Source organism: Phoenix dactylifera, chromosome 8, assembly GCF_009389715.1.
Source record: "Phoenix dactylifera cultivar Barhee BC4 chromosome 8, palm_55x_up_171113_PBpolish2nd_filt_p, whole genome shotgun sequence".
NCBI lineage: Eukaryota > Viridiplantae > Streptophyta > Magnoliopsida > Arecales > Arecaceae > Phoenix > Phoenix dactylifera.
The window spans coordinates 18,515,407-18,584,566 of NC_052399.1; the positions used below are offsets into that span (position 1 = coordinate 18,515,407).

The 69,160-nt window shown below is 41.6% G+C and overlaps 8 protein-coding genes and 1 long non-coding RNA gene across 25 annotated transcripts in view; 4 read left to right on the plus strand and 5 right to left on the minus strand.

Annotated features, from left to right (window-relative positions):
- The window catches only part of LOC103702951 (transcription factor TRY-like), a 4,141-nt gene extending 1,938 nt beyond the window's left edge, over positions 1–2,203 (plus strand). The window contains exon 3 of the mRNA XM_008785607.3: positions 1,780–2,203. Coding sequence (XP_008783829.2) covers positions 1,780–1,918 — 139 coding nt within the window. The 3' untranslated portion in view covers positions 1,919–2,203. The remainder of the gene's footprint in view (positions 1–1,779) is intronic.
- A 4,930-nt stretch (positions 2,204–7,133) lies between these two features.
- LOC113462459 lies at positions 7,134–14,473 on the minus strand. Of its 3 annotated transcripts, none has more exons than XR_005512931.1 (4): positions 13,782–14,134; positions 11,495–11,578; positions 9,184–9,455; positions 7,134–7,534 (listed from the first exon to the last, which is right to left on the minus strand). It is a non-coding gene; the product is annotated as an uncharacterized LOC113462459 (long non-coding RNA). The 3 variants fall into 3 exon arrangements; XR_003384828.2 differs by lacking the exon at positions 7,134–7,534 and adding an exon at positions 14,141–14,473 and having other exon boundaries at positions 9,127–9,455; positions 13,782–14,066; XR_005512930.1 differs by lacking the exon at positions 7,134–7,534 and having other exon boundaries at positions 9,127–9,455.
- Positions 7,544–11,982, plus strand: LOC103703040 (bidirectional sugar transporter SWEET3b). 3 transcript variants are annotated; one of them, XM_026802941.2, is made up of 6 exons: positions 7,549–9,120; positions 9,202–9,238; positions 9,319–9,541; positions 10,394–10,555; positions 11,450–11,569; positions 11,658–11,982. In XM_026802941.2, the coding sequence occupies exons 1-6, from the start codon at positions 9,084–9,086 to the stop codon at positions 11,826–11,828; spliced, it is 750 nt and encodes a 249-aa protein (XP_026658742.2). In that variant the 5' UTR covers positions 7,549–9,083; the 3' UTR covers positions 11,829–11,982. The 3 variants fall into 3 exon arrangements, with proteins under 3 accessions (XP_026658741.2, XP_026658740.2, XP_026658742.2); XM_026802939.2 differs by lacking the exon at positions 9,202–9,238 and having other exon boundaries at positions 7,547–9,120; XM_026802940.2 differs by lacking the exons at positions 9,202–9,238; positions 11,450–11,569 and having other exon boundaries at positions 7,544–9,120.
- Positions 14,474–15,595: 1,122 nt separating the features above from the next.
- On the minus strand, positions 15,596–21,485 carry LOC103702952 (rhodanese-like domain-containing protein 4, chloroplastic). The gene is made up of 8 exons (XM_008785608.4): positions 20,668–21,485; positions 19,020–19,122; positions 18,833–18,919; positions 18,542–18,616; positions 18,375–18,449; positions 18,201–18,281; positions 16,463–16,714; positions 15,596–15,966 (listed from the first exon to the last, which is right to left on the minus strand). Exons 1-8 carry the CDS (start codon positions 21,315–21,317, stop codon positions 15,919–15,921), a joined length of 1,371 nt encoding a protein of 456 aa, XP_008783830.2. The 5' UTR covers positions 21,318–21,485; the 3' UTR covers positions 15,596–15,918.
- A 127-nt stretch (positions 21,486–21,612) lies between these two features.
- LOC103702954 lies at positions 21,613–27,559 on the plus strand. The gene is made up of 4 exons (XM_008785611.4): positions 21,613–23,981; positions 24,080–26,565; positions 26,678–26,926; positions 27,127–27,559. The coding sequence occupies exons 2-4, from the start codon at positions 26,200–26,202 to the stop codon at positions 27,529–27,531; spliced, it is 1,020 nt and encodes a 339-aa protein (XP_008783833.1). The 5' UTR covers positions 21,613–23,981; positions 24,080–26,199; the 3' UTR covers positions 27,532–27,559.
- A 101-nt stretch (positions 27,560–27,660) lies between these two features.
- On the minus strand, positions 27,661–32,350 carry LOC103703041. 12 transcript variants are annotated; one of them, XR_005512935.1, is made up of 5 exons: positions 32,160–32,350; positions 31,573–32,018; positions 29,700–29,788; positions 28,935–28,999; positions 27,661–28,816 (listed from the first exon to the last, which is right to left on the minus strand). XR_005512935.1 is itself a non-coding variant. In XM_026802946.2 (4 exons), the coding sequence occupies exons 1-4, from the start codon at positions 32,287–32,289 to the stop codon at positions 28,812–28,814; spliced, it is 249 nt and encodes an 82-aa protein (XP_026658747.2). In that variant the 5' UTR covers positions 32,290–32,350; the 3' UTR covers positions 28,360–28,811. The 12 variants fall into 12 exon arrangements, 2 of the variants coding, with proteins under 2 accessions (XP_026658747.2, XP_038985070.1); XR_005512938.1 differs by having other exon boundaries at positions 29,671–29,788; XR_005512939.1 differs by having other exon boundaries at positions 29,740–29,788; positions 29,910–32,018.
- A 6,195-nt stretch (positions 32,351–38,545) lies between these two features.
- LOC103702955 lies at positions 38,546–39,489 on the plus strand. 2 transcript variants are annotated; one of them, XM_008785612.4, is made up of 3 exons: positions 38,546–38,691; positions 38,790–38,940; positions 39,041–39,489. In XM_008785612.4, exons 1-3 carry the CDS (start codon positions 38,615–38,617, stop codon positions 39,101–39,103), a joined length of 291 nt encoding a protein of 96 aa, XP_008783834.1. In that variant the 5' UTR covers positions 38,546–38,614; the 3' UTR covers positions 39,104–39,489. The 2 variants fall into 2 exon arrangements, with proteins under 2 accessions (XP_008783834.1, XP_038985613.1); XM_039129685.1 differs by having other exon boundaries at positions 38,793–38,940.
- Positions 39,490–46,722: 7,233 nt separating this feature from the next.
- On the minus strand, positions 46,723–48,377 carry LOC103703042 (pentatricopeptide repeat-containing protein At1g05670, mitochondrial-like). The gene has a single exon (XM_026802930.2). The coding sequence runs from the start codon at positions 47,443–47,445 to the stop codon at positions 46,804–46,806; it is 642 nt and encodes a 213-aa protein (XP_026658731.2). The 5' UTR covers positions 47,446–48,377; the 3' UTR covers positions 46,723–46,803.
- A 15,450-nt stretch (positions 48,378–63,827) lies between these two features.
- On the minus strand, positions 63,828–67,642 carry LOC103702956. Its single transcript, XM_008785614.4, has 2 exons — positions 67,292–67,642; positions 63,828–64,526 (listed from the first exon to the last, which is right to left on the minus strand). Exons 1-2 carry the CDS (start codon positions 67,472–67,474, stop codon positions 64,269–64,271), a joined length of 441 nt encoding a protein of 146 aa, XP_008783836.1. The 5' UTR covers positions 67,475–67,642; the 3' UTR covers positions 63,828–64,268.
- Between the last annotated feature and the right edge of the window lie 1,518 nt (positions 67,643–69,160).

A 69,160-nucleotide genomic window follows, 5' to 3' on the forward strand; every position in this document is an offset into this window, starting at 1 on the left:
GAGAGAGGATATGATATTTTGTAAGCCCCAATTCCACTGAAAGATTGCATGAACGTTTTCCAACCTTGTAGAAATTCTCTTCTCGCTCTGGGTTATTATGAAAAGACTTTTACCTCCAAACTAGTGTCTCTGGGATGTGGGCCATGGGACTCCGCATTAGATGAGAGTCATCGAACGTCGTCGCCTTCCTCAACTTTTGTGCTTGGCGACCTTTTCCAACTCCCTCTCCTTTTTCCCGTATGCATGCATTGTGCTGTCGCCAGCCTGCAGGAACTTGTGAACTGAACTATTTTCTGGCAGGCGATAACATTTTTTTTTTCAGTTTGTTGGATAAACTTGTTCTTGAGGATATAATCATATAAACATCTCAATCTTAGAGAATAGGAAAAGTTTTTGATGATGAACACGAAAGTATCAAACTTGAAAACTAGATTTTAAATCTCATGGAAAAAAAAAGAAAAAAAGTCGTCCGAACCGAAGATATTTCACGGTGCGACGATTCATAAGGCCCACGCTTGGGATAATAGATTTGATATCATGCCGGAAGAATGAGGAGCAGAAGAAACAAGGGAGCTGAGAGAGATCAGTGACACTGCAGAAGAATAATGCAGCGTCTCGTGAATGCCACCGGCAAACTGAACAACTAGCTGTCCTCGGGAGCCTAAACCCGGACTGTGGCCAAGCCTGCCAACTTTCGGTCAGGACCAGCAGGTCAAGTTTATTCGTGGACCGACCTCTGCCATCTGACTTTAGCTGGACAAAAATCCCCCACCAGACATTAAGCCAATAATTGATCCCACGTTCTTCTTTTAAATTTGAATATTAATATACAATATACAATATATATATATATATATATATATATATATATATATATATATATATATATATATATCACTTTCTTGTGCCCCAATTTTTTTTCTCCATTCGGTAAGGACAAGAAAATTTCAGAATAACAAATATTATCTATTTTTTTTAATTCGAACCCATAGTTGGTGATAGAACTAGAACAGATATTTTTAGTTTCTTACTCACGCGGGCCCATATTTTTGCTTTTCTATCACTTTCTAACTCCCAACTTCCCCCCAAATATATATATATATATATATATATATATATGGGGATTGATAACCTACTCTCTGTTATGGTAGGTTATCAATCTACCCATTTTTCATGAGACAAAAAATACCCTTACTTTTTATAACTTTTAAGGGTACTTTATGTCTTTTTACAATCTCACATTTACTCACCCTCTTAACCCCTCCAATTAATGCTCTCTCCCTCTCTCTCTCTCTCTCATACATACATACACACACATACATACATACACACACATACATACATACACATACATACATACATACATACACATACATACATACATACACACACACATACATACATACATACATACATAGACATACATACATACATATACATACATGCATACGTATGTATGTACATACATGCATACACACACACACCGGAGAGAGAGAGAGGGAGAGAGCATTAATTGGGGTTTGAGAGGGTGAGTTAATGTGAGATTGTAAAAAGACATAAAGCACCCTTAAAAGTTACAAAAAATAAGGGTATTTTTTGTCTAATAAAAAATGGGTAGATTGATAACCTACCATAACAGAGAGTAGGTTATCAATCCCCTATATATATATATATATATATATATATATATATATATATATATATATATATATCAGTCTTCTTTAATTTTACAACTATTTTTCTGATTCCGATTTTAATATTTTGCGGGGCTATTACTAGGTGGGATTTGATAGCAGGCAGGGTCGTTGGCCGGAAACCAGAAGAGATAGAGAGGTTCTGGCTAATGAGGCATGAGGAAGCATTTGCTGAGAAGAGAAGCAGCAAAGGACAGCGAGCAGAAGTGAAGTTAAGAGATTAGGACGAGGCTTAAATGTAGCTTTCCCTCTTTCTGTTTTTCATTTTTCGGTGAAAGAGTGTGCGCGTGTGTGTGTATTTTTTAATTCTATTAATTCAGCCTGTAGGGATGAGTATGTGTCTCTAATGTGAAGGTAAGCAGCAGCATAATTCTTTTGCCCCAGACTTCGACTTAGACCTCGCAGTTGCTTTATTCACCAATCAGTTTCGTTGAGTACAAATATTTGATGTTGTCCTCGAATAATATATACTTTGTAATGGTCTATAAAGATTCCCATGTTCGTCTTTAGCAGTTTTTGAAGCACATATGATTTGTTCCCTCGCACACCTGTCTTAGAGCTAGTGGCTACTTGTGGGAGAATAGCCTATAAGTTGAATCCCTTCCGTTCGCCAGAAACTCCGCAAGAAGACATGGTCAGTTAATAAAGTTTGCTTTTAGCACTAGCCTCTAATTGGGCATCTCTCAAGATTTTATTTTTTTTTCGAAGAGGAAGATTGGAAGACCCCATCGATTCATTTCACGGAGAGAGACTCCTCTCGAGATTCACTGATTCTCCGGCGGCAAAGAAGACCCCAATACCTAAATATTCTAGATCAATTACTGGGGGCTTGTTTGGCACAGTTGCTACTCTGCTTCTGTTGCTCCCCTTAGTGAAATCCCATCAGAAGATTGATGCAAAAGAAAATACATTCCTTGCCTCTAATTTTCAGCAATAAATCTTTGCTTCCAAAATAAGATTTTCTTAAAAAATCAATTTGAAAAAGGATTTTTGTCGCGCCCTAGATCCGGAGCATGACATGGCCTTGCTACCATAGGGTATTGCTCACAATAACACTTCATATAGTATGATAAAAGAAATGTACAATGTCATTTGTTAAACGGAAAGAAGCGGGCATAGAGTATCTAAATCCAATATTTAAATTTTCTTTCAATTGCATAACCCAACTTTAAAGTTAGGACAACATTTATTGCTAGCTTGCAACTATGCTTCAAGTTTTATTCTTTCATCCTTCATTCGTTTATTCTTTTCTGCTCCTAGCAACCTTAATTATCTGAAAAAATATAAAAAAATAAATGAGCTTTGCGGCTCAGTAAGTAACCATGCGCCATCTTACCAGATCAAACATGAATTTTTACATGATTCAATGCATCATTTAGAAAGTAGAGTTATACTGTAAAGTAAAACATTCCATAATCATAATAACAAACTGTTATAGCAAACCAATCATATATGCACAAATCATGCAAGTTCATAAAGCTAATGATGCAATTTAAAATATCCATATTCGTCAATTATTTGCTATTTATCCATACTTTTAATCAAAATAATGCTCACAGATTTTCATGCTACGGTTACTATAATCCCATGACAGGGCCGTTTTTGTAATCGACAAAATTTTATGGTTCATATTCGTCACCAACTTTAACCCATTAGCAGAGAGCCATTTTCGTTGGATGCTAGCTCTAGGATGTCAATTGGCCTCCATTTCTAGAGACGGTCATAGCTATCTGAGAGCTCGTAAAACATTTCATATTTTTTTTATAAATCATATCTTTATAAAAAGGTTAGGAATGCTAAATGGCATTGCAAAATTTTAAAATGCATAATCATGCTATATATTTTATTTTCATAATAACATCCAATTTTTTATATCATAATTTATTTTAAAATGCATAATCATGCTATATATATCATTTTCATAATAGCATGTAATTTTCATAATCATAAATTATTTACAATAATATATGCAATAACGATGCTATTTGGCCACCCCTAGCTCACCTAATTGACTTAACCTACAAATTGAGAAATCGCTTTTTATAATTGTGGGTACAAGTAAAGGATCCCTCTCACCTAACTCGGGGTGCTCAGAGCATGTATCTGCTACCCTCTCTGAGCTTATTCAAAGAAAAAGGGTTGGCTTTCGCGGTGCTATTGCATCACCAATCTATACATTACCGTTGGAGAAATGGCCAGCTATTTTCCAACTTACTGCATTCCATTTTGATGCACGGTTCCAAAAAAGATGAGCTCCAACTAGGACTGAGCAAATGCGACCCAGTTGTTAGGCAAGACACAGATCAAGGATAGACATGGCCGGAGTCTCGAGGATAAGCTTGAATTCAGATAATGTTAATATCATATCTAGGATAAGATTGTAATCAAATAATGTTGATCTTGTCTCTGGGGAGACAAATATGCGTCCGAATGACGTTGATCTCGCATGTAGAAAGTGTCCTTTTTTGTCCCACACTTTCAACGTTAGAACGCTGTAGATCAAAGCTTCCATTGGTATACCTCCAGAGCGAAGTTTTAACGATACATCATAGAAGACAGCTTCCCAAACATTTTCCACTTCGAATATGCCACGCCCCGCCTGCACGGAGCACGCAAGGCACCCAGTGCCCATGTGGGACCCATATGAGAGGGGAACATGGGGCTTCCATGCCAAATATTGTATGATTTTGGAGCCCGCACATACGCGCACGCGCTGTTCAGAACTCTTCTCGGTTTTGTTTTCCACCTAAAATGCGTATACAGGATTTGGAGACACCCGTCTCATATGCCTAGACTCTGAAACGAGTCTAGCCGATGTAAGTTTTTTCATTCACCCACCTTCGGACTAGAGCCGTCCTTGGCTCTGATATCAAAATGTTACGCCCCCGCCTGCGCGGGACACGTGAGGCACCCAGTGCCCACGTGGGGGCCACAAGAGGGGGGAACACGGGGCTCCCCTGCCAAATATTGTCTGGTTCCGAGGTCCGCACGCACGCACGCACGTCGCTCAGACTCTTCTTCGATTTTGTTTTCCATCCAAAACGTGTCTGCAGGATTTAGAGACACCCGCCTCATATGCCCAAGCTCTGATAATAACTGAGAACCTTTCATGCATTAAAGACCCGAGCTATATTTTCCATGCTACATGTGTCATGCTCAGTGTTGCCTACGGTATTAATCTCAATGGGTTGCCAATTCGAACTCTAATGCTCGTATTCCACGCATATTCTTCTGAAGTGTTCATACTAAGTTGGGAAGTGTGATTAGTTTCCAACGATGATCAATGACTTCATCAATATTCTTTACTAACCATTTCTCACAAAAACAAAAAAAATCTCTACCGACCAATCAAACTTTCGTACGCATGCATAATTGCAGGACTTGGGCCGTAGGTGATCGGCTTACGTCAAAAATTAGAATTCACGGTCCTTCCACTCTCCATCAGCCTCCACAAACAAAAGAATTTTATCTGTGATATTATGCCCCCTTTCCATATGAGTCACTCCTAAGGTCCTCACAGCAAACTTCTAAATGATGATTGCCTAGGAGATTTATCTGATCTCTTTGTTCTGAAAGATTAATACCAAAAAAAAAAAAAAAAAAAAGAAGGAAGAAACAGGACGAGATATCCTCTCAGGAAATTTTTTCAGCCTGTGTTTGCTAGTAGTTTTTTCTTAAATGGCAAACATAATAGCTTTTATTTTTTTAAAAAAAAAATTTAATCAAAATTAAAGGCCAGGATTTCTGTAACAATGTAGAACCTCATTCAAAATAGCTAATCGAAAGATATTATTCGAATTTCTTGATCATGTATAAGCATTCAAGATCTATCCAATAAATAACCGATGTGGGGCTAAACACATGCCCCCATAGATCCTCACATAATTTCTCCATTTAAGTTCTGACATTCTTGAGAGACTAAAAGTTCAAACCCATTCAAATCTAATTATAAGTACTACCATCGGCCATGGTCAATCCCAATGGATCAGTATCTTCTGTTCACATAGGTTATGGGCTGAATTCGCTCTAATACCATTTGTAACAACTCAGGACCTCACTCAAAATAGCTAATCGAAATATATTATTTAAATTTTTTTATCCTATATAAATATTTAAGATCTATAATGAATAACCGATATTAAACTAAATACATATCTATATAGATTCCGTGTAACCAACCGGGAGCAGTAGACCACTTCCTAGCGAGCTAAATGGCCGATTCTTTGCGGGCTGAAAGACTCCCCTGCCAAGAAATCAACTTCGTAGCAGCTTCACATCATGGTGATAAGTGATAACAGTCGTTGTTGGTGCTGTCACGTGAAAACTATAATGTTTTACATCAATACATGTTAAAAATATTTAGTGTTTTGGGCGGACACAGCTCGACAAATCCAGTGACGTAACCACACCATGGCATGCAGGGTAATCCACAAATAGAGGAACGGGCCTTCGCCGGAGTGGTGCGCCTCCCAACGAGCAAAAAAAATCCATTAGCGGTAAGGGCTCGTCATGCTTGCTTTGCAAAAGTAACTGTTCTTCAATTGTCGTGCACATTATGATTATTAAAATAGCTAGGATGACGAGGTATGCTTTTCTTTTTTTAAAAAAAAAATCATGCATTAATATCATAATTTTACCGACAAGGTTGCAATAATTCAGAAAGATAATCTCCCTTCCAAATCATTCCATGTGTCTTTCGATGAAGCAATCTGCAAGATCGTTACCCTCTCGATCACGACGCATATTTGTTATTTGTCTAACATTATTGAGACAAAGTTCAAGTGACTCCAGTGCGAACGAAAACACCAAATAACAGTAGCATATCCAAAGAGGCTATGCTATCATAACCAAATTTGCAAAAACGCTCTCAAGATTCACTTAGTTTGGGAAGAAATATCACCTTTGGGCAATGGGTGATCAACAGGAAAGTGGTCTCCTGCAGAGTGGAACATATTTGAAAGTTGTTTTCCGCACAAAGATATCACTGTTCATTGCTCGTTGTGAGCTAAGAATAAGACTGGATAATGATTGCGGAATTCCGCCCTCCTGCACCCCAACAAATCGATAGCAAGTTGGCTAAAACAAGTAGCCCATAAAGGAGCAAATCCCTCATGCAGTGTAAGAATCGATGCCTGTCTTCCTTCAAAAAAGAAAGGCCCTGATGCCATGATTACCCTTCTTTCATGAGATTACTGGTCTATGGTTTTGAACATACATGAGAATACTTGATCAACCCATGAATGGAACATCCAAAACGTACACCTCACTGTATGTGGAGGCCATGCCGCAAGGGATCCATATGTTTGTTAATGAATGTGGAGTTGGATGATGCAAGAAGTGGGCGTATCAAGTACTTATTCTTTATTATATGCGTCCTGCCATACTCACAATGACTACCAACCAAGCATTAGTGGTTTCCATCCCCTTAGCTTATTGTAAATCACTTATCTTAAATTAGTGGCATGATGTGGATCCAAATGAAGTGCTTATTGGCTCCTTTCTGGAGCTTTAAAGAGCCTGAGAAGTGTTGTCTCGCACCTCCATGTTGAAAAGATAAAGATCATACAAACAACCACAAAAATTAATGGGAGTGTTTTGATTCATAAGGCTCATCATGGAAACTGGTTTGATTAGTTAAATAAGCACAAGAGGTTGGCTGAATCCAACTCGTGCATGGACAAAACCATCAATATGCTACGAGCCCCACAAAGGCGCAGGCACCCCTTTCGTCACGTCGGCCCCACCCGAGCCTGCCATAGATATTTGTGACATGCACAAGATAGTATCTCTGGTTATCCACATTTTGCAAGTCTTTAGTTGTATGATGTTGAACACCTGAGCTGAAACATGGCAATAGAATAACCGGTGGGCCAGAAGCTGAGTGGGAACCAAATAGTAATCACGAGGGAAAAGCATACATAAACTTTTGACATAATAAAACTGAGTAGTTTACAATTTTGAAGATCTCTTTAAAACACCAATATTTAGATATAATCGCATCCTATCAGGGGGGGCAGAAACTTTTATCAGCCAAGAGATGGATCATAATTTTGTGGCTATTCAGCACATCCACCGCATTAACTCATTTTTCCACGTGAATTTAGCAAAAATTAACCTTATGATTTTTAAAACCATTGATATCTTTATTGCATTTTATTTATCTATGTTTTCAGTAGTGATTACAATGTTGTCGATATGGTATTGTGTAATATGTAGTTTTGACATTCTGACAACTATTACCCATAATCCTCAATCAAGTTTTACCTTGAAAGGTGCGAAAATAAGCAGGCATATTCTCCTAATGGTCCTCTAAGAAAAGTTATCCATGAGATGGGTGGACTATTAATTCATGGCTTGCCAACTTCCACAACTCCACCCAAGAGGCCACCTTTTGTTTTGAGATAACGAATCTAAAAACTTATTAGGTCACCACCAACCAATTGTCTCGTGTAGGATCTCAGCACAAAGTTGATGATAGCTCAGATATTTGGGAGTGAGATGAAGTAAAACTATCAAAGTTAGGAACGATGGGCATCAGGCACAAGAGTCATGATAGAATAAAGTAACCAGAGTTTGGTTGCTCGCATGGATTTGATGGGGTACCAGGGGCAACATAGGAACAATTCTGGGATCAACTCCTTTTTTCAATGGTTCTCTCCATCATCAACCAAAAATAAATAAAGTCTCACCTTTGCATATGAAAACCTTGATCACTCACCTAAAGAGCTTACCTCATAAGCATGCCTAACAATACCCAGCCAAGGCCCACAACCACTAAAACGGGGCCGTATGGACTGTATGGAATATAATTCACTCTCTTGAGATCCACAAGAGGAGTATTCTAATAGATTAGGTTCCACCAATGAAAGTCCCTTCTCCAGTCATCCAAGAACCAAGTGTCACTAGCAGGGAATAAAAAGGTTGCATGGTTCTCCCAGGAGATACTTGTTACTCAAGTGGAGTTGATTAGTGGAAGTCATATGCAACAGGTTCCAATCACTACAGAACCCAAACACTAAGAGGAATACACTATGTTTTGTGCGTTCTCCAGCATATTTTTGTCAGCTCTAAAAGCCTATTTAACCTTGTACGATTTAAAATGAATAGGCCAGTAAGTGGAACTCCAACTAAACTAAAAGATGCTAATGGTAAAAGCAGACCATCTGATGCCTGTCTCAACAAATACAGTCATGCACTGATGATTTACCTGTCCATTATACTTCCAAAGGAGTTTATTATTCTAGTTGTGACCATTATAAATAGTCCTTGCATAATGCAAACCAATGTCATGCGACATTGGCAGAATCATCTCTCTCGCTGGCTCTCAGAACCTTTTCATCTCCAACACAAGCGTCCTCCAAACCTATTCTTCTTCTTTTTTTAAAAAAAATGGGAGACACCATGCATGTGGTAGTAGGAATAATGGGTATCTTCTCTTCCATTTTATTTTGATCAAGAGAGTTAACAACACCATGTTCTAGCGGCTTACCTCCCATTGGTTTTGCAGGGAATGCAGCTTCTCTGCTCCTTTATGCAGCACCCATGTACTCAGATGTATCTCACTTTCCTAAATAAAATAGCAATTCAACACTGCTACTAAAGACCTTTCATGTTCTGTTTTCAGATTAACTTTTCAGAGGGTAATAAGGAAGAGGAGCACAGAAGAGTTTTCATGCATCCCATACATCACTGCTTTGCTGAATTGCCTTTTATATACTTGGTATGGTCTGCCGATAGTAAGCCGTGGATGGGAGAACTTTCCTGTCATCACCATTAATGGATTAGGGATACTACTTGAAACCTCATTCATATTCATATATAGATGGTTTGCAGTGCCAGAACAAAAGGCGAGTTATACTGCTTCTTTTGTATCCTTCTATTATGTTCTTCTAAGTAGTTAATTTGTTCATGGATGTTTGATGTTCATACTACATGTTTTTCTACCTTAGGTGCCAGAAAAATATGGAGGAAGATAGTCGCCTCCAATTTTGCCAAATATTTGATACCTAATTAACTGATGTATTAGATATTTTATTGTTTGTGTGAATATACTTAGTGCTTGTTTTCTTGCAGTTTAAATTATACACCTTTAGATTAACAGATATAATAAATCCATGATTTACAGGGCATTCACCATCTAGCTGTCATCAAATGTGAGAAAAGGAGATACATATGTTTGCAGTTTGTCTTCCAAAGAGTATCAAGATAGTTACACCAAACTATAGTTAATTGTGAATAATGATAACAATTTGTACATGTAAAAGCATATATGCATAAATGCATGTTCATAAAAGTGGCCTACACTGTACAAAATGTTTCTAAAAGAAATAAAGAAACATCCCATATTAATTTTTACCTATGCGAGTAAAATTGCTTCTGCAATAAAATGACCAGCAAATTTAACGAAGTGTCCTTCATAGAAATTTCTCTTGCGGTGTTAGAATAGGTATTCACATGTTCATCTTGACTAACCATTTGCTCAGAACTAGCTATATTTACATTAAATGTTACTTCTTGTTTCCTTTTTCATGCATGTGTAATATTGTTTATCATCTTAGTTTGTACCTGCCAATGCCAGAGTATCTGTTTGTTAGTGCTACCATGAGATATAAGGTATACCCAAACTATTGTAGGCCAGTATGTCTTTTACTTATCACTATTGACACTGATTGCTTGTTAATTTTTGTTATATGGTGCAGAAATTTGTTTCTTTGATGGTGATGCCAGTGATAGTATTATTCACTACGACTGCACTTGTCTCAAGCTTTGTGTTACAGAATCACCACCATCGAAAAGTGTTTGTTGGAAGCATTGGATTAGTGGCCTCCATATTCATGTATGGTTCTCCACTAGTAGCAATGGTGTGTTTTCTTTCCCATATATTTGTATGCGCTTAGTCTTCATCTTAACTAGCCTATGAGCATTTAAAAATTAAGTAGACAGTTTTTGCCAATGCTTAATGAACATTTCCCTTATTTTTGTCAGTACAACCAATTTGAACAACATTTATAAAGAATTCATGTTAAATGTCTAATATGATCTTATTTTATCAAAAATATAGTTCAGCCATGTAGGTGCTTTTGCTAAACTTTACTGACTGAAGTCCGTTCATCTTCTAGATTGCTCACTACTGTTCAGATGACCAGCTGAAATGATGAACTCTCCTCAAAAAAAAAGGCAGCATCTTTTAGGGTCCAGTATTTGTGTCTATCTTGGTTATTTTTACATGAGTAGTTCCTTTCCTGATGGCATCTCAGTTTCTTGGTAACCATAGGTTTTGTCTCAGCCAAGATGGTAGGCACACATGACAAGCAAGAAATCATTAAACTCTTCTCAAGAAATACTCAGTCTGGAGTCTGGACCAAAGCTGCTTACCATTTTCTGAATGGATTATCATCTTGCATTAACTATAAAGTCTCTTAATAAGCATGGATTAAGTCAAATTAGAAATAGCTCTAACTTTTTATCATTTATTGTGGTGAAGTGCATAAACTAATGACAGAGAAACATTGGAAGCAACTACTTAGGGAGATATATGCATCAACATGATATCACAGGAGCTTGCATGTTTGCACAGAGATATTTTCCTACATTTGTGGCGATCAAAAAAGGATATACAATTTAGGCCAATGCTTCCTTTTATACTTCCTATTTTATATTATTATCTTTGCTCCAATTCATGTAGATCCAGGCACAATTATTTAACTTGAAATGCCAAAATCATTTAAGAACAACTTGCTTATCTTCAATTGTAGAAGCAAGTCATAAAGACCAAAAGCGTGGAGTTCATGCCCTTCTACCTATCATTCTTCTCCTTCCTTTCCAGTTGTCTATGGATGACATATGGATTGTTAGGACAGGATTTTTTACTTGCGGTCGGTAACCTGAAACCATAATACCTTGATATAAGAAATCAAGCATCAAGCTTTTCATGTCAACTAAGCTTTGAAATTTTTGTTGCAGGCACCTAATCTCTTGGGCAGCCCGATTGGCCTCCTTCAACTGGTACTATATGGCATGTACAGAAAAAGCAATAAAGCTCCCACAGAAGCAAACAAAAAGGATTTGGAAAAGGATGGAGCAAAATTTACAACGCAACAACAAGAGGTTAATGAAAAAAAAATTGACAATTGAAAAAAGAACTTACATCCTTTTTCCACCTAAATATGCATGGTCCTGTGTAACGTATAGCACATTAGAACAAATAACATGAGCTAGATGGATATGGCTATGGCACCTCAAAATAAATCTTAATAACATTTACAAGTGTTTTGCTGTTCTTTCACTATTTCACAATCTTTCAAAGTTGAGAACCTGTATACTTTATAGAGAAGAGATGTCCATGCTCTAACGGCAAAGCTGAAATTTGTTGATGATGAAGACATAGTAATACTATAGCCCCTGCCATCAATTTAATACACATCCAGTAGCCAATTGATAGTCTTCTCCAAAAAGGAGCCAAACTTGGTTTCAAAACATACTGCACCCACCTACTACTTTTGTTGGCCCGAATAACCAGTATCTCAATAACCCCAAAGCACAATGGTCAAAATGAGAAACAAATTGAGTATATTCCAGAGTACAAGACTAGGCCATTGATCAGAACTAAATAAGAAGAAAACCAGAGCTATTTTCTCTCTCCTGAAAAGGTGGATTGGCATCATTTGTGAGATTTAACTGGCACAGGATAGAGTAGTCAGACCTTAATCGGAAGATATGCTTGTCTGGTAGGGGCGGACGAGAAAAACCTGCATATGTAAAGGACATAGAAGAAGTAGACCTTAACTAAAAAGGTTTGCCCCATACCTATGGAGCTTTACGGATTAAAATATCAGCTCTCAAAGAGCTGGTCTTCAATTTCACACCAAAGCAGCCTTAAGCAAGAGAAATCCTAAAGAGCAAGTGATTGACGAGGAGGCATAGCTTATTCATTCTGCACTTAAGCATGTGCACCATCCAAAGTTCCTCTAAACTTCGAAAAAGACTAGCCACTTAGAAAACTAGATAAAATATGATATTGGAAATTGCCTTCATCCCTGAAACATATAGATAGGCCAAAAGGTTGAAAAAAACAGTTCCTAACCCCAAAATGACATAGGTCCAAGCTAGAAGTCCAAGCTCAATGGGCATTTCAACAGACCAAAGAAGTCCTTTGATAAATGCCTGGTATGTATATAGCGGCCATCAACTAGTTCAAGATCATAGCAATTTTATTCATGGAGACAGTGCTGCAAATTAAAGTGTTCTAAGTGGAAAATAATTTGGAAATCTCCATCAGCCCATATGTCATGGGAGTGGTTAACTAACCGAGAAGAATAACATTTCACGTTCACTTAGCTTAAAAAAATAAACAAATTCATCTTTCAAAAGCAGCGTTCACTTATTTGCAACATAAACCACAAATGAAAATTGTAACCAATCATTAATGTAGTATAAAAATGCAAAATGACTAGTGATAATATCTCATTTCGAAAACCAATTCAATTCCATTACAAAAGCAGATCTGAAGATCCATATTTGGCGTATTCTACAAAAACATGACTGGTGCACCTATTTATAATATTAATGAAAAGAACTAATGGTGCAATAGAATTAATAAATTCCTGTTAATAAGATTGAGAGATCAGCTTCAACCATCATTTCACCCATAGGAATCATTTGTATGATCCGATCGCTTATTTTATTCATGAATTGATGTTATGAATGGCATTTCCATTGTACATTTTTCTGTCAAATGTATTCTCATGTACAGAAGGAAAGATCTCCAGAGTCCCTAAGCTCGTATATAGGACCACTAAAGCCCCTGAGTATATAAGACCAACCAGAGTCCCTAAGCTATCCGACGTGGGATCATTCCTCAACACATAGATTGCTACACATCATCTCAGATAACTAAAGCGGAATAATTTATTGAAATAAAATCAGAAAGTACATCAGTAACACAGGTACAATAAACACTTGCATGGAGAATAAAACCAATGCGGTTTAGATTCAAGCAACCAGTCCAATCCATGAATCTTGCAAAGCAACGTACCCAATTGAAAGCATGACAATGTTAAATCTAAAAAAGAAGGTTATAAGCCAAACCAAGAAGATCGAGGAAGTTGTCAAATCACGAACAGCAATTGGATCTCATTCTTTGCCCATATCTCCTCCAAAATAATCTGTTCAACATATCCGGAATTAACCTGAACTTCCGACAGCAGACTGCCTCCTCCACGATCTTGAGGATACGCTGGTTTACAAGGATGTCGCCAATCTTGGAATACGCGTCCGATGACGCCGCCATCCAAGGGATTAATGGTTGATCGGAGATGGGTTCTCTCCTCTTGTTGTCGCAGAGAACTAGGTTCTTGGCGACCGATAAGAGGACTGATGATATAAGAGGGGAGGCGAGATGAGTTCTTGGATGGGTCAGTCGAAGTATAAAAGAGAAACGTACATACCTAAGAAGAGAAGGGGGGTTTGGGAAGCTGCAAACCCTGCGGATATTTTTAGACCGCCTCTTCGTTTCGGAGAGAGATTACCGTTTTCTTGACGGCGTAACGGGTCTTTCCGCCGTTCAAATATCCAAAGCGGTAGGCCGCCTAGGAGCAGCATGATGAGATTCCGCAACCCATTTTCTAAGACAAAAGAGATTCCGTGAACCCAAGCACGCAAATTGGCCCGCGCGCTCCATAACTTTGAGCTTGGTTCGCAAAAAGTATTTTTCTTCCTAAAAATATAATTTCTACAAAACAAATTTCTAACAAGAAAATATCCAAAAAAATACTTTTGACATATTTAGTTGATCAGAAGAAAATGACAAATTTTCAAAATGCTTATGTTTGGTTGACCATCCACTTTCTTGAAAAAATTATGTATAATTCCTATTATACCCTTAATAAAAATTAGATTTTTAATGCCTCTTTAATGCTTCTTTAATGCTGAAAGGCCTTTTTGAGAAAAAATAAAAATGAAGTGATTCCCGCATCACGGAAAAGTAATTTTTCTTTCCATGTTTCTCATGGAAAAAACTTTTCCATGAAATGTGGGAATCATATTTTCGTGGAAATACAACTTTCTCGTCTCTCTCCTTTGAAAACTCCAACCAAACAAGAGGCATCTCATTAATTTTCCATTGACCACACTTTCTTCCATTCTTTTTTCATGAACCAAACAAGCCCTATATATTTAACAAGAACATTAATTATCGGTTTTGCAAGAAAAGACCAGATTCTTTTTTTTTTCATGACAGTATGCATTTAAGAGATTCTGATTAATCTTAATCCTGGATCGAAGTAAAAATAGGGGCGATATCTTAAAAAAATATGTTTCACTGATTCAAAATATATATCTTGGATGTTCTGCAAAGATGCGTTGGCATTTTGTAAATATGTATCATCCATCCTGTATTTAAATCCAAGCACAGAAGCATCTACAGAACTTTAAACATTTAATGCTCTGCCAAAAAAAAGTGCAATCTTTTCATGCAAAAGTTCACCTAAAGATGCGAGAATTGAATGAGGCATGGTTCAATAGCAATGCTAAAAGAATTGGAGAAAAAGAAACTTGAATTATCAAGGATTTTTCCTCTTCCATTCTCAAGTTACCAAATTCTTTCCCATGTTTTTATTTTTCTTTTTAAGTTTTTGTGTTAGGCAGTCTTAATCTGTTCAGGAAATAATCATGAAATGCAGATTAATGTTGCCACCTCTTTTTGGTAGTTGAGATGTTCTGCTTTTTCAACTTTTGTTAATTCTTGCAGTACTCGCTCTCAAAATGCTTCATCTGCCTTTTGGGCTACATGTTGGAGCATTACCCCCCTTCTTTTTTATCTCAAAGTTCAAAATTATGTCTAATTCAGTGATACATATCAAACCATCAGAGTCGCAATACACTGTAATCACTCTGACCGGCACTTGATCGATACTCAGTAGAAATATCTGATGAATTAAATAGTCGATTACAAAGTAAATCAGCAAAGCAATCCCATGCACATACTTGAGATTTCTTGCCACTTGTCCCTACATATACCAAAAAGGGAGAAAAGCGGACAGTACCAGCACAGACTGCTAGACAAACAATAGAAATATGCAGGAGGGCCTCAATTTATTCTATTTTACAAAGTTTGAGACATCATACGATGCGATCCTTCTCTGGTATGCTGCTGAATGTCATCGAGCTCAGCAATGGAATGCAAGACAAAAGAAGACCGTGAATTCCACAATATGCAGTGTAGCCTCTAAGGCGGTGAAGGAGAAGGTGAAGATGGAGGTTTGAAATCTGGATACTGCACGCATAAATGAGATGCAGAAAATGTAAGTCATAATGCCAACCAATTAATCACTGAACTACTTCTGATTAAACAATCAGAAAGCTAGCAGCATATCTGCATTTTTTTTTCAAATTCTGCAATCATCTTAGGAAACAACTCCAATCACCAGTACATGATTCTATTCTTTCTTTCTTTCTTTATGTTGTATAAATTTCTAAGAAATTACAAAAATAAGATGCCTGGCAATTTTTTCAGTCCCAGTGCTTTCCTTCATACTTTTTTTCTTTTAAATTCCAACTTCACATTCTGAGTGGTTATTTAGATTTCTAATCACCCTCCATGAGTGAATTAGGTTTATCTAATTTCCTTTTTAACACCTTCAAATATAATTTTGTGAACTAACTCTTACACGAGGATGCATAAAACATTTCACTTTTTGTTGAATATGTGGAAATGAGTATGATTAAAAGTGTGCAAGGAAATGAAGTAACATGTAAGGATTGAGATTTACATATGGGTAAGGCGAAAGAGGTCTCGGCATTACTGGAACTGATTCTTCCCTAACTTCTTCTATGGGAACTGAGTTGACTGTTGGCGAAGGTTCAGTTGAGGCTGCTTCTTTCATCTCGGCTTTTGTTCCTGGAACAGCATCACCTTTTTGAACTGGAATGGAAGATGTAGAAGTATCTGGATTTCCTTCTACTGGTGCTGGTAGACCAGCCTTCACAGTAGTAGGTACCGGTAGAAGAGCCCTGCCAATCATCTATTATCCAAGAGAAGGCATATATTATTCACCATCACATATGAGCAGCAACTCTCATTTTCTGAATTTAGGGAGCCTTTTAGCTTATAACCTTGAAAAGCATCCAGCAATCTCAATCCAAAATCAGTCTTATGTTTATCATTCTTACAGAATGTCTAGGATATTACATTTAAAACTCTGGAAGGGTTCTGAACATTTTATTCCTGTTGATTCATAGAAAATGACATGGTTTTTAAAATCACACCTTGTGCCCATATTAGTCAAAAGATAGTATGGTCTACAACACCATTCTATGCCAAGTATTAGCTGCAGTTGTATGTAAAGTTATTTAAACCATTAGCAAGCTTGGAAGACATATTTTTCTTTTTATTGAGGCTATCACGCAGGAAAACGTACATATTTTCTTCTATAGACTATTTTGGATAGCCGGCGATAATGCATGTTTTGAACCTAATTACATATCCATTGCTTAGATAAAATCAATAACTCTGTTGTCTAAACATAACAAATAAAAACATAACTTGTTTTACCATATTACTAACAACAAAGGAAACTATATCAAATAAATTAAGGAAAATATCCATTACAATAAGAACATCGCAATAATGTTCAGTTCTTTAAGCTGTAACTTTATTTTGCACTCATCCCTATTGATAATTATTCTGTCCTGTTCCCAACAATGCTAATGATGCCTTAGCATTATATGTATCATATCGTAAGAGAACCATGAGGATGGTACTTGTTCTGTGACATTGACAGATATACTCACTTTTTCTTTGGTTACAGCAAGGTCTGGAAAGTTGTTCTTAGAAAATGCAGAGAGGAAAAATTAGCTCAAGCAAGCAATTAGCAGCTTCAGTTAAGGTTTAAATTTCTAAGAATTTAACAATATATATGTCTTTTAACTTCTCATTAAGAAAAAAAAGAGCGCCGAACCATTAAAAAATCAAAAGTTTTTTCCTATTTCCGAATATGGAATGCAAGAAAATCAACTGTTTTCTTGATTATTTTTTCATCTATTTAAAACCATCTTATTATAAGTATATTTCCCCCCATGTAAACAGAATGATACATATAATATTAAGAGACGTAAGGGATCAAGGAGAGCACAAAGCATACATATGCCTTAGATATTTGTTGTAATTTTTCATTATATTTTCCCAAATATCAATGTTGTATGTACCTTTTATATGGCCTGAAAGGAAATACAAATCTATATATGTTTGCACATAGCTAGAAATCAAGACCTACTGAGACTCCATAATGACTTCAATAATACAGACTTACAAAGAAGTTTGTCTTTTTTGAGATTGACATAGAAATACTTTCCCTTTTTTTACTTCCAGCTCATCAGTGTAGCATACAAAAAAAGTTATGCATATTCATGAGTCGGTCCTTGCATGTGGAAAACCATGTCACAATTTTTTTTCCCGCAGTTTGCTTAAATGTAATCCAAAATGCTTCTAATATTCAAGATGGTATGTACCTTTATCTCATCAACAAGCTCTTTGGGAGCAACTTTGGTGTTCAAGAACTCATCAGCTTGTTGGAGAGTTACCCTTCGGTCCTGTCAGTGGAACAAACAAACATAAAATACCATCTGCTTGAGTTCATTCTTAATTTTTAAAAGAGGAAAGATTGGCAACTGTAAGATACTAACTTCTGCAAACAAGAGTTTCTTGGTAACAAACTGAATAAGAGCAGCAGACCCTAAAAGCTGGAGTACTGTTTCTATCTGCAGCAAAAAAAATATGTTATAACTGTGCACAATCTTATAGGAAGATTTCTCCTAAGAACAAGCACAATGTAGTAGAAAATACAACATACCTCTGTAATGGCAAATAGACCTATCCCGGTAGCAGCTGCTATTCCAAGAGTAACAGGCAGACTGTCTGAACTCTCCTGCACATTGCAATATAAGCATCCATATTTTTCAGAATTTTAAATTGCAAGTTCTGCATCTTTCTGTTTCAACTGCTAGTATAAATGTATATTGAAGAAAAAGGCAAGATTCATATTATTAAAAGAAAAAAGGGATGACAAAAGAAATTTGGTGCATGGACAAATTATTCAAACTGGAAACATACCCATTATAAAAGTGCAAGTTAGCCAACTTACCCCAAGTGCACTACTAACTGTATCCCTTAAATCACCAAAATCAACATTCAGTGCCTTCTTAGGAGGTGACCATGGAAGTCCACTGTTCTGCAATGGAGAAATTTGCACTAGTAAAATTATTAATGTAACATATCGATAAAAGTTGTAATTATTCACTAAATAAATTATAGAAAAAGGAAACAATGACCATCCATCCTCGAGTTCCCTCTGCACCATCTCTTATTGCATAAGCAGCCTTGAACCCATTAGCTGTAACCAGTTCCGCAACCAGTTCAGAATTACCATCAAACCTGGCCTTGTTCAAATATTCATAAGGTCATTTTTAGTTTTAGAAACATTAGCAATTAAAGTACACAGAAGCAAGGGATTTTTTGTCGTATATTTAGTAATAACGACAGTTGCACAAATGGTCTAGGAAACAAAGGGTAGCTTACTATTGTTGATATGCAGACAGTGCACCAAACAAGATGATTATTTCACTGCAAATTTTGACTAGAAGGGTGATCCACCTTCTAATTTCAACTTTGTTCAATCAACTAATGGTGCCAAGGCTGAAGGTCTAGTTCTTCGCTACAAATTAGTACAATTTCGCCAACAGAGAAAGAAGATCTTATCCTTTAATAACGAATTGTTTCACAGGGAACAGGAAGATTGGTAATATACACCTTTATCCGTTATTTCCATGAGAAAATGGCATTGTGTCTGTAGAGAACCCTACTAAAATGGCCAAGAAAGTTTTCAATGAATCTATGCTTTAAGTATGTAGAAGCAGTGTATATCTTTGTAAGAGGTGTGCTGCTTAACTTCAGCAAGGGCAAAAGAGTTAAAAGTCACCTGATTTTGCATGGCTACAGTACATGCATTCTATGCATCATAGCTGCATCTTAGATTGCAGAGTCTACAGAGAATACAATTTTCTGCTTTTGGTTTTGGTCCATTTAGACTACATACATCCAGGGACTGACTGCCCGCAAGATTCTAGGCAATTTTCTACTCTGTCAAATGGTACAGGACTTCTCCTCTCATTGTTAAAACAAAGTTCATGACATCTTTCAGTTTTGCACAACCCAACTTGATGAATATCTCCTCACCTTCAGGTGAATAACTTGTGCATTAGTAGATATGCAATTAGGAGGACCCAGTTCCGGTTAGTTTTGACCCAGTTCCAAATGGGACCATAACAAAATCCAACATGGACTCTGTAACCATCATGTCTGTACCTCATCTCTGGCCTAATCCAGTTTTTAGGCAGGTAATATATTATCAAGATTCTGGATCCCATAACCCAATCAGGTCAGTCCAACGTTATGCGAGAACCTTAAGTGAATTAGCTATATGAATCCCTTGACCCTTGCTACATGGGCTACCTAATAGATGCATATCAAATATCAAGTCAAGTTATTTAGTCACGTTTCATGTTCTTCAAATGTTAGGGATATAAGGTTGAGGTCTTGAGAATGCTTCAAACTAATGCAGAGTACCATGTCAAGGATTTTTCTACATAAAACATTGTATCCTCCGTCTTTGTTCTGCAGGCATCTGATATGATGACTTTATTACATTCTATCAGGCAGCTGCTGCTGGCTTATGGGAACTACTCTAAATCCTGTGTCTAAATAATGAAAAAACTACTAAAGTCGGTAATTCCATTTTCTTAAAACCATGCCAAACACGCACAGAAACAATGAAGAATCGTTCTAAACAATTCTATCTCTGTAACACTAATAAATTTAACAAGTATAGAATCTTAAGGAAGAGCCATGGCAGCATTCTTGGATAATAAAATAGGAACTGAATCAGTTGCGACCAAACAGCAAGCAAGTTTGTGATCTTACTTGTCAAGAACGAACAATGTGGTATTCGCAGGGTCCTTAAATTTCAAAGCCAGCTTCTTCAAGAACCCCGGCTTGTCATTTCCTCTATACATGATCGAAACCGCCTTCTTCTTCAAACCCCGGACATCCGGGCTGCCCACCTCCTTAAAATCCCTCCCTTCTCTTATATCAAGCAGCTGAGCATCCACATCATCCGATAGCTTCGCGTAAGCAGTCCTCGCAGACTCCACCCCCCAAGGCTTCGGCTTCTGCAAAATCCACGACAGAACCAGCGGCACCGCCAGCACCGCAACTCCTCCGCCGACAACCAGAGGATTCGCCGCCCCAAATTTTACGATCCCATCAAGAAACTGGCCGATATCAAAACTGGCGGAGCCTCCGAAAGAGAAGTCGGTCTGGCCCAGAGCTTCCTCGTAGGTCAGGGCCTTGGCCAGGCCGCCGGCGCACGGTGCCGCGGAGAGAGCGGCTAAACCCCCGGCAAAACCACGGGAGAGAAGCTCGGACGAGGGAAAGGGTGGGTGGGCATCGGAGGTGGAAGGCCTCGCGAGTCTAAACGGGAAGAGCTTTTTGGGTTCTGCTTTCCTGTCTGAAGAGATGACGGTCTTGTGGAGCGAGACTGGTGTTAGGCCTGCAGCGTTGAGGACCTCCATGGCATAATTCCTCGCTGGCGTTGAGAATTTTGGAGAGGATTTGGAAGAGGGAATTCAGGAAATCGATGGGAACGCATCGGTTTCCATAGAGATTGATATGTTTTGGAGAGAACTCCTTTTTTACTCTCTTTCGAAAGCTCCAGACCTGAGAGATCGGGAAGAGGAAAGGATCGTGCGTTGGATGGTGGAGAATAGCCGCCTTGGTTTCCGGGTGGGAGAAGGGGATGGGATGGCGTGGAAAGAGACATGGGAGGGCTGCCAATGGTGGCCCGCCAAGTGGACGTTTGAGGATGAGATGGTGGTGGACTTTCTTCCGCGTGGCTTTCGTGCGGATGGAAATGCTTGAGGATGGTTTGATGTGGAGTCTCCGCTGCGGCGTTTTGCGCAGGATTTTTAATTTGGCCGAGGCTCTGAGCTTAGGAATTAGGGTGGTGGAGCGGTACGTACTGCAGTCTCCCTGCTAGTACACGGGTAAGTCTCATGGATAGCTTGGTTTTTACTTTTTATTTAAAATTTTTATTATAATATTTTCATGACTGATTTTTTTTTGGATTCTATTAATGGCTCTAAATCGAAGCCTCTGGCAAAAAAAAAAATAATTTTACTGTTGAATTAAGAATTTTTGGAGGTATATATTTAGTTTCACATCGATTATTCGGTGAATAAATCCTACATACTTATACAGAAATAAGAAACGTAAAAAATATCTTTCCACTAATTTTTTTTGATCTTGTTATAAATAGTATTAAAGCAGATTTAACCGATAACCTATGTGGACTAGAAAATATGCACCATATCTTAAAAGCACGAGATGCATTCTAAAAAAAGCAATCTAATGTTACTGAAAAGAAAAAATTTAAGCAAATATTATGCTAGAAATATTTGTTTCTTCCATTTAAGGCTTCATGCTTGTGCACAACATAATGAATGCTCAAACACTCAGTGCATTTTTGTATGACCAACGGGAAGAGAAACTATAGCTTGTCTACCTTCGTGAGAGTTATTTGTTCGTACTTTGATTCGTTGGTTATTTGGGATAGGTACATGTACAACCGTAAAAAATGGATACACCATGAATTGTACTAGGGAATCCAATGCCAACGAATCAAATCCCTTGGTTGTCGCGCATCGTACAAGGTGCCAAATAAATTATTCAGGAACACGCAATCTAACGCAAATCAGGATTGGCTGCAATTGTAGCCATTTGCAAGAAAGGACATCTTGAATTAAGAATCTCTGGAGGCATATAACTAGTTCCACATCAATTATTCGCTGAATAAATCCTGCATACTTATACAGAAATAAGAAATGTAAAAAAATCTTTCGGCTATTTTTTTTTGATCTTATTATAAATGGTATCAGAGCAGATCCAACCGATAACCTATGTAAACTAAAAAATATGCACCATGTCTTAAGAGCACAAGATGCATTTTAAAAAAAGTAATAGAATTTTACTGAAAGGAAAAAATCTAAGCAAATGTTATGTTAGAAATATTTGTTTCTTCCATTGAGGCTTTCATGCTTGTGCACAATATCATGAATGCTCAAACACTCGGTCATTTTTGTATGACCGATGGGGAGAGAAACTATAGCTTGTCTACCTTTGTGAGAGTTTTTTGTTCGTACTTTGATTCGTTGGTTATTTGGGATAGGTATATGTACAACTGTAAAAAATGGATGCATCATGAGTTGTACTAGGAAATCCAATGCTAACGAATCAAATCTCTTGGTTGTCGCACATCGTACAAGGTGCCAAATAAATCTCTTGGATTAGGGTTGGCTGCAATTGTAGCCATTCGCAAGAAAGGACATCTTGATGAGCAAATCTCACAGCACCTAATCATGTCTCATTTACCAAGCCACTAGAGTTTTTTGAACTTAAGATTGTTGTAATTTAGTCAAAAAGAAGATGTGATAGAAAGGCTGATCGATGAAAAGGAGCACTAATGAATAGAGAAGCAGAATATTGTGATGCTTGGCCTATCCACAAAGATGCAACGTTGAAATAATTCAATACGGGATGTACTCCACAAAGATGCAAAGGTGAAATAATTCAATGCCAGTTGTACTCCCCAAAGATGCAAAGGTGAAATAATTCAATACCAGATGTAGTGCTCCTCCCATTGCTATAAAGCTACCAACGTAGATTGAGGCAATCCAAGGAGCGAGAGAAGCCTTTCCATTGTTGCCTCTATCGGCATGGCTTCCCTACAACTAAAGAGGCCTATCCAGGAATCCATTCCAGTGGCAAACTGGCAACATGATGAGCACGCAACTGCTCAAAAACACCAGGAGGCAGATGCCAAGCAAGTAGCGACTGCGAAGACTAAGAAACACCTGACTCATGCGTTCTTCTCCCCTGAATCAGAACCAGTGCCGCCTCCTGGGAAGACAAAAGAGAAAGGAAAGAAAGAAGCAATCAGGCAGCTGAGGAGCAATAAACTTCCGACTGATGCGTTCATCTCCCTTGAGTCAGGACCTTATAAGTTCGTCTCCCTTGAGTCAGAACAACTGCCACACATCCCAATCAAGTCCATGAAAGCTGAGCATAAGATTAAGGACGAGAAGGAGAAGAAGAAGAAGAAGAAGAAGAAGAGCAAGAGCAAGGATGATACCAGCAGCAGCAGCAGCAGTGAAAGTGAGGATGATGTTTGCAGCAAGAAGGTATGAGTGTTCGGCAGATTCTGAAATATATTTTCTCATGTAATATGTGGTGACTGTTCTCAATGACTCTGATTTTTTGTTTGTCTATTGGATTGCAGAAGGGAGGGAAGGAGAAGAAGCGTAAGTAGAGATAAAGTGGTCCAGTATTGTAGTATGGAGAATGAAAGCCCAATGCCAGAGGACTGCATGATATGCAACTCCTCTTACCAAGGATATGCATGCTTATAGTATCTTCACTACATGCATTCGACTATATATGAAAATCTCCAATGATACGGTGTGCCATTTGACAGTGTTTTTTTTTTTCCTCTTTTGAAGTGGTTAAGGGGAGGGTGAAAACTCCCAACCGATTATTAAAAGGTTATAAAAAAATACAAGAGAAGGAGAGATTCAGATAGAGAAGAAGATGGAGGAGAGATACAGATAATGTAGAAGAGGAAGGAGAGTTGAGGGGAGGAGAGATTAAAGAGCGTATATAGTTACAGATCACTCTCCAGACTCTATCAAACTCTTCCTAGATATGGGATTACAGAGAACAGAATCCCTAAACAAACCAATAGCAGACTTTAAAACCGATGGTGAGGAAGAGGATTTGTAAATAAAAATATGACACTCCAGCGGGGACAGCGACCGCAAGCTGGTCACAAGCTAAAAGGAGTGGTTTTTATTCATAAGATCCCATGCAAGTATGGATTTCTGCTTGAGTAATAGATGGAAGGTAGATGTTTGCTAATCAAGTCATAATGCGTAAATTTAGCCTTTTTCCTGAGAGAGAAGGGGAGGTCGAGCCACCCAATTTATTGAATATGTGAAAGATATATGTACATAAGAGTCAAAATGAGACATATGGAATGTACAATGTGAAGGTAGGAGGGGAATAGGTAACAGGGAGTGAGAAAAAGTAGATGAAACAACAAGCAATATGATGAGGAGAAGATCTCACTCGGCTGATTCTTCAGAGACATCTGATAAAATTTAGCCAATCAATATGTTAATGTACCAAAGAAAGGCGGTTAAGATGTTCGTATTAATCTGAACCTACGTAGAGTTAGGACTTTAATCAATATGTTTATTCCTTGAAGGTAAAAGATATGGGTTCCATTCTTATTAGCATGAATTAAGTCCAGCGAAGATCTTCTCATATCCTATATATTTTTATGTTTTGACAAGGGGAAGCTTTAATTTTGCCATCATAGATCACCTCTAAAATGGACATAGCATGAGCCATGCCCAAACTTATTATGAAGATTGCTCGTCCCTGCATCATGCATGCTTTGGATAATTTGGAGAATTTCCAATAGTTCATGGATGACTTAAACCAGCTAATTGGAATTTCTTAAGACAGATACTTTGAAAAAAATTATTTACTCAAAGGTTAACAAGAAGATAGAAATGAAATTAAGGGATGCAACATGCAACTACCAACCGCTGAGTTGGTAAAATAGGTGACAGTGATCTGGGATAGGTCCTGCACTCATCTCGATCTCGGCCAACATCCTGCGAGAGAGGAGGGAATGAAACAACTAGAAAGACCAAGCTGAGAGAATGAAAAAATAATACCTGAAATGGCTCACATTAGGCCTTGCGTGTGTAGGATGTGAACAAGTGAATGGTACATGGCTGGTCATGGAATGGATTAGCATGAGTAACGTGCAATTCTATAAGTCTCGTTTATTGGTTGTAAATTTAACTGGCCACGAATTCGAGTGATCGCTAAATTGTTGGGAGCTGGAAAAATTCCTGCACTTTGGGAGCTAAGGAACGTCCAATGTGATTGCTGATGTAGCACAATAACCGTCAGTTTAAGCATGTTTAAACCCAACTGCCTACCTGATAAGCATTTGTAACAAACCACGCTTATCCGGTAACTCTTTTTAAAGAAGTCTCAAGTTAATCCAATCTTCCAGAAGATAGAAGATCAGGAACTGGTAGCTTGAGGAAGTTCTCCCATTGGCCACTGAAGATGATGATGCTGTTACAAACCAAACAGCAAAGCTGCGAATTTGCTCAACTGCGGGAGCCCCATTCGCGAAGCCACGCGGCGATACCCCGCCGCTTCCCTACGCAAACAACCGCTCCATCTGCCACGTCCCCCGCCCCTATATTTCTCTCACTTCTCGCCACCTTCTCCATCTCTATCCCCTAATTCCGCCAGAGCAAAAGAAAGAAAGTAATATATCCGGCCAAACCCCAAGGTTTCAGCCAGTGGAATCCCGGCATGGTGAAGCTCGCCACGGCTCGAGAGAGCCGGACGTACGGCCCTCGCCCGGCCCGCAACCGGTGGGAGTACATCAACGCCGGCCTCTACATCTTCGCCGCCATCCTCCTCGTCGGCGGCTTCATGGCGCAGCTCTCCCCGACCCGACTCAGCGCCAAGTCAGGGCTCGCGGTCGTCCTCATCGGGCTTGTCCTGGTCACCTTGGTGAACGCCCACGATCTCGTCGCCCACATGGCCGGCATCGACTACTGCTTCGCCTTAATGGAGTTCGATATCCAGTTAGCTCTCGTGGAGTTCGCCGTCCCCCTGGTGAACATTGTGGGATCCATCCTCACCTTCATCGGCGTTCTCTTCTTCCTCATTCAGGTTCTGTGTTCGATCTTTTGAACCGCTAGAAGCACTTTGCGTCATGAAATCTATCTACTGATGATGTCATGCAAACTCACCAAGAGTTGTTATGATGTGATGGGTATTGCAGGCAGAGAGAGGACATAGTTACAGGCTAGAAAAACATGCTTTGAACACATTGATCGCTGGGCCCGCGTGCTGGGCCCTCGGTTCGATCCACAATGTGTGCCAGATCTACGAGAGATCTGGTGGCCACGTCCAGATCCTGCAAAAGACCGTCCAGGTTCCCTTCCTCGTAGGAAGCTTGCTCTTCTTGGTGGGCGGTGTTGTCAATAGGAATGATATCTACGGCTCAATACATACCAACTTTAAGATTCTGGTGAGTTCTCCATTGAATTCAGTAATATTGGATCCCTTTTTTTCTCATCTCCATTACATTGAATGTATTAGCTTATCGAGCAGCCAGCCGCATAAGTTCATAGAAAGCTCGATGGCCGAAGTTCTTATAAAGTCGAAATCTGTGGGCTATAAGATTATTCTCAGCATGATACTAGCTTCGGTTTGTATAATTCTATGCAGGGAAGGAGTTGGGTTTGGTTGTCTCTATCTGGAAGCTTGCTGTTTTTGGTTGGGGGGCTACTGAATTTGTTGAAGGTTTTCAAGATGCAGCAGATGGATAGGATGGGTCTTGAGAAGCTTCGAGGTGGGGCACAGCAGAGGTTAGGGAGAGAGAGGGAGGGTCAGGTTCCCCTCATCTTGGAAAATAGTAGGAGAAGGAAGCTTGATGAGGACGAGCGAGCAGTGTCAAGGAAGCAGAGAGAGGAAGTGAGACAAGTGCTCGAAGACAGGAGGAGAAGGGAGCAGAGCAAGGAAGGGATGCAAGTTTCTGAAGACAGTAGAAGGACGCCGAGTGAGGAAGTGAGGAGGGTGCCAGCTCCCAGTCCCACACCATACAAGGATGTTCTGGTTGGCAGCCGATCTTAGAGAATTCTTAGGTTTTAATCAGTTTAATCAGTTTAATCAGTTTTGCTTGTCATGAGGTGCAATTGGTTCTTCTGTTTTTGTGATTGTGTAGTTGGAAGGATGTTTTTTTTCCCCTCCCCCCCCCCCCCCCCCCCCGCCCCCCCCTCACCTTGTTTTCTCTCCTGTTTCATTTTAAGAGATTCAATGAGAGTATCTGGCTTTGATGAATTGAGATATTCTGCTTTGAGACACTGACGGTAGTTGCAATGTAGAGTTTGAATGAAGTTTTTTTTATCTCTGTGTAATCTAGACTGCTTAATTTGATGACCACCGAGCAGCGGGCTAATTCATTAGGCTAGCTCCTAAGATGTCGTATTTAAATGGCAGGTAATACCTATGCAACTTTGCTATGGTGAAATTTTATGTCCATTTATGAAGCTTGACGATTATATGTTTAATTCCTGGAATATAGCATACAAAATAAAAAAGAAAAGCCAAGTCCATCCCAATCAACACAAGACATATCCCGCCTTGAACACCAACATGCCAAGAGCAGCCCCTATAAGGTTCTTGGAAAAATGACCAACTGTACTCCAGTCCAAAGATAAGGGGAAAAAACAAATCCTCAGATCCTCTCAGATGAACACGCAGAAACTCTGAAAAAAAAAAGGAACTTTTTTCTTCATAACAAGAAAAATGCAGCACAGGACTGAACACAAGGTAAGGCCAGTGCGATTGATAAACACTAGATCTCTTTTTATCTTAAATGGTGAAGACCGACACTTTTTGTTGGCTATGCGCCTATGATTGATGACGTATCATGCATTCCATGGATAAGGTGTTGGTACATGTCAACATAAAGCATTATCCTTACCCTGATCCAAAACTTCATATACGATGTCCAATCTTTGACACCCAGCTTCACAGAACTGGAAATGGCCGTTTTAATAACAATTTCACAAATTATAGGCTATACTTTGGTTGTACTGGGTATTGTAACTTGCAACAGGACTCTAATGCCTAAAGAAGGAAAAGGACCAAAACACAGGGTACTAGGTTTATTAGCTATAGTTTAGAGATGTAACAATAATCACCTTTCCTGGGTACATTTAGTGACAAACTCTGCAGTTGCCGTGGCAGCTCTTCTTCGAGCTTCTTCCTGGTCCAATTCAGTGGATTCTCGGTACTTCTCTCCAATCTTGCAACAGTGATCACTGCCATCAATCACATGCAACTCATTGATGCATTTCATCTTCTTGTAGGTGGTTGCAAGCTTATCCAGGGGACACAAATCAGCTTTACTACCCTATAAGAGTAATGCACTTGAAGTTTAAAATCCAATAACAAGGCAGAACAAGTTTCAGCATAAGGAGGTGATGACTGTACTCTTAACAGGAGGGGATCATCAATGCATGTACTGTTACCTGTACAAAAATCGTTGGAGTCCTTTGTGCAACAAATTCTCATCACATATTGCCACATTAATGCCCTGAATTGCAGAGAAACAAAAGGTATGAGCATTTAGGAAGTGCTTCTGGAGTAGAAATGTATTAGAACTTTAGTAGGGAAGATGAATGCTCAAGGCGCATCTACCAAATTGTATGAATAAATAAGAACAATATGAGCACATACTGCGCATTACTTGTAATCAGAATCACTTATCACAGAAATCAATTTAAGCTAAAATGAAAAAAAATGCAGGATGAAGCAATTGAGGCCATTCATTGCCGCCTGACAATCTATCAAGATAAGCCAAGGTTTAGGAGAAGAGTAAGTCGGAGATCAAGCTGATTTTGGTATGCAGAAAATAAAGGCTTAGATCCTTCAAAGTCAGCCTCTTGCAGTTATAGCAAGCAGAAACTCTAACTAGATAGAAGATTCCAATGATAAGGAATGCATAGATGTAGTTCACATAGACATCTAACACATTGCCCAAGTCATATGGATATGGGGTATCAAAGATTAAAGCGCCCTGTCTAATGACATTTTACAATGTTGGTTGGCAAGAAGTGTGAGTGTGTATAGGCATACATGTGCATGATAAAGGAATATGAATGAGATGTGCTACTTCAATTCACATATGTATGAATAGAGAAATCAGCAGGCAGTAGCTTTTCAAGACCTAAGGAGGGGGTCATTAACATGTCAGAGATATATAACTTATGTTATCTGGCAGTTTTGGAGATTACTCTTCCTGATTCTAAGTGAAAAGCAAAGTCCCAAACATACGACTTCTGAAACATTGATATCTTCTGGACAAGCCACCGTGCAATTGACTCTGCACAAAAACATAAATAAGCATGAAGCTTCACAAAGCTTTCAAATAGAAAAGAACTTAAGAAGAAAATGGTTCTGGGAAATTTAGAGCAACAAACAAGTTTATTATGGGCAAATATTACCTTCAACCCATTGATTTGCCCACCAGAATCAGAAGATGCCCTGGATATCTTGCGACAGCATCCTTTACAACACCCAAGTGATGATCAACTAACTTTTCTGCTTTAGGGGCAGGTTTGCATCTTCCACCAGAGATATTTAGCATGCAATGTGCCATGAACAGCTAAAAAGCCCTGTCTAATCTTATGTTGGCATTGCCAATCATATGTGATCATTCCCTCCTATCAAGGTCCCTATATTTTTTTAGTTGAAAGCATTACCAAATATTTTTAAAGAACCTGTCTTCAGAAAATCCGTAGTGCCTATTTGTTAACCAATTGATTATCTTGCTGTGACTAAAGTTCTGTAGGAGCAGTCATTATTTATTCATCAAATCAATCAAGAAAATAAATCTTCGCACCCCCCCCCCACTTCAAACCAAAAAAAAAAATCATTGATCCAAAAGAAAAAAGTTTTAAGAGTTAAGAGTTAACTAACCAATTAGCAGTTTAACTCATTATCCAAAATACAAGTCTGCAGTGCTACAATGAACAACAAATAATTCTGCTATAATTCAACTCAATGGATAGTCAAAGGTGACTACTTGGACAACATCCAATGCTTAACCTAGCATTTCCTTCCATTTGCAAAGGTGCAGAAACCTTTTCCAGTTTAGAGAAGCATTATATAGCTTACAAACCAGGCATAAAAATATAACCAGCATATGCCTTCAAACAGGATAGTTCTAGAAGAACACATTTTCCATTCACATCTATAACAAAGAGATTTCCTATGGAATATATAATCCTTAATCGTCATGCTTGTATTTAAGAGTGCTCCAAAAAGGGAGGCCTTGTAACAAAAGAAAGCCATTATTCATTAACATAATCAGTGAGATATGGTCAGAAAAGTAAACTGACCTATGTCTCACTAGTTCTGAAGATCATAATGTGCGTGCCAATGAAACCAAAGCTTACAAATGTAACAATATATCCCAGTACAGAAATCAAGTTCAGAGATGCAAGCAATCTTCTGAAGATCTTACTATGGCAAAATCTTCCTAATATTTACATAAGGTCCCTATCAAGGTATCCGTAATCACAGATTTGAATGCTTCAAAGTACGGACATAAATCATTTCCCATCCTTGTGGTTACCCTCAATGTCATGATCAATAGAGGATGGGCTCTACTTCAGGTAGACTTGAAGAATGCACTCGTACATGGAAAGCATTAAAATGAACTTGCATATGGTTCACTATTATGGTTTTCTACACAAATGGGAGGAGACAATTTTATGCAAAACAAAGAAAGCCATTTATGTCTGAAAATAATAACCTATAGCATTGTAAATATGTAGCAGTTTAAAATATTTGTAAGAGAACCTGCCATGTTAGTTATTAATATTTGACAATACAACGGCCAATGGTTATCACATGGTACCTATCTCGAACCTTAAAGGATACCCCAGGAACTAGTTGCTAAGAATGGAGGCAGCTCATCCAAAGAGGGTTAAAGTATAACTTTGATTTGCGAAAAGGGATAAAGAAATTGCACGCAAATCCATTTATCTCACCAACGGAGGTTAAATGTCACTTAGGGCATATTTAATTCATAAAAAATGAAGAGTGTAAAGTGTGAATTGGCTGGAAGTGCACATTTTCAGTTAGATGGCTAGACTAACTTACACTGAAGTGCAGAATTTGCATTCCATAGAACCACCAAAGCAGTGATCTCAACTTTGCCCACCATCAAGATAAGTGGAAGCATTCAAAATAACCCTAGCTCCCCCAGACCCAGACGACAAGTTTGGAGATCAATTTTCCCCAATCTCCAACCAAATATATAGCCCGGATGCATGACCTACAATCTTCATATCACTGAATTTAGACTCTAGCTTGATGGAAATGCGATCAAGAAGCATGTCAATCTGAATACCACGATTAGCACCATCTCAGAATCCTGATACCCAATTCAGAAAAATAAGGTAAACTTTTTCAGCCTCACATGCCACAGATTCCCAGTCTTTAGACGCCTCAAAGTCCAACACAATTAGTCCGAAATACGGAATTCATGCTTGCAGTCAAAAACCAAGAGAACCCTCTTTCCCAGAAAGAAACCCCTTATAAAAACCCTAAAAATTCATAAAGAAAGATTCTTTTAGGTTCCTAAAGAAATTGAAGTCGTAAAAGCTAAAAGTGGTCGAAGAAATCAAATAAAGAAGCGAACTTGGGGTTGTTTTGGAATGGGCAGAACAAATTGGGATTCGCCTCACCATCCATTCGGAAGTGGAAGGTGCCCCAGCGACAACACGAGAGGCGATGAATCCGTCCTCGGACCACCCCCCTCGGTCGCCTTCTCCTCGCTCCGGTCCTTCGACGCTTAAAGGGACGCTCGGAAACCATGTGAACTGAAGCGGGCAAGGGAGTAACGAAGGAGGCAAAAAAACAAAATCCCTAATCTTGGTACAGGTATATGAGCGCGGGAACTGAAGCTACCACCCCAATGCGTCATATGAAGCCCACGACTCCGCTCGTCTCTGCCCTCTGAGATGGGCCTTTGACGTGATCCAATTGGGCTTGGACCGATGTAGTTAACGGCTTTTAAGTCACAGGTTTAGTAAATGGGTCCAGATACAGCAAAGCCTCAGTCTAGTTGGATCCAGTTTCGCCAAGGCCTCAGCTTATATCCCCATCTCATTTTGACCCCTAGATGATGATGATGATGAAAGCAAAATCATCATCAAGAACAATATATATATATATATAGTGTTGGTCTTCCATAGATTGATCATGAATATTTTGTTTGCAGGTTGTAAAATTTATGTATAATTCGAAAATAATAAATATTGTTCTTGATTGAATTGTTTTTCCAAGAGTAGTTGATAGAATCATTTGGCAAAAACATCAAGAATAGTTCAAAGATTTTTCTATTATTTAGACAACATAATTCAGGTTTATGAACTATTAGCTAAACATCAACAGGATATACATAAGACCAAACAAGGCCATGTCGAGAAAATCATATAGAGTCACATTCTTTTTTCTTCTTTTTTTTTTGGTATTATTACCATTTTAAAAGTGCTGGTATGATATTTTCTTACAGGTCCATGCGAATTATTATTTGTTTAGCTGCTTGTAGTTGGACAATTGGCAAGTTCAGCTGGCACAACTTTCCTTCTTCTCTTGTGCTTAAAAGATCACCCTTATGTCACGGCTAAACCTGTGTGGTAACAAGGCCCCCATGCTCACTTGTAAGGCCAACTTCTCTTAACATGATGGATTCCAATACCATGTTTAAATGGAAAATTCTCAAGAAAAAGTGAACAAACACCCAGGGCCAGGATCAGATAAGGCTGAAGTGTCCATATCCAGACTGAGAACCTCTTGTAAGATAATGACTGATCATGGAAGACAATGGGTTTTTGGGAATGTCAAAAGGAATTTCCACTACAACTTGAGCTATTAGTTAGGAGATATAGCTAAGATGCTTATACTTGTTATTGTTCTCGTGGCTTTGCCATGCCTCCAAAGGTCCAGAGTGAGCCACTCTACTGAGAATCCTCAAAATCTGATTCTGATATTGCCACCAATGTCCAATAATTAAGATATGAAGGTCCCACTAGATGGCTATTTTCCTTCATTGGTTCATCCATTTGTCCTATATATAAGAAAGGGACTTGAATCCAAATTTTCAGAAAGCTAAGCCAAAGAGTGAGCAATACCCTCACAGTGAAGTGCATTCCACTATGGAGAGGATTACAAGCTCTTCCACAGGTTGAAGAATTCTAGCCTTTCTTACATTGGAAAGTAGTGCAATGGCATCCATGGCTCACTCTCCCTCAAGGGCTTCCGGCATTGTTTAAGGCTAGCTGGAAGCTCTTGGAGGAGAGCGGACGATGCATGTCATTCATTTGACCGTATGTTCTTTACCTCCTCTCATCATCCGCACCATGAAATCATCCTTTCAATTAAATTTCTCGAGTTCATTTCCTACCTAATGGATCTTTCACTACTTCGAGTGAGTTACCGATCCTACTTCTGCGATATATAATATCTCATGCTTTAAATTTTCCAACTGAAGTGAAAGGGTTTTGATGTGCTAATCTAAGAATGAACTACTGATACCTGAATTGTTTTTGTTTTTCTTTGCCAATCTTATTTTCAAGAACATAAATAAAGAAGAGGATTTTACTAATTTTTCCAGTACCCAGTGATCCTCATATCCATTGATCATCTCATTTAGTTGGAAATTTTTGCTTGTTTGAATGTTTTCCTGCACTGGTAGCAATATAAATAATTATGGCCCTCACTTCACTCTAATCCATTTCCATCACAAGGTCACTTGCACCAAGTCAGGTGTTCTCTTGCCGTGACACCAGCATAAATCAACAGGGCATTTAAAAGCAATCGTGCTCAGAAAACGAACCTCAAAGCCTACGTTGTATCGCTCTCATTTCCAAGCAGTCACAAAGTTTCCACCACGCAGAGTCCTAACCCATGTCCTAATTGCTTCCAAAAAATATCAATGGATAAATGCTATAAGTCGATAACCAAATTTGCAGGCATTAAAATGGGCTAGCCATAAGCCTACGTTGTATCGCTCTCAACCCAAGGCTGGCCCATTTGCATCTCTGCAGCATCTCTCTGTATCCGGAAAAAATATATTTTTTTTGGTAAATCGGATGATTTAAATCATTCGATAGATATATCCATGGAAGTCAAAAAAAAACAAAATATTAAAATATTAAAAAATTGGCATACCGTTTCCTTCTAAATGACCAAAGAATTGAAGATATTAGTATAGAGCTGCAAATGGGTCGAGTCAACCCGGGACCCGACCTAACCCAACCCGCGTAAGGCCCGACCCGACCCGAATTTTAGAACCCGCGGAGCCGGGCTGGGTCCTAAATTTGGATCCGTTCTATTTTTCGGGTCGGGTCGGATCCACCCAATCTCGACTCGGTTCTGGACTTGACCCGACCCCTTTTTTTTGGGGGGGGGGGGGTTAACCTAGTTTGCCCATTTTTCTTGAGATCTAATCATGGTCAAAATTTATAGCATGAATCCGACCCGATTCGATCCGACCCGAATGATCCGTCGGGTCAAAATTTGTAGGCATGGACCCGACCCAATCCGATCCGATTTTCAACCGGGTCGGGTCTGGGTCCAAAATTAAGACCCGAACAAGAAACCGGATCGGATTGGAGTCACTTAGGATCCGACCCGACCCGACTCGACCCATTTGCAGCCCTATATTAGTATGACATTTGTTATCTTAGCATTGGCCAAACACAGGAGTACTCAGAGCAATTATAGGTCGATTTTTTAACATTATTCAGGAATGCCATTCCATCTTCAGACCAAAGCCTTCCATGTCCTTTAGATAAGTCTTGCTTGTAGATGACACGGACCAGTCGGTCATGACCAAATGGATGCATCCATGGGAGTTGCAGACTTCTAACTTTCCACCTTTTTTACCCATATCTCAAGCTTTACTTATGATGCATGCATGACATGCTGGAGTTCTGGCGAAGGGCAGTTTCTAAGATTTTGACGAGCTGTAGGCCCGCCAGCCCAACTAAAATACTTGAGTATTTCAGAGTCCTCAGGCCAATGATTCGTTCGGCTGCGTTAGGCCGTGCAGCACTCGTTGCCTCAATGATTGAGCCTATTATGGAGCCTATGATTGCTCTGTTCTTCTATGCACTTGAATCTTTTCCCTTATCTCAAGCGCATGGTCTGATTTTGTTGACCTGATTTAAATGGACCCCATGTGCCAGTATTTTGTACACTTTCTTGGTAAGTTCGATGGCAAGTTCATGTTGATTTTGATGATTGATAAGATTTGGAGGTGGATTTTTATATCAAGCACGCTCTTCCTCTATACCGATCTTAAATTAAAAAAACTTATCAGCATTTCAGGCAGTAAGGCATCAAAAACTCATAATAGCTATCATGGATAAAATAGTGTGGATTCTTTGTCAAATAATCCAATTGAGAAAGTATAGCAATCTATTATATGCTTGAAGATGCCCGGGCCAAAAGTTTGTGACTTAAATTTAAAAAAAATTACGAATATCCTCGGAGGTAACTACAGTTGCATCCAATAGTTTGAAAAATCTATATTTATCCTTTTGAAGTTTATTTCTATCATTTAGTTTAAACCATAACTTAGCCAAATATTAGCCAAACTGTTAACCTTAAGTAGAAGCCAAATGCCACATCAGAAAAATTTTACAAATAATCAAAATAACCTTAAGTGATATAAATAGCTATGCAAAAATATAAATAAATATGTATATTCTTTTCTCTACTTGAGGGTAATTTTGATTTTTTACATTAGATAAATAGTTTCACTAATATGTTAATTTAATTGAATTGTAAATATAGATTTTACAAAAGTGCAAGCGTTCAAATTCCACTCTCAACAATTATTGCAGAGGCACAGAACAAATATCTAACTGCAACATGACTAACTTCTATTATTCGCTCTGATAACACTCCAAGGACAACAAGATGTTCTTTTTGACCGTTGACAGTTTAAATGCACAATTTAAAACGAGGACCAGCATGTCCTATCCTAACAAGCTAGCTATCCAAAGGGATCTGTTTGATAAGTCTTTCTTTTCCCAACACCTCTTTACTGTATTAACAAGCAACTCATCAATTAAGCCAAAAAATTCTGAGAAAGAAACATCAGCAAGCAAAGGCAATAGCCGAGCAGTCAGACTGCTTTATCTGGAGAAGTTTTTATAACTAACCTTGCCACCTGCTTGCTGAGCTTTTCACCTAGATAAATGAAGAAAAGGAAGAGCTTCGATGTTAACCCTCATCGAAGGAATGAAATTTGTATGATCCTGTTTCTTGAAAAACTAAACTATGACCGATCAGATTGTAAGCATGCCAGATCGAGCAGGTCGATCAAGGAGTTTGATTAACTCAAGAGACATGGTTCGCTCTTTGTGTTAGAAAGCAAACTTTCACAATTTCTAATAAAATGAGAATTACAAAAAGAATAAAAATAATTGAGGAGTAATAACTTGCAGACGAAAGATCTTTAATAAAATTTATCACAATCAAAAAAGGAATTTATCACAATCATTGGATCATGAGGAAACGAAGTTTTGCAAGTGAAATCTAAGAGCATGGATCTACCATCGTTGGGTCAGTTTGCTGTAGTATTTGCTTTCTGACATGGGGACAATTTATGCATCCAGTAGCCATATTTGAAAGCAACAGCAATCCATCATTAGTGATGTGATTCCAACGGCATGGCCTCATCCCTTTCGACCAGTTAGAAGTAGAGCGAGCCAATCACTTTCTATTTCCCATCAAGTATAAGCATAAGTTATATAATTAATTAATGAATGAATCAATCAGTAATGATGACGATAGTCATTGTAATGATGTGATGACAATGATGATAGCAATATCCCAATATATTCTCTCTATTAACCACATAAGAATCATAGGGATTCAAAAAAGCCTAAGAAAGTTACAGGAAAATGCTTTGGGGTGCCTATTAGTGCGCAAGAAAAATTATATGAAACCACATAATGGGTAGCTTGGCAGCTTAGTATAATAGTATTTTATCATCCCCTTTGTTTTATGCTGATTCCTACGAGTTACGGTTGGGCTCTTTTCATGTGCAAGAAACGGGACGCCGTGGCATAAATTTTTATCTAGTAGCCATCATGAAATCGGAGACCAGCAATGCACAAGTCGTTAGGAGAGGAGGGCGTGGTAGCTTTACGGCTTGCACCTCCACCAAACCCAGATCCTGGCCCGGTCCAAGTTGTGAGCATGCGAGCCTAGTGAAGCCCACAAGAGGAAAGCAGTCCTCTTTGGGATGATTGTAAATCAAATAATATCCGTCAAAATTCATTCTTGTATCTAAATTTATCTAAATATAAATAAAAATTGAAGCATCTGTCATTAATTATGTGGCCATAAAATTTAGTTAACTAACTGATCTAAATATTTATATCTATTTATAGATATAAATTTTGTATTTAATAAATATTTATATTTATATATTAATATTCAATTCTTATCCGATCTTATTTCAATCCCCGGGTCCCTCGTCTCTCTCTCCTCTCTTTCCAGATGGTTGCATGTGGATTGTAGGCATGTGAAGCCCGTAGCAGGCTCAAAATGTGAGCTAAGCCGCGTGTCGCGTTCGTCCGCGTCCTTCCAACCAGCCGGATCCGGTCCCTCCACCTCTGATGTCATCCCACTTGGATCTCAGCTTCGAAACTGGTGAAAACCTTGACCATTTGCATGAAATTTTTCTCCAAGGGCTTCAATCGTATACCCCACACGCAAAAACGGATGACCATATTACCCTATTTTTAAAAGAGCCGTACAACCAGCCGCACTTACCACTCACCCCCCATTGAAACAACTGTGTACGAGCAAAACGAGCTAAATATCAGAAGATCCCTCGACCACCTGTAAAAAAGATTACTAAGTATTTGTGGTAATGTGAACGAATGCAGCTACCGGGTCAGGGAGTCGATTAGCGAGAGAATCTGGGAGAACAAATTAAAGGAGGTAGGGCCCCTGACCAGCTACTTGTGGACTTCATGCCATCACCACCACTCTCCTCGTAGTATATATATATGGTAACCTTGCAATAATGAGAGATCAAAGCCAAGTTCCCGAGTGTAGTAGATATTGGGAGATCATCAGGAAGTGAGTGAGAGGAGCAGGGAAGTTGCTGGTGGCCATGGGGAACCCAGAAGCCGAAGTGTATTTTGTCTTCATGAACTTTGATCCTGAGTACGAGCGCCTGCGAGCGAATCAGTTTGGCATACCCAACCAACGCTCTCAGATTCTTTTCTTGAACTCTTATCAATAGAACTTCTCACATTTTGTGGTCTTTTCTTGTGATGAAATCTCCGCAGGTCGACAAAATGTTCAGCGGAGCTTGACGCTTATCTGAGTAACAAGCACGACCAGCTGCTAGCAAAGCTGCTTCGACCAAACAGCTACAAGAAGAAATCTTCTTTGGCCATTGTTGATGGTTTCGCCGTGGAAATAACTGAAAACCAGGTATTTTTCTCTTGGGTTTAAAGCGCACCTTCTCCTGTTTCTGTGTCATTAACAGCGAAGTATGTATATGCTGCTGATGACTATGCTATGATGGCATCAGGCAGCTATACTGAGATCGGCCAAGGAAGTGAGGGTGGTCGAGAAGAACCAAGAGCTCGCTTGAACCATGAGATGCTAGATGTATGTACTCAATGTTAGCAAGTTGAGAAGTAGGTGACATAATATGGTTATGTATTAGAATAATCATCTTGGGAGTTGGCTTGGTCTTGCAGCGAGAAACTTATAATACCTATTGCTAGTAGTGTGGCTTTTTGGCTCTCGAGCCATGGGTTAAGTCAAGATTTAGATAACTGTCAACCTCCTAGAGCAGGACCTAGGTAGAGTTTTCAAAGGCTTCATTGACTTTCCTTTCAAGGAAATTGGTTCTTGAAGACTCTGAAGGCCTGAATTTGTGTGTTGTTGTTACTTTTTCTTCTGTAAAGCTCGAGTTTCTATTGATGTTTGAATCCGAAATCTAATTAAATGTATAAACCAAGTATCTAACCATAACACTAGAACGTTGATCGGTGTATGTGGGAGTGTCTGGCCGTGTATTGTGTTAAATATGCAAAGCAAAACCTCAATCCAGCATGCTCATTTTGAAGTTGAGAAGAGCAAATTGGTGTTCACCTGATCATAGCTATTCATCTGCTAGTTCTACTGATGGTGCTGATATCAAAGATACAAATGAGATGAAAAAACCCAAACTAATTAATGCATGTTTGATGTGAGGCCCACATTCAAGTTTTTTTTTTTTAGTATTATTTTTTCAAGAGGGAGATCTTTATCGCAAAAGAGAGTTTACAGAAAGTATTTACAAAAAGTCTGCAAGAAATAAAAATGCAAAAAAGCAACATAAGTCTTTCACAAAAATAGTGGTTTGTAAATAGATATTTTAAATTATTCAACAACAAACTGAACAATGGCAGAAGCAGTTTGAAGGATCTCCCTAGCTTTAATGTGCAGCTGTAGAAGCTCTGTATCTTTAAGTGGGTCGGCCTTTTCCAAAATAAGAGAAATCAATGTCTCCCATATTCAATTCAAGTTTTAGTATTTCCTCTATACAAAACAATCCTACCAAAATAGTTTGACCCTGATCTTCATTAGTTTGTACGATCTCTAACATGGAAGCCGAATCGGTCCGACCTTGGTGCAGCAATCTGGAGACGGAGGTCACCACCGCATATCCACCGGCACACATGGTGATGAGAAATAAGAAACACCAATTAGTTGCCACTCCAATTTCCCTCCATCATCCAGTCCTCGCATTCGCAGGAGACATGAATCCACGTCCCTCAACAAGCAAACAGCGCTTCCTTCGGCGTTTGGTTTCGAACCTCGGCTGGTTTGCGTGTTTACATGTGCCACGCGTCCAGTTAATAATTAATGAGTGTGCGTGGACTAAGCTGGGCTTTGCTCTTCTCCAAGATCATGCAGTGTCCTAGCTCGCGTCGAACATATAATTCTCCATTAATTCAAGACCTAATTTTTCTACTTGCTCCTCATGTGACCATCATTTTTTTTTTTTCAAGTCTAAACTGCATGGCTACCAAAAACGATAATGGTTATCCCACCCATTGTCAGCAAGCATCATCTCATCTACACTGCCTGAAATTAAATTATGAGATTGAAATCAGAAGCTCTTCACTGGCACTCGACCTTTTTTTTTTTTTTTGATACACACTGAATTAATGCAAGATAACTGAAACAAAAACGATGTTACCGATAAACCCTAGAAGACCAGAAAAATAGAAAAGCTTGGTTCAATTTAAGCTCATAAACCAGAGAGAGTGAAAATTTCTGGAAAAGTATAGATGCAGAGGAAATCAGGAAGATATTTCATTCAAGGAATCATAGTCATCTTTGTGACGCAAAGTCAAAATGAGTTGCACAGTGGATGATAGCCAAATTGAGATTTGATTTGAGTACTGAAACGCAAACCATTAAGAAGGCTGTGATAGAAAGACAAGAATTTCCACTTTGGGCAGCGCCATGGCAGCCAACCACAAAGCACAACTGCACATGATGCTCTATCTACATTGCTGACAGCAGTGGCATAAGTGGTTAAAATATGGGTTCTCTGCTATGAATCTGAATGAAAAAAAGATTAGCAGTCTGATTTTTTGCAGTGAGTTGAAAGCTCTCGTGCAATAATTGGGTACGAATGCAGACAACTCCGGTGGATTGTTGGAGGGGGAGATGCATTTCTTTTGTGCTAATAAACTCCAAGGAAATGCTGTCCCCTCAGTTCTGAGCATGTCGCATAACAGTAGCATGATATAATGCAGGAGTGGTCCAGAAGAGCCCCATAAAACTAAGAACAGACTTATGTCCAGAGTTTCTTGTTTTCGGATGAAGCGCATGACGAATGTAATTCGACAGGGAAAGCCTCCACTTGTCAGGATCTGTGGTGCCCCTTTCTTGGTACGAGTTCCTGATCTTGTCGAATTAGTTCACAAATGAGCACAAGCATATATAGCCTAGACTGGAAATACTCTCTTACAGACAGAACTTTTGAACTACAGCTCCACAATAGATCTTTCTGAGATCTTAATCTTGCACCCACGACATTCTCATTTTGATTCGTTTCATAGTTCCACTTGTGCGCTGTAGACTTGAATCTGCTCCTGGTTAGAGTAACTTAGCATACTCCTGCAATGGAGTGAGAAAATGCAAAATAAAAAGAGAAGGTTACTAGCAATAAGAGACCAGACATATAATTCAGAGAAATAATGCAGCGCCGACAGAATCTGTGCAGGGGAACATTGCGAAGGAATTCAAGGAGCCGGTTGATGGACAGGGAAAACTCCATAGGAGACCACAAAGACCATAGCCAAAGATTGCTCGAGCTGTAGAAAAGATGGGTGGGAAACTCAGGTCATAGCTTTAGAGATTAGACAGCCAGGAGGTATTCAAGACACAGAAAAGACTGATGGGAAATCCATGTCGTAGTCTCTCATACATGGGATGTCTTGGCTCTAGGAGGTGCTCAAAAGCAACATAGCATCTCTCAACGTCCGAGGAGCTTTTATTTATATATTTATTTATTGATATAGATCCGAGGAGCTTTCAAAAGTCCAGGAAACATGGAAGCTTGATCCAATGGGAAAACTCTTGAGAGGAAATCCTATAAGACCAACTCAGAAAGGAGTCATTAAAAGAAGGATTAAAGAAAGAGCAGCTCTCTGAGGTCCAGAGAGAGTCAGATATCTTAGCCTTATCCTTGTTTTATAGAGAGACTATAAACACATTCCAAACCCATGACCTTCATATCACAATGGAGCACTATTATCATTGTGCCAAGACTCACCCTCAAAAGAAGGATTAAAGAAAATAATTCAAAAATACAGAAATGGCCGCAATCAACAACTTTTGATTTGAGAAATAGTATGAACTTTCTGATGTTCACTGTCAAGTAGTTGCTATATATACGAAAATAGTCTTGATACAAGATCAGAAAAAGTGAAGCTAGACATCTTAATGGTTTTCATTGCGACTTTGATACATGATCAGAAAAGGCGAGGCTAGACATCTTAATGATTTAACTGTGAGGCCCTAAAATTGCAGACTATTAATGTGGCGAACAGAGAAGGGCCTTTAATAACTTCATTGAGTATGAACTTTAGAATGCAATGCATGCATTTATCTGTTTTTCCCCTAGAATGAAACATTGGTGACAACTACAAAGCAAAGATGCTAATGATCAAAAAAATGCACGATCTACACTTTCTGTTGTTTGTCATCCCAAACCCCAAAATGAAACATTTGACAACTTCGAAGCGAAGGTGATTGTATTGATGATGACAACAGCAGCAATAGCAACAAGTAGAAATGAATTGAACTTGGCAATTGCCCACCACACTTAAATAGGATTTTTAGCATATAGGTATGAGTAGCCATTCAACAAGTGAATTCAGATATCTGATTCTTAACCTTAAAAGGAAAAATCAGAGAACCTAGTACTAAATTTCATCAAGACGGTAGACATGGGAAATTTTGCAATGACTTCTGGCTTTAGCATAAATCGAATTGATTGAGCACAAAAATTCCTTGAGATATGACTGAATACACAAATCATAGTACAAATATTAGAATTCCTTTCTCTCAAACAATAAAAAGAAATGGATAAAAATGTTTACATGATTCTGGTAGATGATTTGCCTGACAGGCAGCTATAATAAATTGCTCATTCCTTTCTGGAGCATTCTTATAGAGTTTCACTTCATAGCTAATCCCCTCTCAACAAGGGGACAAATATCGGGTGGTGGCAGTGGATGCTAGTGGAAAACACCGTAATTGCCTGTTGCAATCTCTGATAGTACGAAATAATTCATTTCAAAATGAAGCAACACCAGAACAGCAACCACGCCCACAATGAATCTTGACAAAGGAAAGTAAGAAAAGCTTGAACCCTAGACAATATGATGATAAAAACAAGTGATACAAAAATAATAAAGTAAATGGTTGTAGATTCAATTCTCTTGCATATGGTGCCAAAAATTTACCGCAAAAATTATGCCCTTGAGAGACATCTTGTCAGGTCTACTCGCAATTCACATAGCTGTCAAACAAAAGCAAAATGATCATCTGACCTGAAGGTTGTGGAAACAGTAATGCTAAAGCACGAGAGTTCCAATTGTGTAAAATCTAACAAGGAACTTGCACAAAACACTTGCACCATCTAGTTTTTCAACTTGAACAGACTGCATGCCAATATAATGATATATTAAAACACCATGGAAGAACAAAATTGAATGCAATATGTAGCAATTCTGTAGAAAGGATAATGAATATTTATTTGCGAGAATCATTGTTAAAATCATACTCCAATCCAGGTTTGAACCCTGAAGGTGGGGCTCCCACTGTATTCCTCAAGAAATATCAGACTCCAGTCGAAACAAATTGTCTCTGTTCCATTTGAAGTATTGTTTGGCCTCATTGGATATTTTTATTAATGGCATAAAAAAACTCTTGAATAAGACGAGTCTTATCATATTTTGTATACAGACAAAATGTCCACTCTACAGATGAAATTTCTACTCTATAAGTGATAGCTCCACAGGGCAAGTATTAAAGAGTACTACCAGATTTTGGCAGTGAAGATATCATCACACATGGTATGCCAAGATCCCACATTTAATTTCTTTTATGAAGTTTGAAATAATCAAAGAACAAGAGACAAAAACAGGAACATAAGCCACTTGGAAGTTTTTTATGCGAGCAATAATGAATGAAATAATTTGAAAAGACATAACAAGAAAGCTATACATTATTCGCAAACCTATCCATGCTAGAGCAAGAAAAATTTTGTAAAGGTCTTTCTCATATGACTTGCATACGGATATCAACCTCCACAACCCCCAGCCACTTACCCCCCTTGCCACCAAAACATAGAAAATCCAATTACCCCCCCTAGATAAAAGGTACACACAATGCTCTTTGAGATTTAAAAGAAACGCAAAAATTCCTCTTTGAGATATTAAAAAGAATCATTATTTTTTCACTTTTTCACCCTTTGCCCTTCTTATCTCCTATGAATGAACCCTAAATCCATGTTAAAGTCCAGCCTCCATACCTTCAGGAGAACACTTAAGAGGATAATTTAAATTTTAAAACCTTGCAAAACTAGCTTTCTTTGTTTCTCTCTGCACACGCAGACACATATATTCATGTTTTCGGGTTTTAATGGGGAAAATAAATAACAAACAGATCTAGCTTATAAAACTTGTATGAAATTTCACAAATTCAGGAAGATATTATCAAACTTATGCCAAACAGTGTAAAAGGATTCACTGGACAAAGTAAGCTTGACATGGGCTTGTGCAATTGGTTTCGCGAAAAAATTTTCAAAGGCCACGCATCAATTGAACAAAATTCCCAGATTCTGGAGAATGCCATGTATTATGTTCTTCCTATATCAATTTGCATCATGGTATTAACTTCCAATGCAAACTTTCTCTTTTGCAGGCTTTGAGCCAATTTCGGTGCAGGTTTTGGGCTATCGTCAACCATAGGCATAGGCAAACAGAGAAGAAAATTGTGAGAACACTAGTTGTTTTAATAAATGATATTTTTCCTCCACTTTTTAATTAAATTGCATAAGCTATTTGATTTGCCAAGTTTTCCTCTCTGGGTTTTCATATCTCTCCTTTTTTAGTATCAGGAATAGCTTATGGATTCTTATTTTAACTCTAGTTGATCTCTTGGGCTAAATTAAGGTTCTTTTGAGGTCCTGTTTAAAGTAGAATTAGTGTCCAAGAATCCTAATCTATATATAAGTTGATACAGAAAGTCTTAAGACTAGTTTTAACAAGTTTCTTGTATATCTTATATACACAAGGTTGCATGGAAATCCAAATCTTTTAAGTTCCTTCATTTTTCCTTTATTTTTCTATGCTGTGCTATTAAGTCTCTCTAGAAAGGGGTAATCAACGTTGTTTCAGTCACAACAGGAGCCCTTTCACATGTAATGGAAAGATCTTAAAGGCATGGAATGCCGTACCGGCCCGTACGGGCCGGTACGTACCGGTCCGGTCCTAGACCGGTACCGGAACGGATAAAAAACCGGTATTTTTCGGTTTTTTATCCGAACCGGCCGGTACGGGCACCGGTACGATTTTTTTTTTTTTTAGAACCACAGCGCCGCGCGCTGTGGTTTTTGAAACCACCGCATACCGGCCGGTACGGACCAGACCGGACCGGTACCGTACCGGTCCGGCCGGCCACCGGTACGCCGACCGGTACCGGTACGGCGGACCTTGCTTAAAGGGACTAGACACCTAAGAAGTAATAGCCAGAGCACCAATATAGAATTCATGTTATGCTCATACCAAATTGCTGCCATCACGAAAATCATATAAGCAGCAAGTGCATGTTAACATCTTTGTTTCTCTTCCACAATCCTAACCAAGACCTGACAATGCATCAAAAAAGACGGTTAGAAACTGTACAAAAACTTCTGTCCTGCTGTCATACTTTATTGAGAGAATTGAAAACTAACTATTGACATGCAATGCATTTCGAACTCATGGTGAGGCATGGCATTCGTACCAAGCAAAACAGCATCAATTCCTTTTTAATTGGATGACCCACAAATATAGCATCTCCTCATTTCTTGGGTACCTAAATGGTTTACCCTAGTTAGTCGAAGGATGGTGAGAGGCATGCAAATAATGCTTTGGCAATATAATTGCTTCTTGAGATAATAAGGCCTTTCATCTTGCAAACTGTGAAGCAGCTAGAGGATGCTGAAGAAATCAGATTCTCAACATACTACCTCTGCTTTACTACATTACTTCTGACACAGCAGATCACAAAATGGTGGGTGTGCTCGTAGCAACTGGGTGTTATATTCCTAACTGGTAGCTGCTACAAGAATTTGGATTGTAAAACACTCGCCGACTTATCACAACATCAATCAACATCCTTATTGGAGATGAGTGGCAGCAAGTCTAAATGCTTATCTAGCTGGCTAAACATATAAACATACTCTAAGAAAAGAGAAACCATAACCGTGGATGGAGCAATGCCATTCAAAATAATTTCATTGAGCACCTTAATTGCTTCCTTAATCTCACCTTTGGCGCAAAAATCACTGCAGAATAGCATTGCATATTTCTATATTTATCTGAAGTCCCTTTTCTTTCAACATTCTAATAGTACTCTTAGCTTCCTGTAAGCGAATATTTTTACATTATGCATTAAGTATACAAGAATACATCATAACATTGGGTACCATCTCATTCTCTACCATATGACGCAGCAAATCCTCTGTATATTGGCACCTGCCAGCCTTACACATGCCATCTGAAAGTATGCTATAACTTACAACATCAAGCTCCACTCCTTTATGGGCCATTTCTTCCACCAAATTTGCACATGCTTGAGATCACCTACCTTACAAAAACCAGATATTAAAGTATTGTAACTCACCACATTTGGTCTTAGACCCTGCCTTTCCATATCACATAATAAATCCTGTGCAGCCTCAATGTTCCCAATCTTACAGTACCCATCCATCAAGGTGTAATAAGTGATCACAACAGGTTTGGTTCCTTTCCTTCTAATCTCCTGGAGAAGCTTCCTTGCTTTGTCCATGTTACCCATTTTGCAAAATCCACAGATCAAAATATTATAAGCAACAAGATTATTACTGAATCCTCTCTCTTCCATCTGGCAAAAGAGCCCGATTGCTTCCTCAAGTCGCCCTCCTTTACATAACCAATTTAGCAGGGTACAATAAGTGAACTCATTAGGGCCTGCCCCTTTTTGAATCATCATGTCAAAAAGCCTCAATGCCTCATCTACTCTCCCCTCTTTACAGAGTCTCCCTATGACTCCTGTGTATGTGACGACATTCGGATTGAGACCACGACAGAGCATCTCTTGGATCATTCCTATGGCCTCTTCCAGTTGCCCAACCTCGCATAGTCCATGAATTAGAGCATTGTAAGTGTGAGGATCCATGCGGGCATGTGTTTAGTCCCACATCGGTTATTTGGTGAGGAGATTTTGGACACTTATACAAAACTAAGAAATCCAAAAAATGCCTTCTGACTAGCCTTTTTGGGTGAGGTTCTGGGTTATTACAATAAGTTATGACATTTGGAGAGAAGCCCTTCTCTGATATTTCATTAAAAAAGCAATTTTGCTTCAACTAATTGCCTCTCCTGACACAATCCATTTATAAAGCCAGTATATGTTACCACATTTCCCTTAACTCCCAAGTTGACCATCCTAGTGCAAAGCATCTTCGCCAACTTCATCTTCCGATCACTGCAGAGACCAGCTGAGACACAATTGTAAGCAACGACACTCGGAACCAATCCAACTCTCAGCATTTAAGAAATCAAACGCAAGCCCAATTCTGAAATCGAATTACTGCAAACAAAATCAATCAAGATTGAATAGGTTCTGCTATTAGGGCTCGGCCCGTTCTCCGTCAGCCCACGCAGAAGGCCAAACGCATCGAAGACCCTGCCTTTTACGCAGTAGCCCTTGATCAGAGTATTGCAATATCACATTCGGAGAGTAAGACCAGAATCTTATTTCGTCGAACACCTGGCGTCCAATGCCCGACTCGCAGTAACAGTTGATGAGGATGTTAAGGGTGAGGACGTCCGGGGGAAAGGCTAGTGGCAAGACCTTCAAGAATCCATGTTCTTCGCCATGTTATCGGCAATGGTGTTGGGGAACGCTTGGAGAAAATGACAAGGGTTTCAGCGCCGGGATGGGCGTCGGGATTTTAGGGGCCGAGGACCCGGTTGTATCCCTCGCGCTCACCAACCGTCAGATCCCATTTCGCTTTTAGATGTGTTGAGAGGGTAACTGACGGAGTTCGGAGCGCTGAATCGAACGCGGGAGAAATTTAAACATATGAGCTGTGGATGATCCGACGGTCGACGGGATCAAGGGAAGTATTTCCTTCTTTGGCGCGAAAGGTATAACCGGGATTTCGTTTGCCGACTATTGAGGTGGCGTGCTCCCAGACGAGGGTAGCCAATCAAGTCAGTTGACCAATTATTAGATGATAGAGAGGATTTTTTTTCTGGTTTGGCGTCCATGTGTTTTTGAGAAAAGGCTTCTTGCCTATTTCTCAGAATTTTTCAATGAGCGAACTCGTTGATCAATTCATTTATTCTATATTAAAGTTTGTGACTAGTTGGACATAAGGCTGCAAATAGGTTAGGTTGGCCCATGGCCCCACCCGATCCAACCCGTGTAGATCCGATCCGACCAGAATTTTAGGACTCGCAGGGCTGAGTTGGGTCCTAAATTTGGACCTGTTCTATTTCTTGAGTTAGGTCTGGGTCAACCCATACTCGACCCGACCCATTTTTTGGTCAATTTTGGATTGTTTACCAAAAAATCCGATCTGATCCGATTTGAACCTGGATTACTCATTTAGACCTGCAGCTCGCAAGGAAATCGTGAGTCCTCTGACCCACAGGCTTTCAGCCCACTAGCCAGCTCCATAGCCCATGAGATATAAGTCTCGATTCACTTTCGAAAGGGGAGAATCTGAGTCCCTTGTCCGGCAGAGGAACTCTAGAACTTGAGAAATCGAGAAGACCCTTCCTTTCCGAATCGATCTCCTCCTTCTGCGCGCCTCCGAGTCTCTTCAGCGTTCGACGACTTTGGTATACTTTGCCCCTTCTCCCAAGGTATGTCCCTTCTCCGTCTTAGTTTTCCTCACCCTCCTCTGCTTATACATCAAGTGGGCCTGCAACTACCAGCAATGGACAACGGCAACTAGCATGGGGGAGTTATCCATGGGTAGCTTCTCGGTGCACTTACAACAGCGATCGTCATCGAGCAACGAAGCCCAGTGCTCCATATGCCTCAGCTACTTGATAGAGGGAGAAAAGGTTAAGGTGCTACCAAACTGTAGCCATCCATTCCATCCGGAGTGCATCGATGAAGGGTTGAGGCTCGTTTGAGCTACCCGCTATGTAGGGCTTCTCTTGGGTGATCGACGGCAGAGCCAGTAGTCTTCGTTTGAGAAGAAGATAGGCTGAGAATGGAGTTTTGAGTCGGTGGATAAGAGTGTCTTTTTTTTCTTTTTTATATTTTCTACTCTTTTTTCTTTTTTTCTTTTTTTGGGAGCTATGGGTGTGGAAACAGGAGAGGCTGACGGTGGAATCTGTTGGGGGAAAAACCCCAAGTTATACTGTTGTGGAGGCGCTCGGCCGAAGGGTACTGGCCGGAAAGGCGCTCGGCCAAAGGGCGCCGACCCGAAGGTTGCTCGGCTAGAAAGTGCCGAGCAGAAGGAGCGCCGACCGAAGAGAGCGCCAAGGAAAGGCACCCGACTAAAATGCCCAAGTACGGCTGCTCGGCTAGAAAGAGCCGACCAGAGGATGCCGACCAGAGATAGCGCCAAAGGGAGGCGCTCGGTTAGGAAGCGCTTGCTCAAAAAACGCCGACCAGGGATACTTACAAGGCAACCCCGCCACAGGGCGCCCCATTGGGCGACCAGCTCGGCTCGGCACCTTTGCCGAGCCGATGCCTTAACCAAGCACTCAATCCTCCAAGGGATTTGACAACTCAACTACAACTTGCCGCCTGCCACATCTTTGAGCCATCAAAGCATGAGATCTCCGCAGGCGTTCGGCACGACTCGTCATTAATGCACGAGACCTCTTCAAGTTCCGATGCACTCAGACATTTAATGAACATGGCTCAAGACGATCTCCGGATCGCTGAACCATTAGAGCGTATGGCTCTTCCTGACCGCCGGTTCATTCAGCAATTAATGCACTTACCATCCACGAACCCCAGGCCCACTACGGCCGGCGGTTCAACGACTCCAACAGGTCCGATCGACCGTGACAGCTCCCTGACTCCGGTCTGATCCGGCCTTATTCTCCACTACGCCATTAATGGGCCAAATCATGCCCAATTATTACAAAAGGGACAAACTCCCCTGTCACCTCCCAGGTAACGCAAAACCCCACTATAAAAGGGGAGCCTGGGGGGAAAGATGGGGGGGGGGGGGGAGGAAACACTTGAAGTAAATAGCACAGACACTATTGATGACATCAAAGCTTTCATCTCTGCTTCATCTTAACTAAAATATTCTGTGCATACACTCTCTCTCCTCCCACTCCCTCCACATATTTGCCCCCTCTGACTTAAGCATCGGAGGGCCGGCGCCGGGGAGCCCGGCCACCGGTTTTCCTTGCAGGTCCGGCGCCCCGACAGTGGAGGACGCAGCCGGCCGGTGCACCGCCGTCCACCCCCTGTAGCAGCGGAGCTCCTCCTTCTCCGGTTTCGCGGCAGCCCCCGGGTCCAATTTCCAGCAACAGTTGGCGCTAGAGGAAGGGCCCGAGTTCGCTGCCATGAAGCTGAGAAGTAAAGGGGCTTCCAATGCCTCTCGACGCCCTCCACCCAGCCCTGAACACTCCGTCCGAAACTCACCACCTCCGGCTGAGTCAGTTCATCAAGTTCGGACGGAGCAATTCGACGCCCTGGTGCAGCAAGTGCAGGTGCTGGCTACTGCCGTTCAAAACTTGCAATCCAGGGGCGTTCCTGCGGCGCCGCCTCCTCCGGCTCCAGTCCAACCGGAGCCCCCTACAAGCGGGCTTCCCACTCGAGGTCAGGACTCTCGGGTCCAGGCCTCCCTCTGGAGAGAGCACCTGGCCAGAGGTCACGAAAGCTGGCCCCAAATTGGGAAGGACCATACCGAGTCACGCGCATTCGCCGACCCGGGACTTACCAGCTAGAGTCCCTAGACGGAACTCTCATTCCGCGGAGCTGGAGCTCTGAAAATCTCCGCGTGTACCATCACTAGGACCCCAAAGGGGTCCATTATTCAATTATTGAACTTCATTCTACAGATTTCATTTCATAATAAACTTGTGGTTTACGAACCTATTTTGAGCTCACCGATCTTTCTGGTTATATTCTGATGACAGGTGTGCTCCTACCCCGACCTCGGCCGGGATGCCCCGAGACGACGGGATGCCCCGATCCGTCGGGATGCTCGAGACGTCGAGATATGAGTTAGCGGTCCTCTCTGACCGGACGAGCTCGGCTCGTGCTCCATCGACTATGAGTTAGCGGTCCTCTCTGACCGGACGAGCTCGGCTCGTGCTCCATCGACTATGAGTTAGTGGTCCTCTCTGACCGGACGAGCTCGGCTCGTGCTCCTACCCTGACCACGGTCGGGATGCCCCGAGACATCGGGATGCCCCGAACTTCGGGATGCCCTGAGACGTCAGGATGCCCCAATATATTGGGATGCCCTGCCGCAACGGGATGCCCCGATCCGTCGGGATGCTCGAGACGTCGAGATATGAGTTAGCGGTCCTCTCTGACCGGACGAGCTCGGCTCGTGCTCCGACTATGAGTTAGCGGTCCTCTCTGACCGGACGAGCTCGGCTCGTGCTCCTACCCTGACCCCGGTCAGGATGCCCCGAGACGTCGGGATGCCCCGAGACGTCGGGATGCCCCGGCTATAGGGAAGCTCGAGACGTCGAGATATGAGTTAGCGGTCCTCTCTGACCGGACGAGCTCGGCTCGTGCTCCTACCCTGACCACGGTCGGGATGCCCCGAGACATCGGGATGCCCCGAACTTCGGGATGCCCTGAGACGTCAGGATGCCCCAATATATTGGGATGCCCTGCCGCAACGGGATGCCCCGATCCGTCGGGATGCTCGAGACGTCGAGATATGAGTTAGCGGTCCTCTCTGACCGGACGAGCTCGGCTCGTGCTCCGACTATGAGTTAGCGGTCCTCTCTGACCGGACGAGCTCGGCTCGTGCTCCTACCCTGACCCCGGTCAGGATGCCCCGAGACGTCGGGATGCCCCGATCCGTCGGGATGCCCCGATCCGTCGGGATGCCCCGAGACGTCGGGATGCCCCGGCTATAGGGAAGCTCGAGACGTCGAGATATGAGTTAGCGGTCCTCTCTGACCGGACGAGCTCGGCTCGTGCTCCATCGACTGAGTTAGCGGTCCTCTCTGACCGGACGAGCTCGGCTCGTGCTCCTACCCTGACCACTGTCGGGATGCCTCGAGACGTCGGGATGCCCCGATATGTTCGGAATATGATCTTTATTGGCCAAACGAGTTCGGCTCGTTCTCCATCAACCCTGGCTGACGAGTTTATCTCGTTCTCTATTATTGGATTTCTCTGCCGACGTCCTCAGAAAGCGGAGTCTGAGCAGAGAAGCGTCTTCAGTCGCCTCGGCGCAAGGACGCATGTTATATAATGTCTCGGCATTATCTTATTTATCTTATTTCTCTGGATTTCTCTGCCGGCGTCCTCAGGAAGCGGAGTCTGAGCAGAGAAGCGTCTTCAGTCGCCTCGGCGCAAGGACGCATGTTATATAATGTCTCGGCATTATCTTATTTATCTTATTTCTCTGGATTTCTCTGCCGGCGTCCTCAGGAAGCGGAGTCTGAGCAGAGAAGCGTCTTCAGTCGCCTCGGCGCAAGGACGCATGTTATATAATGTCTCGGCATTATCTTATTTATCTTATTTCTCTGGATTTCTCTGCCGACGTCCTCAGGAAGCGGAGTCTGAGCAGAGAAGCGTCTTCAGTCGCCTCGGCGCAAGGACGCATGTTATTTAATGTCTCGGCATTATCTTATTTATCTTATTTCTCTGGATTTCTCTGCCGACGTCCTCAGGAAGCGGAGTCTGAGCAGAGAAGCGTCTTCAGTCGCCTCGGCGCAAGGACGCATGTTATATAATGTCTCGGCATTATCTTATTTATCTTATTTCTCTGGATTTCTCTGCCGGCGTCCTCAGAAAGCGGAGTCTGAGCAGAGAAGCATCTTCAGTCGCCTCGGCGCAAGGACGCATGTTATATAATGTCTCGGCATTATCTTATTTATCTTATTTCTCTGGATTTCTCTGCCGACGTCCTCAGGAAGCGGAGTCTGAGCAGAGAAGCGTCTTCAGTCGCCTCGGCGCAAGGACGCATGTTATTTAATGTCTCGGCATTATCTTATGTCTTATTTCTCTAGATTTCTCTGCCGACGTCCTTAGGAAGCGGAGTCCGAGCAGAGAAGCGTCTTCAGTCGCCTCGGCGCCAGGACGCACACGGTACAAGGTACCATTTATTTAATATCTTTACATTATTTTATCTTTGGATTTCTCTGCCGACGTTCCCAAAGAACGGAGTTCGAGCAGAGAAGCGTCTTCAGTCGCCTCGGCGCAAGGACGCACACGGGACAAGGTACCCGTCCATTTAATGTCTTTACATTATTTTTGTTTTCGGATCTCTGCCGACGTCCTTGAAGAACGGACTCCGAGCAGAGAGCATTTGCAATCGCCTCGGCGAAAGAATGCTCACGACACCAACACATTATTATTCTAAGTCCGGTGAATCCCCGTCACGAGTTGACGAGCATTCGACCCATTCGTTCGAAACGAATCTGGTCCGCCCCGGCAACGCGAGGGTCGAAGTTCGCTAACTTCGCCGAAGTTTAAGTCCCGGTGACCGCCTCAGGGCTCGGTCAAGTCCTGGGCTAGGCTCGGAACGATGGAGCCTAAATCCTTGGTATAAGCACAAACGTTGCTATACCATTGGTCGAGGGACCGAGCAATGGAGCTCGGCAAGCCGAACCTAAACCCAAACCCTGTGGCGGGCGAAATTAGAGGCCATAGAGCCCATATCCTCGGAACCTAAAACGGATCCGAGCAGAAAAACTTGCGCTACGACAAACGTTTCCAAAAAAAAAATGTATATTCATTTCAAAAAGGCCCGTAGGCTAAGTACAAAATTGGGGCTTGGCCCTTACAAGTATAGGAGGCCATCCCAACCCTAGGAGAAATAACAAAATTACATCAAAGGCTCAACCTCGGCCACCTCGGCCTCGGCGGTTCCGGGAGTGGTCGGCTCAGCAGCTGAGACCTCTACAATGGCCTCGGCAACAACAGGAGTGGCCTCGGGGGCAACCTCGGTCACTTCAGGGTCGGCTACGGCCGCCTCGGCTACCGGAGTTTCTGCCTCCGCCTCCGCCCTCCCTGCTCCCGGTTTGAGCAGGTTTATATCGAAGTCCGGGAGGAGCCGCCGCAATTGGTTGCGGAAATCCCAGAAGCCTTGGATTAGCCCATTTACCCCCTCCTCAGCCATGAGGTCGCGAAACTCTTCCGACTCGCGGAAGAGCTTCACCGCGTTTTGGGCGTTCTCCCGAGCCTCGAGCTCCCGGGCCTCGTGATAAGAGGCCTTCCGCTCAAGGTCCCTAAGCTCCCGCTCGAGCTCTAGGTGGCGGCCGTGGGCGCCCTCCAACTCCTGCCCACGAGCGGCCAGTGCTTCCTCGGCCTTAACTAGCCGAGCCTCTGCGGCGCGCAGCTCGGATCTCGCCAACGAGTGCGCGCCCTTCTCCTCGTCGAGCTCGGCGGTTAGAGCTCGAATCTTCTCATCGGATGCTCCGATCTTCTCTTGGAGCACCCGTTGTTCGGCCTCGGAGGCCTGGTACTTCTCTTCGGAGGCCAGGTACTTGGCCTCGGCGGCCATGTACCTCCTCTGGGCCTCCTCGAAACTGCGCTCACGCCTCCGGGCCTCCCCCGGTATTCGTGGACCAGGTGCATCAACATCTCCGTCTCGTGCACGTGCTGTAGAAGAGAGACGTGAGGCGCCAAAAAAAAAAAAAACAACAAAACAGCGAACAATCCTTGTAGGGGGGAGATTTTACTTACCCGGACGATGTTGCAGCGAGTGGCGTCCATGAAGGCGTTGTAGCTCATGGACTGCATCGTGGTCCGGTCAGCCGGGAGCAGCGCGAGCCGAATTACTTCGCGCGCCACCTGTGGGTTTTCAAGGGCTGAATCACCCTCGAACACGGACCAAGAGGGTGCATAGGGCACCCGTTCCTCCGAGCCTGGCAGGCTCGGGAGGCCAGCATCGGCTGGCCTAGATGGAGCCGACCCCGAGGCTCCTCGACTGCTCCCCGGCTGGGAGCTAAGGGGCAGGGGTCGGACGAGCGGCCGATCTGACTGCCGCACGACCATGGCGGGGCGTGCAGGCACGGGACCCGCAGGACTCCTCCCCTGGTCAGCAACTGAAGCGTCCTGCCGACCAGGGATCTGCGTTAGAGGCGTCGGGCATAAGGGCGCCATCGGGGCTCTGGATCCCGAACTCCCGGGACCCGCGCCCTCTCTCCGATCAGCCTCGGGGCGCGCCTCGGGGCGCGCAGGCTGAGAAGGCCCCGCCTCGGGGTGCGCGGGGCGGGAAGGACCCGCCTCGGCCACTACTGCCGCCGAGGGAGTCGAGGCAGCCGAGGTCTTTTGCTTCTTCCTCGGCTCCGTGGGCTCCCCCGAGAGCTCGGCTGCCCTCTTTTGGTAGCGGGCGTAAAGGACTTCGCTCTTTGTTACCATTTTCGCGATGTCTGCAAAGACGAACAAAATTAGAACATCAGAACAATAAGGAAATAAAAATTGCTGTAGCTATCCTTACCCTGAGGACGTGCCGAGCTCAGGCCCACGTTCACCAGCGCGTCCTCGCTGATGAGGCCGTTCAGCGAGATTCCGTCCCCGAGGCTGCGGACGGCGTCAAAGATCCCCTCCTCACGTGTAGTAAGCCGGGGGAGCTTGTTGATGGACTTAAGCTGGGGTGGCCTCCACCTGGGGTCAAACCCCCAGGACCGTTCAGAGCCTAGGAAGAAGAACTTCTCCTTCCAGCCATGAATGGACGAGGGGGCACCATGGAAGAGTGGTGGACCCGCCCGGAGGGCAATGTAGAGCCACTCTCCGTCTCCCGGACTCGACTTAAAAATGAAAAGTCGCCGGAAGACGTTAACAGAGGTAGGAATCCCCTGTAATAAACACAGTGACAGGAAACCCATCACTGTCCTCCAAGCATTCGGAGTGAGTTGCGCCGGAACCAACTGGCATACCCCCAGCAACTCATTCACGAAACTGTGGAGAGGGAATCGGAGGCCGGCCCAGAGTGACTCTGAGTGCACTCCGATCCGGCCTACCGGAGGATCGGTTACCCGATCCCTCCGCCTGGCGGGTTCCAAACGAAACCCCCGAAGAGGGAAGAACCACTCTTCGGCCATCTCCACCTCCAAGACGCTCATGGTGGATACAACCTCACTAGGAATAGAACCCATTGTAGAAGAAGAAAGGGATTAAAAAAGGGGAAAAAAGGACAACCTGAGGAAGATGCCGGAAAAAAGGGCTTCGGTCTCAGGAAGGCGAAGAACAGAAAGCTAGAAGCAGGAAGCAATAGAAAGAGGACGGAAGGCTGGGGGAAGGTTTAAATAGACCTCCCCAACGGCCTGGATCAGCGAGAGATGCTGTATCCTGTTGAGATGACGACACGCGTCGATCTGAAAGACAGAACGGCACCCATAATTAAGACCAGCGCTTCGAACGCCGAAGCGCCCCATTGGATCGCGCGGAAAGGCGTCCGCAATCGAAGATCGTGCAGCTCCATCATGAGCCCACGACGCGAGGACGCTTCGCGAAAAGTGTCCCAATAATGAGGCCTTTTCGGGAAACAAGAGACGTCGCCTATTAAAGGCACCTCGAAGCTTCCGATAATTCAAAGCGCGCGATAAACTATTAATCTTTTGGGAACTGAAATGACCCATTAAAAGCTACTTCCCGCGCTCCAGCTGGTAGCCAACTGGAACTCGGAAGTCGGGGGGTAGTGTTGGGGGAAAAACCCCAAGTTATACTGTTGTGGAGGCGCTCGGCCGAAGGGTACTGGCCGGGAAGGCGCTCGGCCAAAGGGCGCCGACCCGAAGGTTGCTCGGCTAGAAAGTGCCGAGCAGAAGGAGCGCCGACCGAAGAGAGCGCCAAGGAAAGGCACCCGACTAAAACGCCCAAGTACGGCTGCTCGGCTAGAAAGAGCCGACCAGAGGATGCCGACCAGAGATAGCGCCAAAGGGAGGCGCTCGGTTAGGAAGCGCTTGCTCAAAAAACGCCGACCAGGGATACTTACAAGGCAACCCCGCCACAGGGCGCCCCATTGGGCGACCAGCTCGGCTCGGCACCTTTGCCGAGCCGATGCCTTAACCAAGCACTCAATCCTCCAAGGGATTTGACAACTCAACTACAACTTGCCGCCTGCCACATCTTTGAGCCATCAAAGCATGAGATCTCCGCAGGCGTTCGGCACGACTCGTCATTAATGCACGAGACCTCTTCAAGTCTCCGATGCACTCAGACATTTAATGAACATGGCTCAAGACGATCTCCGGATCGCTGAACCATTAGAGCGTATGGCTCTTCCTGACCGCCGGTTCATTCAGCAATTAATGCACTTACCATCCACGAACCCCAGGCCCACTACGGCCGGCGGTTCAACGACTCCAACAGGTCCGATCGACCGTGACAGCTCCCTGACTCCGGTCTGATCCGGCCTTATTCTCCACTACGCCATTAATGGGCCAAATCATGCCCAATTATTACAAAAGGGACAAACTCCCCTGTCACCTCCCAGGTAACGCAAAACCCCACTATAAAAGGGGAGCCTGGGGGGAAAGATGGGGGGGAAGGAAACACTTGAAGTAAATAGCACAGACACCATTGATGACATCAAAGCTTTCATCTCTGCTTCATCTTAACTAAAATATTCTATGCATACACTCTCTCTCCTCCCACTCCCTCCACATATTTGCCCCCTCTGACTTAAGCATCGGAGGGCCGGCGCCGGGGAGCCCGGCCACCGGTTTTCCTTGCAGGTCCGGCGCCCCGACAGTGAAGGACGCAGCCGGCCGGTGCACCGCCGTCCGCCCCCTGTAGCAGCGGAGCTCCTCCTTCTCCGGTTTCGCGGCAGCCCCCGGTCCAATTTCCAGCAACAGAATCCATGGAGGGATGGTGGCTTTTGGGGTTTTGCCATGGGAGAGGGCCAAAGCACAGACTGCCTTACCCAACCCGGACCCGACCCAGATCTGAATTATTCGGGTCGGGTCTGGGTTATATATGGATCCGACTCGAATGACTCGTTGGGCCCAAAATTATAGTTGTGGACCCGACCTGACCTGACCAGTCGGGTCGGGACTGCGTCTAAAATTAGAACCCGAACGAGAAACCGTGTCGGATCGGGGTCACTCAAGATTCGATCTGACCTGACCCATTTGCATCCCTAGTTGGACAATACTCGACTTTTAATGGCACCATATGTCTCCAGTAATGTGCCAATCATATGTCACGCTACACATTTCTTAGGACAGAGCTCTAAAAAATATACTAAATCTAAAAATTTATCACAACCTGAATATATGTGAAGAGTAATGATCTCAATTCATAACAAATAATAAAATTGATCCAACAATTTAATTACCCAACCAGTATTAGTAATGCTCTATCTATTCATTTCTTCCACTTGTGATCTCAACCATAGTCAAGTACCATGCAACCTGCAACTTCGAAAAGAGAGAAAAAAAAAAAAAAAGAATGTGGGCTTTATAACCCAATAAAAACTCCAAACCGCTACAATATAAAAAATAAGAAAATAATTGGTTAGCAATATAAAATAAATATTGTATCGGTGCTCGGAAAGCTTGTGTCGGCGGAGGCATAGTCGGCCTCTTCGACCGGCTGCCACCGGGGCCGGCTCGGCGAGCTGCGCAACGCCATAGTCGGAAAGGCGGGCGAACCGATGCCGATTAGGACGTGGGACGGATCGGTGGTTGATATGTTGCGATGAGCGGTTGTCACGGAACCGCTTGTCGTCGAGGGTCAGGGACTGCGAGTGGATAAAGACGAGAGAGCATGCGCTACCTGGAGGATGATCTGGGCTCGGTGCAAGATTGCCGAAGCTTCCCAATCCCCATCCATTCGGCTCGACTCGGTCTGGTTCATCCAGTATTGCTCGTTGGTCGCTGGAAAGCAACGAGGCCTTGACCGCGCTCAAGCCGAAGCGAACCGGGGATCCAACTTTCCATCCACGCCTGCCCAACCCCGATACCTGCTACCCGCATTGACCGCGACAGAGCACCACCCTCTCTCTCTCTACAAGTATACCTCTCTCTTCCCCCACACAAGCACGTCATCCTCTCCGTCTGAAGCCATGACGCCGGCCAAGATCACCATCGTCTTCTCCGTCATATCCTCGCTCCTCCTTGTCTCCCATGCCCGCTTCGTCCCCGACGACATCTTCCCATTCACCACCGCCCTCTCCAAGCAGGACCCACTGGAGGACACCGATCGGACGGCCATCGTACTCCCGCTGGAGAAATCCCCCGACGGATCCATCTCCGCCGCCGTCGAGCCATTCCACTATGTCGACACCTCCCTCCGCCACCCGATCGGCCGCCACATCCGCCGCCCGATCGGCCCCCACTTCTTGCTCCGCCTCCGCCACGGCTGCCATGGCCCCCGGCACGGTCGCTTCCCCTACGGAGACCACATGATAGCGTTCCCGAGGGGCCGCAAGAATATTCCGAGGGGTTTTCCGGGCGAGATGCGGTCGATCCTGACGATGGGGCCGCGAGTCCCGAGGGGATTTCCCAACGAGAAGCAGCCGACGCCGACGGGGAGGACGGAATCCGAGCGCAGGTTCTGGAAGGAGAGGGCGGCGATGGCTCACGGGATGAGGGAGGCCGAGAGGCGCCCGCGGGTTGTGAAGCACGAGGAGGAGGAGGAGCGGAGAGAACACGGGGACTTCGCGAGGCGGTTCTGGGCGATTCTGAACCGCTTTTGACTGAGTTCCGGGTTTGGTAGGATTAGCAGAACTCGGCGACGTTTGGCATAGTCTTATTATACGATATTGTTGAGCTTGAGTATTTATTTCGGTCTCTGTCTTATTTTTCCTACTTTATTATATGCTCTTATATATTGATTGTATCACGTAAACACTATGCTTAGCTGTATTTAAGTTATATTTAAAGTTTGGCATGCGTGGTATATTGGCGTGGCCATGTAGTTATTGTCGGCATGCTTTACAGCGGGACTACGGTGTATGGTCATTGATGCCCAACGCATGGATGGTTTATTTTCGTCAAGATAAGAGAGTAAAGAATTTTTAAAATGATAAAATAAGAGGTGCCTCAAACGGCTTATGTTGTTGACGGAGAAAGGAGTTGGTGTTTTATCTTCAAAATTGATTGATTTATAATAACAATAAATATGAGCTTAGATTGATATTCTGGCAATCACAATTTCTATATGGAAAATGGATATAGAGATGCAGATGCAATCCAAGAAGATTTCTGTGTCGCATCGTTTCTCATGCAAAATGGTGAATGGGCGCCAAACATGAGGGGTCATGGAATTAGATTCTCACTCCCTATCCATCATTTAGGTTTTTTTGTTGTGATCGCCGGTTGTGGTGATCCAAATCATTTCCTTGCCTATGTTGGCTAACCCGGTTCGCTAGTGTGACACGAAAGATTATTAGGAACTTTAAATGAAGATTAAATAACTCTATAGTTAAGTTATTTATTTAATTCCTAACCTCAAATGTTTGTAAATCCTGAAACTTGTATATTTTGAAGAATTCAAATTATTACAAGAAGCTTTTATGATTCTATTGTCATGCTTTTTGTCTGTTGATTTGTTAGCCCGGGCTAAAAGCACTTGTTACATGACAGAGATTTTTCAAACAGGCCGAGGAGGATGTAGGCTATAGCAGCTTTATTTATCACAAGAAAAAAGAGACCAACTTATTAAGCTAATAAAGTTCTTGACAGTTGAACCAAATGATCTTGGATTAAGTCCCACCTTCGCTAGGGTTTATAGGGTTGAGGAATATTTAGGAAAGAGTTACCTCTTGCTATGTTGAGAGAGAGAGAGACCAAAGTGCATTGAGGCTCACCTTGAGCATAGTCTTTGAGGGAAGAAACTAAACAAATAGATGACAAAATGAAGAGAATGGAAGCAAGCAGACCTCAGTCACCTTCCAATCTTTAGATCAGTTAAACTTGTTGAATTTGCCATATGCAAGCTATAGTCTAGCATGATGGTTCCATAATAATCTCCTCGACTGAGGCCTGAGTACGGATGCAAATGGGGCACCCAACGGGCCAACTTTTACACTGTTTGGGCTGGGTATCCTAGGCTCTGGGCCATCCCATTTGCCTCCCTTCACCTACGGTACACCTCACACCTGCGGAACAACTCTCATAGTTCTAAGCTGAAAATGATAAAGGTTCTAATATACCCAACACCAAAGAAGGATCAGGAGACAGGAACAGCAGCGTCAAAATCATGATAACCTTATTGTCCTAGGAAAGAAGACCATTTCTCCAAGTTAGAAAAGAAGAAAGATGATTGAGACGGTATACTCCACAAGAGAACCAAGAGTTGGCAGAGAATAAAAGAAAGGATTGATAATATGGTGCGGGACAGAAAGAGAGAAGGAGGAGAAAAAGGCAGAAAAGAGGGCAACCCAATATTCTGAAATCTTCTCAATTATATAACAATGGATTTATTTAGATAATTCAAAATCTTAATAAGAGTATGCATAAAAATAAAATATCGGAATCCTCGTAAAATTCTAGCCTTAAAATTCACATAAAAATATATTGTTAATTCTCTAACAAAATAAAAAATTTTAATTTCTATATTACGTCCATAGAAGTGCACTAAAAAATTTTTTGTAGGACGGTCCTCCGTCATTGTATGATTTGAAACAATTACAATGGCTTAAAATATCTGCACAGGCTTTCTCATAGTAAAAGCGTGGCCAATTCATGGGTCTCTAAACAAATGGATGCTGAAGAACTCAACTGCTTCGTGGCATTCTTCCAAAAACCTCTACATTTCGCATTAGCATCCTGTCATCTAAGCCAAGCCATATCTAAGCTCCAAATAACTTGCTCCCATCGGTAGAAAGGTGAATGCAAACCGCTCCCACATAACAGCATCATTCAATGAAACAATCAGAAATCATTAGACAGCTTCGAGCAGATTTTCAACCTGTTTCAAAGGTCCTACTTAGCGGGCCATGACTGCACCCCAAGGGCACCCTCACTCACAGCAATGCACTTCCATGGCATGCTCTGTGGCCAAACACCCCCAGAGCTCGACATTAAAGAGACATATCCGAGTTAGGGGTGAGTTCTTGATGCCTTCGAAGGATCCAGAGAGCTGGACACTCGCACCCCATAGAATTTTTATTATCAGCTCCATCGATGGTGGGGATTGCATATGGATTGAACCTATTTTCGGGGTGGCCCCCAACATCCCCTGCAATGCGACGTTGTTCTTGCTCGCATCGTTGACTGTTGCGCTTCTTATGTTGCTCTCTTCCAACATTGGAGGAGCAGACCGCTGCCGCCACCTTCTGGAGGAGGAGAGCTGGAGAAATGTCTGGCGAACAGAGCCCAAACGATCTGCTCCTCCATTTCTATGGAATGCATCGTTGTTGGGGGTCACCAATACGACGAAACCGTAGCACGAGCCCGTTCTAATGCTGTGGTTAGCTAAATACGCACCCTGTATGCATGAGCATGAGTGAGGACACACAACAAAAAGATCGAGTGAGCTCCAAGGATTATATTTATACACCCATCATGCACGATCGAGATTCTCTCCCTCATTCTTCTTTCGAAAACAACCAAAAAAAAAAAAAAAATCCCTCTCTCATGTGCATGCTTGAGCCTCATGATCCGACAACAATTACAGGCATATATCATGATCTGACTGGGCCTATGTAGCTTAATGTTTGTGAAAATTTGTAGTTTGCAGCGACCTATATTAATTTAAGAGCACCCACTACGCAGTACCGCTCCACAGCCCACAGCGACCATCTTGAGAGATGGGGTTAATCCCTAGACCTCTTGCTTGAATTGAAGGCAAGAGGGTGCCACCACTGAGCTATATAAGCTCAGTTCACTAGCCCGTTTGTTCGTCATAATACAAGAGCGGCTTATGATGCTAATTGGGACGCTGAGGTAATTTGCTTCCAAACATTCTCATGAGAAGACCGTCGGGGACAAGAATGGGTTTGGCGTGGCGATCGCACAGGCTTGTTCTACGATTCAAGAGCCACGGCATCATTCTTAAAGTAATTCACACAAAGCCCCGCGTAGATTCTTATTTTTTTTCAGAAAAGTTGGTTTCCCATCAGCTTCATCGAGATGACAAAAAGATACATACATACGTACATCAAGTGGCATAGGATGAGAAATCCAGTAAGAGATAAAGAGACCAAGCCCCTACTGTTCTCATTTCTAAAATTCCTGTGGTTCATTCCATGCTGTCCTGTCGCCCCTGTTGATATGCACTGTTAGCCAACTTAACCAGCACCGGTTATCCAAAACAACAGGACTGGCGAGTCAGAACCTTTGCAATATCTCAGTCCAGAGGCCTTTGACCAAAATACACTCGAAGAATGGATGAGCAGAGGTTTCTTCCTGATCTCTACAAAATATGCATTCCGGTGACCAAGTGACAATATATACTTGAAGACAGCATGAGTGAAAGATCTAGGCATGCTCTTACACAGTTTTAACTTTAAGCGATTCATAAAGGGCGACTTATCAAATTCTTACAGAGTCTGTATATTTTAGAGTTTGCTCCCTCTATCATCATAATAAGACAAAAGATAGCAGCTGCGGCAGGAGGAAACTAGAGAGGATTGAAAACTTGGAAACAAAGGGCCAACAAATTGAAATAAATGATTTACAGCAATTCATGCTTACTGCAGAAGTACAATTTGGCCTAAATTAGGCTGCCATGCACCCAGTATAATAAAGCAGCCAGCCACAAACTAAATCAGAGGACCAGAGAACAAACTTCCAGTTCTTCAATGTTGCAACGGCATCCAAATCATAAAGATGTTTCCTCGACCCATTTTCTGTGAAACTTGCAATCATAGTTTACTATGTTCAACGACTACGGGAGAATTGAATACTGAAGTGCACAACTCGTTAAACAGTCTACTCCACTTCATATTCATCGTCATCTTCATCCTCATCCTCATCATCATCTTCATCATCTCCCTTATTTATCAAGCTACCACTGCGGAACATGCTTAGCTCATCCTTCCCATCATCCTCATTAATGAACTCTAGTCCATATACAGCATTCCTGTGTTTTACCACAAGCCAGCGAAGCAGTCGGTCTTCCTTATTCAAATACTGAAGTTCCTGATTAAAAGTAGGTGGAACCATCATAGTCATCTGCATGAGTTGGCCCTGCACATATATAACACGCATCAAGCATAAAGTATAAACAGAACTGTTGAAAAATATGTTCCACAGAACACAATGATTAGTGGTTACCATTTTACAACACTACTGACAATCCATAACAAGAACATAATTATACATATGGATGAAGAAAAACATCACTGGATATGATAGGCAAATCGCATATTGCATATTTAGCAACATTTATGTAACAAGTGAAGATGTTCATGTGTGCGTTGATGCGAAAGTACTTAAACCAAGCCAGTCTCTCAACATCTGTCCATATGTACACATGATGGTGGGATATTTTGCCACATCATGCATGTCAGGTAAGTTCAAAAAACATCAAACAGGGATAGTCTCTGCTCACAGCTCTTAAGCCCCAAGGAAACCCCTGTACTCGTGCTAAAGCCTCGTGCTCTCATACATAGGAAATAAAAAGCATGTGAATATTATCATTCATTTGTATTCAAAGTAATGCTCTTTAAAATTCTGCATGTTGACTGTAGTCTATCAGGAATTTTGATTTTCTATGAGTGAAATTTACATGACATCCTTATTATCTAACAAACCTGTCTGTTGGTTCACTATATAAAATGAGGTTTATTCAATAAAGGAATGGATTGAGAAAGAAGAACTGAGCACAAGGAAGGTAATCTTGATTCCATATATATGTACTTTTTTTTGGCACAGATTCTGTAAACTTCATTAAACGGTCTTTTTGTAAATTGAAACCAACATCTGTCATCACAGCCGTATATCTGCAAAATAACAGTTTCTCACCCTTCTCTCCTTTCGTTTCTCCTTTTTTTTCCTTCATTTGAAAAAAAAGTGATGTCACAATAGTAATGTTATTCATTAAAATTGAATGACTAAAATGGTAATTAATCTCCATGTGTCTATTTTTTGTCAGCCACATGTCGTTGTACTTCTAAGTCGAGTTCACATCTCATCCCTTGATCCTTTTTATTTCTTTCCAGATTACCCATGCTCTAGCATGGCAAGGGATTATTTTGAACACCCTTCTAATGTCTTTTGATAATCCACTATCCCATTCTTAGTAACTATTTAACAATACATTCAGAAGATTTTACAACAAATACCACATGAGTGTAGCACCTGACTCCGAATATCAGAGTTGAACTTGCAGTCCACAAGTCTATACACTTGTAACATCGAGTAGCAACTTTCTCAAGGTGAGTTGCAAGCCTCTCAATAGTTGTTTTTCCTATACTTCAATACCTATACACTAGAATGCATCTTCTAAACAAGAATATCTAAAGTTCTCAGAGAAAATATCTAACATTCAGATATTCCTGTGAAATTTAAGTAGTCTCCAAAAATCCAAAAGTCCAAGAGTAGATATTTTAAGGGTTCTCAGGATGAATCCTACCATGTATTGGCAACAACAATCTTCAATATTAGAAGAAAAGGGAAACAATTTGTTCTAAGGTAGAGATGACAAGAAGATTAGCAAGATAAGTGGAATCATTTGAAGTTATACGCAGTGCTCTAGCATAACCTCTGTTTGCTGTTTCATTTAAAAGCAATATTGATGCCGAAGAGAGGTAATCCATAAATCAAAGTTTTCATTTTCTTACAGAAACTTCTTCAAATCCTTCAACACAACTACAATCTGAGATTTCTCAGGCCTCCTCTCTCCTTCTCAAATGCTATGACATAAATCAACCCCCTTTTCTTATGTTACACAGGATTAAACTACCCCATCCAATATACACTTATGTTGTCCTATATTAGGGCAATCAATATCTTTCTTCAGTGCAAACATTTCGGAATCTGTAGCTCTACCAGAAGCCCACATTAAGATGCTCATTTTATAAAACCATCATCTTACATTAACTGCTTATTTCATACAGGGATGAGCATACAGAACCCATTGAGAAACTATACTAATGCATGTATTCTTCATGCACTTGTTCTTACTGTTCCATGTATTAGCTTGTTAACTAATTAATCCGATCCACAACAGAAAGATCAAGAGATCCAAACCCTATATCTTTAGTTCCATTTTGTCCTAGCAATTTTATTTGAGGACTCGTAGGCTAACAGACATTTTTTAATTGTTTATCCACTTTCCATAGGTGGCCTCCAAACAAAGAACTTATTTTTGGTGAATAAGCTGACAGGCTAAAAACTAAAGAAGTCCATCCGTCAAACAATCTAAAAATGTACATCCGTCAAAATACTTATTTTTTTGGTGAATAAAACAGTCCATCGAGAAAAAGCATGACAACAAAAATCAGGAAAATCCGACAGGCTGACACGGTGCCACTTGATTGTTAGGTTCCAGCACAACCAATCGAAAATAAAATACATCATAACACAAGAATGCCAACTGACATCGCCAGTGAAGCTAAAATTTGGTTAAACCCATCCCACATCATAATACAAGCCTTTCATGTATTGCAATTTTTCGGTCATTTCATCAAACACCTGGAGCTACAAAACAAAGAAACGCAGAGATGATCATACTAGAGGTCTTATTTATCCAAAACACAGTTCCAAATGTTTTTAATGATCCATAGTTGAATTCTTGACATCGTCCACCTCATCCTAAGGAGGGGCTATAATCGCATACAACAGAACATCAAACTCAAAAACATCTTAGCATATAAAATTACCATGATTATATACATCAGGAGCTGAACGGGAGGAGGAAAAAAAAACGAGACAAAAAAATCAAGAAAGAAGACGACAGGAAGAAAAATGGGCATGAAAATAAAAAGATTGAGGAGGTTATTTTGGGGAACCTGGTAGTGACGGCCGTCGAGCTTCTTGATGCCATAGCCGAGCTGGACAGTGCCGAAGGACTTGATGTCAGTGATGACGCCGTTGCGCTGGTAGACGCGGCGCCCAACGCGGGCCACCAGATCCATCACGGCCTCCTTCTTCACACGGGGTTTCGCCAGCAGGAGGCAATCGTACAGAGGCATCCCCCTCTCTTCTCTTCCCTCCTCTCTCCTGTCTCTGCTCCACTTAATTCTTCGTTGCCGCTCGTCTCTTTTGCCCTAAAACCCCCCACCCCCAAGAAAACCCTTCGACCCCCCTCGAGTCCGGAGCCGCAATAGACTTGGAGTTGGTAGTGCAAATGTCGCTCCAATCCGTTGCAGCTGCCGCCCTAAGCACCGCTTCATGCTTTTTGGGCCGTGCCATAGAATTGGGCCTGCTTATGTTCCGACCCAATTATTAAACGAATTAAATAGTTTAAACAAATTAAATCAGTCGGATTAAACAGATTAAATAGACTAAATAAATTTTAAACATGTTAAATGGATCTGATCCAATCTAATTATTAAATAGGTTAGAATAGATTAAATGGACTAAAGGTTTAAACTTAAATCCTACCTATTTAAAAAATAGGTCTAGATGAATTGACCCGATTCAAATATATTTATATCAAATTCAAATCTGCTTTAAGTAGGTCATCCGCGAATCAGGTTAATGGGTTGAATCATAAATTAGCATCCTTAAACTTCACATCACATGTCAAAGATCATTTTGAATTTATTATGCTATGTGTTAGGTGTTTATAGTTGCTACACTCCTCGTGTCCTTCTCAGCCAGCTCATCTTGAGAAATAATAGAAATAATATTCTAGCTGTATATACACAATAGAGAAACATTTTTAAAAATAATATTAAATGTTAAAACACAGTTATTTTGGGGGCTATAAGTTAAAAAAACAATTATTAGTAAATAGGAATGGATTTAGAAGAAATATTTTTGTATTTTTATTTCAATGTATTTTCAAAATAATGTAAAACCTTTTCATACTTTTGTCACATTGGTTTTGTTTTCAGATCAGGTTTAATAAGCAGTTATTCCCAGATATGATTTGATTTGGAAAAATATTTTTATCTGTCTAAGGTTGGATTTCAAAAGCAAACTAAAATTTTTTAATATTCTTTCTTTTTAATGGTTAAAATTAAGAGAGAGAAAATTATATATTATAGACAATATGGAAGTGTATTTTTGGCATAAAAATAATAGTGGAATTGAGATAGAATATTTCATGATTTCAAAATTGTTAGTCGTATCCATGGTACAGATGGAGCTTGCCAAGCTGAGTGCATGTTTGCCAGGGAGAAAGAGAAGAAAGTCTCCAAAGTAATCTAAGAATATACTTTTAGCCAAAAATAAAGCCACTTTCATTTCTTTTCTTCATCTGGAAGAAATATCACTAAGAGAAAATATTAAGTTTAAAGGTTACAAGTTAAAAATAAGCATTGGCGCATGGCCCACTTGCACATGTATGCATGGTATCTAATAGATGATAGTGATCTCACCAGTGGATGAAACACTTCGAGAATCTCTATCTTTTTTCAGTTTTGTTATTTACTGTTCAACGGGTCTATATTTTTCTAGGAGTTTTTCTTTTCTTGACAGGCATTTTCTAACAGGTATCCAAAAGGTTTAACATAGATTTGCACCTTTTTTTTTATGGAAAAAAAATGTGACTTTTAACGGGGAAGGAAAAAAAACACAGATCCGCACATATTTAGTGACTTTTTACCACTCTAACAGAAACACGTAGGGTTTCATATTCTGTGTTTCAAATAAAATTACTCCTACAAGCTTCATTCTTCGAGCAAACTGTGTGCGTACGTTAGATTGCTTCA

What these genes read in the sequence shown, in the direction of transcription:
- LOC103702956 (XM_008785614.4), bottom strand. Translation starts at nt 67,474, where the DNA reads ATGCCTCTGTACGATTGCCTCCTGCTGGCGAAACCCCGTGTGAAGAAG. An exon ending in TCGACGGCCGTCACTACCAG is followed by an intron (nt 64,527 to 67,291) that starts GTTCCCCAAAAT and finishes ATATATGTGCAG; the next exon opens with GGCCAACTCATGCAGATGAC.
- LOC103702955 (XM_008785612.4), top strand. Translation starts at nt 38,615, where the DNA reads ATGGGGAACCCAGAAGCCGAAGTGTATTTTGTCTTCATGAACTTTGAT. An exon ending in GAGCGCCTGCGAGCGAATCA is followed by an intron (nt 38,692 to 38,789) that starts GTTTGGCATACC and finishes ATGAAATCTCCG; the next exon opens with CAGGTCGACAAAATGTTCAG. An exon ending in TGGAAATAACTGAAAACCAG is followed by an intron (nt 38,941 to 39,040) that starts GTATTTTTCTCT and finishes TGATGGCATCAG; the next exon opens with GCAGCTATACTGAGATCGGC.
- LOC103703042 (XM_026802930.2), bottom strand. Translation starts at nt 47,445, where the DNA reads ATGGATCCTCACACTTACAATGCTCTAATTCATGGACTATGCGAGGTT.
- LOC103702954 (XM_008785611.4), top strand. Translation starts at nt 26,200, where the DNA reads ATGGTGAAGCTCGCCACGGCTCGAGAGAGCCGGACGTACGGCCCTCGC. An exon ending in TTCTCTTCTTCCTCATTCAG is followed by an intron (nt 26,566 to 26,677) that starts GTTCTGTGTTCG and finishes TGGGTATTGCAG; the next exon opens with GCAGAGAGAGGACATAGTTA. An exon ending in ATACCAACTTTAAGATTCTG is followed by an intron (nt 26,927 to 27,126) that starts GTGAGTTCTCCA and finishes AATTCTATGCAG; the next exon opens with GGAAGGAGTTGGGTTTGGTT.
- LOC103703040 (XM_026802939.2), top strand. Translation starts at nt 8,978, where the DNA reads ATGTCATGCGACATTGGCAGAATCATCTCTCTCGCTGGCTCTCAGAAC. An exon ending in TGTGGTAGTAGGAATAATGG is followed by an intron (nt 9,121 to 9,318) that starts GTATCTTCTCTT and finishes TTCTGTTTTCAG; the next exon opens with ATTAACTTTTCAGAGGGTAA. An exon ending in GTTCTCCACTAGTAGCAATG is followed by an intron (nt 10,556 to 11,449) that starts GTGTGTTTTCTT and finishes CTTCAATTGTAG; the next exon opens with AAGCAAGTCATAAAGACCAA.
- LOC103702952 (XM_008785608.4), bottom strand. Translation starts at nt 21,317, where the DNA reads ATGGAGGTCCTCAACGCTGCAGGCCTAACACCAGTCTCGCTCCACAAG. An exon ending in GTCTATTTGCCATTACAGAG is followed by an intron (nt 18,450 to 18,541) that starts GTATGTTGTATT and finishes TTTTTGCTGCAG; the next exon opens with ATAGAAACAGTACTCCAGCT. An exon ending in AGAAACTCTTGTTTGCAGAA is followed by an intron (nt 18,282 to 18,374) that starts GTTAGTATCTTA and finishes TTCCACTGACAG; the next exon opens with GACCGAAGGGTAACTCTCCA.
- LOC103703041 (XM_039129142.1), bottom strand. Translation starts at nt 32,289, where the DNA reads ATGGTTTCCGAGCGTCCCTTTAAGCGTCGAAGGACCGGAGCGAGGAGA. An exon ending in CTTCCACTTCCGAATGGATG is followed by an intron (nt 29,789 to 32,159) that starts GTGAGGCGAATC and finishes GTTTTTGTGCAG; the next exon opens with AGTCAATTGCACGGTGGCTT. An exon ending in TTCACTTAGAATCAGGAAGA is followed by an intron (nt 29,000 to 29,699) that starts GTAATCTCCAAA and finishes TCTGCAATTCAG; the next exon opens with GGCATTAATGTGGCAATATG.